The following is a 64,362-nucleotide window of genomic DNA, read 5'->3' on the forward strand; positions in this document are numbered from 1 at the left end:
CCATCTTGACTGTCCCAACAGGTGCTGAGTGAAGTGACGGAGGATAATTTAATAGATCTGGGCCCTGGTTCCCCAGCTGTTGTAAGCCCAGTGGTGGGGAGCACAGCACCTCCAACTTCACTTTCCTCGCAACTCGCAGGGCTTGGTAAGTACATAGTTTTTAAAGGGCAGATCAGCATGGAACAGAAGCTACATACGACTAGTCCCTAGCCACTCTGTGGTGGGCCTACATTTGGGTCACTGGGCTAACAAGTGCCTGGATTTTGTTTGGGGTGGTAGTTACTGATAGCAGCCTAGTGACATTCAGAAGAGCTGTGGGTAAAAAGCATTGTCCAGTGGTTAGAAAAGGAGACGGATATGGGCTTTAGTCTGTCACCGATTCACTCTGTAACCTTGGACTATTCACTTAACCTCTGTGCTTCCATTTTCCTATCTGTAAAGCCAGGATATTACTCATTTACTTGCTCCAAACGGGTTTGAGACTTAGAAGCTCTTTTACAAACTTTAATAGAAATCCTCAGATGAATGGTTCTCTCCAAGCACGAAATCTTGTGTTTTAAACTAAATGAGAGGACTCTTGACCTGGTCATTCCATTTGACCTCTGCATTGGAGTCCCAACCAATTTAACAATGGAGAGAAGCATAGGGCTAAGAACTACAGCTGAGAAGACTGGAATCCTTGCGCAAAATAGTTGTCCTCTTCTGAACCTTAAACAGTACTGAACCTTACTGAACTGTAAATATTTCAGTGTGAGCATTTTTCAACAAAGAGAAATGCCAACATTTGGAACTTAGTGTTCTGTATTAATGCAAGGGACATTGGGGTTTAAAACCAATTAAAATATAAAATTTGTAAAACATAGTGAAAAGATTAAAAAACAAACACACCCCAAATCGTCACTGATAAAGTTAGCAGATGACACAAATGTTGGGGGAGTGTTAAATTAAGAGGACAGGTCACAAATACAGAGCGATTTGGATCACTTGGTGCAAGCAAACAATATGCATTTTAATATGGCCAAATGTAAAGTCATACATCTAGGAACAAAGAATGGGGAGGACGGGGCACTCTCTTCTGGGAAGCAGTGACTCTTCAAAATACTTGGGGTCACAGTGGATAATCAGATGAACATGTATGATGCTGCAGCCAAAAGGGATAATGTGATCCTTGGATTTATAAACAGCGGAATATCGAGTAGGGTTAAGGAGGGTTATGTTACTACTTTGTTTGGCACTGGTGTAACTGCTCCTGGAATACTGTGTCCAGTTCTGCTGTCCACAATTCAAGAAGGATGTAGGTAAATGCACACTGAAAATAATGCACACATTTTTAACAGGCTAATTAACCACTGGAACAACTTAACAAGAGTTGTGGCAGATTTCACCATCACTGGCAATTTTTAAATCGAGATTGGATGCTTTTTCAAGAGAGAGGCTCTAGTTCAAACAGGGAATTAATTCTGGAAAGTCCTTTGCCCTGTGTTACACAGGCGGTCAGACTAGATGTCACAGGAGTCCATTCTGGCTTTATCATCTGTGAATCTATGAAAATTGTTTAAAATTAGCTATGTGGTTGTGATTGCTCCCTTATCACTGACAGAACCATGTGAAACCAATTGAATCTCAGTGCAAATTCATAATACAGAAAAATGCAAATGATTTTCTCTCATTCCATTAACTTTCTTCATCTCCTCACTTTCCTGCGTTTGTTTTTCCTCATTCTCTCCCTGCCTGGGTTCTCAGAAACATAATGAAACTGGGGGATGGGAGGAGAGAAAGCAGCTTTGTACTACTTAGGTGGTATAGTCTATATCGTAGTTCTTGAGAGATGAGAAATCTCTCTCTATGCTACTCAGAGTAAAAACTCTGCTAGCAGCTACCATGTATAAACAGGACTGTGGCTAGTACAGTTTCAACCCTCTTGTGGACTGGGCCCAGAGGATGTCTCCTACACACTTCATCAGTGCAACATAATGATTCATCTACTTTTAACTGTAACTAACTGATGATTTCCTGTGTATCCTAGGTATTCCTGATTGGTACTTGATCACAGTTCACTGTTCTATTGGTCCCTTATGCTCTGTACTCTGTTGTGGTGGTGTTGTTTTTTGTTGCTGTAGACTTGGGCACAGACAGCGTCAGTGGAACACTCAGCTCCCTTCAACACTGTAACCCTCGAGATGACTTTGACATGTTTGCACAGACAAGAGGCAGTTCCTTGGCTGACCAACGGAAGAGGTAAATTAGCATTTGGTTTTAATGCTCTTTATTCCTAGGGAACAAAAATGTGAGGCCTCTTCAGATCAAAGTGATTTTATAGCTCAAATTATGTGGATTTTCGTCCTCTGACTTTACTTAATCTAAATTTTTTTCTGCTGGATTTCATCGGATTATTTGGGTAGGTGGAGATGTTGTTTTTATAGGCTAAGGTCCACTGTAGATTGGTTCAGTAATTTCAGGTGCCATCTCATTTCACCTCTAATTTTCAAGTCACCTAGAAACTTAGGAATTAAGTCACTTAAATTATTTTTCTACACAGTGGCGGTGTGGGAATTAACCTCCCCTAAATAACCCTGAAGGTATCAGAGCATAAGAGTCAACTTTGGGAGACTAGCAGTGGCTTAGGGTAAGTCTGTACTGCAGTTAAAAACTCATTGCTGGCCCATGCCACCTGCGTTGGGCTCAGGCTGGGGTGCTATTTATTTGCAGTGTAGATATCCACAATCAGCCTGGAGCCCAGGCTCTAGGGGCTGGCAAGATTGGAGGTTCCCAGAGCTCAGGCTGCAGCCAAACTGGAACGCCTGCACTGCAATTAAATAGTCCCGCAGCCTGAGCCCCGCAAGCCCAAATCAGCTGGCACGGGCCAGCTGCAGTGTCTAATTGCAGTGTAGACATGCCTTTAGAGTCTGTCACCTATAGGTCATCGCTTGAGAACTGAATTACCATCTCACACTTAGGGCTGGTTCCTGCTGCTCCAGATGAAGGTATGTTGGCTGGGCACCATGAAGAAGCTCCCACTCTCTATCTAGTCTGTAGAAAACAAGACTTCAGCCTCCAGGGCTGCAGATCAGGCACCTTTCCAGGCACTAAATAGGCATGAATATTTTTAATGGAAAAGGAACCCACGTTCTTCTTCTGAGAGCTTTTGATCTCTCTCAAGTGAGGCTCATTAAGAGGACTGTCAAGTATTTTTGTTCCACGTAACCCTTCTCTAGGGCTCTCCCTGGTTTCAAATTCGAGGAGATACAGGTAGTATCAGAGATTGGAAGCGAGTCCAGCTATCACAGTTGGAACAGCACCAATATCCTGCAGTGACAGGCACCTTAGAAATGCAGCTAGATAGCATCCCATGCACCTTAATTACCTTTCTGAGCTAGTAACTACCCACTGCATTATATTTGTGCCTATTTTCTCAAAAAAATAATACTTGTCAGGCAGAGACCAGGCCTGGAAAATCACAGCTATGAAGTTACAACTCAAAGGTCCTTAAGAGCAGGAGGGCTTAAGCAGCCATAAATACAGATGTCCATGCTACTCCAGCTGTAGCAGAACTATATTTGATCAGCTGAGCATTTTAATTTAGAGTTGCTAAATTAGTACTAAGGGTTTCTGAATTCACACTGAGGTGCTAAGCCTGGGGTAAATACATAATAGTGGGATCTAAATCCAGATCCCTTACATGGTTTCTATTATGCCTGTTGTACTAAATGAAACATGAAACTGCTCTTCTCAGCCTGCAACTCCATCTCCGTTGTATGGGAAGTAATGGAGCAAAGAGCACACTGAAATCCATCATTTCAGAAGGGAGGATTATTGTACCTTCATTAGCTCTTATGCTGTTAAAATAGAGTGAAGCAACTCCCTAGACACTTGGCTGTAGCTTATTCTGCTGCAGAAACAAGGCAGAGAGGTACCACAAGGACTCCTCATTGTTAAGGCAGAGATTGTGGATCACAGGCCCTCAGGCTGTTAGAAGCAGGCATGCCAGGGAGAAGTGTTTCACCAAGTCAGGCACGTAGCACCACCCAGTGGCTAATTTACAGGTGGATGCTGGTATCTGCTTGAGAGAGTCGATTTACTAGCCCTTGTGCTTGAAGTGCTGGGTAGTGCTCCCTTAACTTAATAACTGTGGTTATGATCCTTTTCAATAGCAATTTTGCTTATCTTTTTAAATACCCAGTAAACAGGCAGCGGATCTGGTGAACTGAGCTAGTGGGTTTTCCTGCATCTTTGTTTCCTTATACCACTTGTTGATTACTAAGGCCACCTCCATCATGACCTCCCCATAACTGGTAGGACCTTCTTCCCTACCCATTGTCTGATGAGGTCATATCTCCCCTTCCCTCCACTGGCTCCCCCTTCACATCACATTCAAACTTCTTGTCACTATCTTTTAAGGCTTCATAGAAACTTAAGTACTTTCTATCCAGTCCCAGCATTTTGTGCCTCCCTGCTCTACCATTGATGACAGCTTCCAAGCCCCATGTGCCTGCTTCTTCCCAATCACCTTCAGGCATTCTTCTGTGCTGTCCTGTGCATTTGGAATGCCCTTTCTGAGCTGACCTCCAAAGCCACCTGAAGGCTCACTTCTACCATGATAACTGTAAGAAACTTGCTGATTTAAATCTCATTCTGTCTCAACCGCCGCCCCCAGCCCCAAAATAAACCTGTTTGCTCCATTGTGCTATACCCTAGCCTTCAGTGAGTAACTTGGTAGTCATATTTGATGTCTGTCCTGCCTCCCCTCTCGCTCCCTACTCTCTCTCTCTTACACATCACATGTTGCGTCATATCTGAAATCCATTTGTAATCTCCTCAGGTCAGAGAATGTATTTCTGTCTGTACTGAGAGGCACCTACTGCACTCATAAACATGATATGCTCCATGCTAGTCTCAAATAAAACAGAAAGCAGACTAGTAGATCAGTGCCCAATGCATTTGTCCTGGCATTCAGTGACAGCTGGATTTGCATTGGTTCTGTTTGTTCCTTTGTTTCAGTGTGACATATGAGGATCCACAGGCTGTCAAAGGACTGGCATCTGCTCTGGATGTTCGAAAACAGAACACAGGAGGGGTACGTCATTGCTCTTAAATTAGTGCCCGCTGAAACAAGCACTCCAGCACAAAGCTGGGAGCGTGACATGTAATGCTGATCTGTCTCTGGGTTAAACTTTTCATTTGGTATCCCACCAATAATTCGGAAGATAGCATTGTCCAGTGCGTTTAGTGTGGATGCCAGTGAGGGCCATTTTGAAAGAAATATCAAAAGAGCACGTACTTGCTTTGTAACCATTCCTGAGGAGAAACTTAGTGTAATCAGCATAGTGGATGAATGCTTCTGTAATCTTGCAGTCTGCCTGGAAGTCTAGCTTTCAGGAAGGAGCTGCTGCAGAATTGAGTGTGGGTAACCTTCTATGAACGCTGATTAACTGTGAAAGTTAAGATAGTAGTTGTTCAGAAGGAACACAATCTGTCTGAAGTCATAACAAACTAGATAGTGGTGACTTAGAGCGAGAGATCATGCTGAGGATGCCTTTAACTCCTTTGGCCAGCCCTATCTAGAGATGTGAGCTGAGTAAGGAGCAAGTGAAATGCTCAGATATTCCCTTAACCCCTTTTTACCTTTGTACTCTCATAGTTGTCAGTATAAGTCTCGTGATGGCTGAAAGAGTTCAGAGCCTCCTCCTAACCTGGCTCTGTATTGACCACTAGGGAGCACGGCAGAGCCAACGCAGCACACATCCTTCTCCATCAGCTGAGTTGGATCTCCCCATCCCATGTTGATCCCTTCTCGATTCTCTCTCTTGCTGGCAGGTTGCAATACTTTCTGAGGCATCTGGCCAGCCCAGCGAACTTTCACTCTGAGCCAGTGAGAAATGGGAATGAATGTTGGTGGGTGAGTCAGGCCAGGTGTGTCCAGCTGCCACTTAAACTATTGAGAACAGAATCTTTAATCCCTTCTTTGCTGCTGGCTAACTTTGGAATTACCAATGGTGAGTGCTGATGTGAGACCCAAGCCCTTGGCAATGGGGGCTCTATTCCACTGGTGGCTAAGGGGTTAGTTAGTATCCTTATTCATTAGCTATCTTGTTCTTATTTTATACCTGCTTCAGGCACTTCTGCCACCTGTCACTCACACCAGCGTAGTTGTTACTCTGCCTGAAACGTTGTCAATTCAAAGGATCATGTCTGAACTAATCTGACTGGTCAAAATATTTGAAAGCAGTCACTCTCCTGGACTATTGAACTTGGGGCTGTGGGATGTCATAACAGCTCAGATCTTCACCCTCTTTTCAAAGGTTCCAATGACTGTACCATGTAGTCAAAATAGCCCATTTTATGATTGGTTAACATGGGCACTGCTTGTCTGGGAGGAAACGTAAACTCTGAATAGCTGGGAAACAAAATACATTTTACAAAATGATGTAAGGCTGTTGGGCACTGCTACGTAGAGGTGATAAAAATGCTAATAACATCTAAAAGTTATCAACCCCTGTTGGTGTAATAAGAGTAAAGTGTTGGTAGCTTCTTGTTCTCTATAAACTAATTTGTGGTTTAATTAGGACAGAAGGCTTAACTGAAGGATATTTCACGTATAGGGCATCCAGGGAGGGGCCAAAGCCTATTAGAGCACATTCTTCTCATTAATGACGTTTTCTTACGTTAAAATTCTTCTCATCAAACTGAAGTAGTTCAGTCGTTCTCAAATGGTGGTCCATGGAGAGATGGTTGATCATAGCCAGTTGACTATCCTCGTTTCCAGCTGCTAAATCATATGATGACAGCTAAAAATATACTACTTTTACCTTTCCATGTTGGGAATTGCTGTAGTTGCCAGTGAGATGTTGCAGGATGGCAACTGGGAAGGGCAGTGCCCATGAGATAATCTTTGTTATCCACGCTGTGGAGAAGTTGAGAAGATGGAGTGTTCCCACCCCGTGATAGTTCTCCAGCCCAGCTCCTGAAATGAGATGTTATGGTTTTGGTCCCCTTAAACTGTGAAGACCTTAAAGATGTGCCTTTTGAAAGACTGCCAAAACATTTCATCCAGCTTGGATTATTTGCTCTCCCCTGGCCACTATCATCATGTCCTTCATAAGGTTGGCATTGCCAGACTAAGCCTGGACAGTCTGTCTGGAGACCAAGAAAAATTGGAGGAGAAATGATGTTTGCTGTGAATTATAACCTCCAAAAAGGGAAGTTCCAGAATGTCTTAAACTTAGGGATTTTTGTGAGGTCCAACAGATTTCTGTGTCGTCTCGTCTACAACCTGACGACTTTTAAGAAAAATAGAAACATCGGCCTCACTTAGAAATGGTTAGTTCTCTCACCTACTCAAAGGAAGGCAAGAGGCCAGGACTGCTGTTCCTGATGTACAGATCGCACAGAAGGGTGACAGAAGCGGGTGGTGTCTTCAAGTGGGTATTACCAGAAAGAACCCTGTGTGTAGTATATGCGTCTATTTTACTGCTGCTGTATTATTACCTTATCACGGGTGTTGCTGTGGTTTCTTTCTTTATGGACGTTTCTGCTCTCAACACAGAGGAGAGGTAAAGGTGGGAGCTCAGACATGGAGCCCATAGACAAGTGGCTAATTACACAAGGAATGGTGAGGATTTCACCAATTAAAATGAACCCTGTTCCCCACTCCCGTTCCTTCTGTAGAATAACCATCCTGTGTTTACCTCTCCCACAACCTGCTGAACTACCCCAAATCAGACAGTACAAGGATTTTATTCCCCACCTGTATAATTGTCTAGGGGATGGGGAAAGATTAATATTCAGGGGGTAGGTCTCCCAAAATTCATTTTTATATTGCCCAGAGACCTGCAGCCCCATAAGTCTCTTGTTGGCCCCAGGTGTAACAGTTTCTACTGTCCATATTCACCTTCAAAACAGGGCTGGGGATCCTGTTAGTTCCTTTTACTGTCTCGATTTATATATGCAGTATCCACTTTTCAAGCATAAACACAAGCTCTGTATATTTAATTCAGCGATGGATCGTCATCTAGGCTCCTTTTTGAACTCCTTTAATAGCAGCCCACTCCTGTGGCACTTAACTTCATGTGCTGAGCTCACCATGGAGTTTAAGGAATCAAACCTAATTGGACTGAGTAGCATAGGAGAAGGGTACTTCTCTGTGTTCTTCTCTTTTTCTGCTTATTCTAAAACAAGGGAACCTGAGTGTGCTAGCTGGATTAATATGTTCCATTGGTACTGGCAAATGTCTCATTAAGGAATATTTCCTGCATTAAGGCTTTCAGGATTGGACTTTATTGGGAGGACCTGGTGCAGTGTTTCCAACTCTGGCAGTTTTATTGTGAGTCTGGTGATACTGGTGTTTTACTTTAAGCATCATGTCTTGGAGACAGCTGAGCAGTTGAGAATCTCAGCATTCATTTAAATAATAGTTCTGTGCTCTGATGCTTATGATGAAAAGTTTGAAAGTGTGACCTGAGTGCACCTTAAAGGCTCAGAAACCAGAGGGAAATAGAGAGAACCCAACAACTGTTTTAAAATAACTCATTTTTAAGTCAGTCTTGATTCCGGGTGGGAGGAGAGGGACTGAGTCATTTTTTAATGTTTGAGGTTGCAATACTGTTGTGACCTTCTTTCAGATATAAACACACACATCTTTAGGAGGAGTGGTCAAAGTCCTGACATGAGACTTATTGCAGGTTTGCAGGTATGTGTTTGGCTTAGATTTTTTTTTTCAGAGGGGCGAGTGGAAAGAAGGGGGATTTGTTTTGGAAGCGAGCTGAGGCTTTTTACTATTAAACTTTAGGGCTGGGACTATCAAAAGAGCTTACAGGGGCTGGGTATCCAATTCCTACTGAAATTCAGTGGGGCACCAAACTCCTGGAGGGGCATTTGAAGATCCAAGCCTAAAGGGGACATATTGGGAGAAAAATTTAAGGTCTGGAAAGTAAAGGGTGTAGGGCATCAAAACACATCAATTAAATGAAATTGATGGATGCTAAATGGAAGAATATAACACAAGCCCAGGATTTTAAGTGAGGTGTGTGAAACTGCATGTTGCCTAAAACATGCATGCCAGTGCCCAGTGGAAACACAGCAATCGGATATTTGGGTATTTACATAGCCAGTAAGTTGCCTGACTTGGTCCCATTCATTTGCAAGTGCCTGAGTGCATGCTGGGTTCTGTGTGTGTGTCAGGGGCACACTATGTGCCCAGCTGTGTGCACCTAACTTTGAAATGGAACTCTGGTTCCCAGTGTTTGTCAGACCCACAATTACTAATATAAGCTTGAAAGAGCCATAAAAGGAATGGAACCTGCTTCTCCACTGATGCCTTTGGAAGCAGTTCCCTGAGACGCTGGCTGGTCTGTGGAGCTGTAGCAGCCACTGATGATCTATTCCATTTTGTTTGAGGCTCATCCATTATGAATAATCCTGTGATTGAGTTAGTTCCCCATGTTTGCTCTTCCACTGTTTACAAGTGCAGGGAAGCATGAAATTGGTGCCCCTGCTGTTCAGTCCACTCAGGCCGCTGCCTTATTAAAAACTCAAACACAATATCTGCTTATTGGCTTGTGGTTATTCAGCCTGGAAAAAAGGATACTGCAGCATTCATGGAGGGACACAAGTTTGGGGGGGATCTGGCTGCCCTAGTATGAACAAGGTGCCAGTTACTGCCCTCACAAGGTGCTCACCCTTGTTCGTATTATATCCGTACAATAAAACAGGACTAACAATTAACTCTGTTTCTCTCAACCAGCTGTCGTTCTTAACCATATTTATTAATCCCACTTCGTAGTATTTACAGTGTAAATGGAATAACTAGCATCCTAGTCCTGAACTGCTCTGTGTTCAAATTCTTTGGAAACTTTTTGTACTGTTGAGATATGGAAAAGAGGGATGATATTGACACACCTCTCAATTGTGTCTGTGTAATGTTAGGGATGTTAAAGGGGAGGTTTTTAAAAAGCTGCCAGAGCATCATTTAAACTTTTCATGAACCGCCACTTGGGGTTGCCTTTTTTCCAAACTGTGACAGCCTTAATTTAGGTTTTGTTCCTTCTCCCCCTCTGTCCCCCACCCTCTTTGTGCCATCCCCCAGCACCATACCCACATGCATAAGTTCACTCTAGGACTCTGTGCACACTGTTCTAGTGAACTTTCCACTATTTTCTCCTGCTTATGGTGCTAGCCCATTGGGGGCACCAGGCAGGAATATTTTGGGGAGCCACCCACGCAACACATACTTGAGCTGCTTGGGGTCCTAAGCATTTGCTTAGTCTGCTTACACCTAGCGCTGGCTCTGACTAAAGGTAGGGCAACAATACTTTAGTGCACGTAGTTCCAGTGTGTGTGTCCTATATTTGAACAGCTGCCAAAGTGTAATGAAGATGTTGGTTTGTCTGAGTTATCTACACGTTACCTAGCAGCATGCCAGCCAGGTGCCTGTTACGTAAGTCAAAAGCTTACATCGCATAAGCCACCCGCTCTACTTTACAACTCAAAACCACCACTGTTGCCAGCAGGTCAGTAGCCAAATTGTTTGGGTTAAAAAACCAAACCAGAATTCACCTAAAGCTAAAACAAACTGCTCTCCGCAGCGCGTGCTAAAAGACACGTAGCTGGCAGGGGAAGGGACGAGGTAGGAAAATAAAACTTTTGGTGAAAATAGCTTCAAACGTGCCCAGATGAACTCCCTCAGCCAGAGTTTTTGGAGATCTTTATTTCCCTTAGTGGAAGGATCCCTTTCCCCGTCCTCAGTGCACGCAGGGCCAGTTGAGTCACTTCCTTCTGAAGACAATGTCAAGCTCATTGTCTGTCATTTCACTGTCACCTTTCCAGGGATTCTGTAAAGCGCTTCCTACAATGTTCTGAAAGGGCTAATTCCCTGTACTCATGATGGCTTCAACTGCCTGGGCTTGCCCGACCCGTAAGAGGTTGCATCTTATTTACAACGGCTCATGCATAACAGGCTGTGTTAGTGAACATACATGAGTTAAAACCTCCACTGCAGTATATGCAGTAAACACACACAGTTACAAGTTGCAGACAATCAAGTAGCCAATTAAATTGTTTAACATTAGGATACACTTTAGCTGCGTGAAGGTCACTGCAGCCTTAAAAAGACAAGATTGAAGGATTCCTCTGAAATAGGTGTCATCACACGTGCCTTAGAGCTCTGCTGCTACCATAATATATCATACGAAGAATTTTTGATCACCAAGCGAGGGAAGAAATGAATAGCAGCTAAGCAAGTATTGATGTCAGTTGTATTAAATATCCAGAAAGGAATAGAATTAGCTAAGCTTGTACAAGGCTGTAGTCTAGCGACAAGTAGTATGAACCTTGTTGGACAGACATTCTAAGAGCATTAATGAGTTCACCTAGAGACTCGAGGTGTCATTTCATACCTGCTTCTTTTCCAGTGGGATCCTATTGAGTAGAAACATAATTTATATTGTTAACAACACTGCAGGGCCTTTTTAAGGGTAGAATATTGGATGTTATCAGCACTAAGGAAATGGTTTGGCAGTATTTCTTTGGTGGGGTCTTTATTGCTGATGAAACCACAAACAAAAACTGCCATTAAATAATGGTGTCTAACTTTAATTCCAAGTTTCCTTGGATTTTATGGGTTGAAGGTTCATCCTCTGTTCTCTTACCCTTCCTTTTTCATCTTTCCTGATTGTCCAAGTGATCTCACTAATTTTGGAAAAACCCTACAAAATCGCAAAGAAATCTTAACAATCCGTCCTTAGTTTTTGAACTGAAGTCTATTCTTAATGTTGCTTGATTGTTTTATAGGTTAATTCCCATTTTCTGTTTATATGTAGACTTTAAAACAAAACATCATAGGGGCCACATAAATACATGAGAAAGCGAGACAGTAGTTTAAAACTCCAAGGATGGTTTTTAAATTGCCGCTGGCTGAATAATTGCACGGCTGGGGCTCGTGTCTGAAGTCAGTAATCTCCACAGCTATTAAACCAACTAGTCAGCTCTGCAAGACACAACTTGTTCGTGGAGGCTAGCAAGTCAAAAACTGTCTACAGAATCTCTCTCCCCATTAATGGCAGTTTTAGCTAGTTCTCAGCAACTTGGAACCACTGCCTTCAGCATCTACATGCACGATCCAATTTATCCTTGCAAATTGTAAAGTGAGACTTCTCTTGCACAGAAATCTGGCCTATTCCAATCAAAACGGCAAGTGCTTCTGTGGTGTTCAGGATCTTCATATCATTATTATGTCAGTTACTGAGCAAACTGCATCTCTGCTCCCTCTTGGTTCGGTCAAGTGCACCCTGGCCTCAACCCTCTAGCCATCTCCTGTCTCTGGGTGAAATCACATGATTCTCCCACTCTCAGACTGGGCCTAGTTTACCAGCCGTTTTACCATCATCCACACAGGGATCCTGGTAGAACTAACTTCCCTGAGCCTCTTCCTTGGAGCTTTGCTCTGTCACGTTGTCTCCCCAGCTTAGTGACCTCTTCCTGGACAGCCCTTGGCAACTCACCCCCTTCATTTCCTCCAAAGGCTCTATTTAGTGTTTAGTCTCCCTGCCTGACAGAACAGCTGTGCCACTTCAGCTTAGAGCCTGCAACATGCCAGTGTTTTACAAGTGCATGCTGGGGTGTTCTTATTTAGGTCTATTGCGTTACTTTCCTGTTTGCTTTTTCCACAGCCCCTCTGTTAAGTTAGATCCATACAGTCCAACAGGAACGTCTAAGAGCCCAGTGTACAAGAACTTTCCCTCACTGACCAGTTATACGCAGCATCAATACAACAGTTACATCCAAGTATCCATAACATTGTTACGGCTCAGATCCACGTCCGTAACCATTACAAAGCAGGAGATGGTGGTTTTTATCATAAAGTGGGATAGCTCAGTGGTTTGAGCATTGGCCTGCTAAACCCAGGGGTGTGAGTTCAATCCTTGAGGGGGCAATTTGGGGATTTAGTTGGGGTTGGTCCTGCTTTGAATAGGGGGTTGGACTAGATGAGCTCCTGAGATCCCTTCCAACTCTGATATTCTATGACTCCGTGGCTGTCTTCCTACCTATTCATAAACAATGAAGAGAGTCCTCTTTAGGCAAACTACCTTAGTAAGATTCGTGGAGACTCTCCTGTGGAAGAAACATTTTGGTATAATTTACTTTTGACTCTGAAGATTTATCCTCAATTTGGTCATTCTGGTTCATGTTCTCTCTGGAAGGACTGATCAAACTGGCTTCATTTGCCTGTGGGAAGACTGCAGTATTTGAGCCCCTTTGTTATGCTTGTTACTAACCGTAGACAATGGTTAATGTCCATTTAAAAAAAAAAACGTGGGGGGTGGGAGGACATGGTTCTGAAGTTCAGTATTTCAAAATGTAATCCATATCCAATATTCTATCCTCGAAAATGTTACGTGATCCAGATTAGAGCCATCAGTCTGGATTGATGGCTTTAATATGTAATCAAAAAGTTCTCATATCTGGTCACATTCTCCATAATCTTTTGTTTTGGTTTTGTTAGCCTCACTGTTCATAATTGACCTTTAAGTGTTGCTTTATTTGCGTGCTATTTGTATTTTGTTGCTTTTTCAGTGCATCTCACAGCTTATTTTGTGGTTTTTTTTGTTTTGATTTTTTCCATCTTATTTCTGGCATTTTCCATCATTCTGTGGCCATGATTGTGGATGTATTTTGGTTTTGCCTGCCTGTCTCTTGCTGCACTCCATAGATCCCCGTTGCACAGTCCTCTGTCATGGATGACATTGAGGAGTGGCTCAGTACCGACTTGGTGAGACTTGACTTTTTATATTTTGTTTTTTATGTAGGAAGTAGCACTTGTGCATATGCATAACTTTTAATGCAAAGTATTGGTGCTCCTCTGTGGGAGGGAATGACACCGTATAAAGCATATCTTTGGGTCCTTTCCCCAGGGCAGGAAATCAGTAAGTACATGGACTTATAGTTGCTATTTATAGTCACCTCATCCAAAACATGTTTCTGAGCTGCTGTTGTATTTTCACGTCTCCATTCTCAGTGTCACAGAGGTGGTATGATTGTCAGGAATTTGGATTTAAGGAGCCCAATTAAGGAGAGCATTTAAGCACATGCTGAAGTCCACCTTTATTTAACACCGTATTTAAGCACATGCTTAAGGCCTATTGAAGTCATTGGGATTTAAGCACATGCTTAATTTTAAATCTATGCTCAAAAGCTATGCTGAATACCTGGACTGCTGAATCGGGGCCTAGGTTCTTTACAGTTAAACAGTAAATCTTACCTGTCTCCATTTAAATTGGTTTGACAGCAGTGGCACACTTTCAAGGACTTTTAAATGTCTGTTCTCTGCCCCTGCACTCCTCTTCTTTTGGCTAGTGTCATTTTACAATCTTGAAACTTCACTGAGGGAGGAAGGGGAGAGTTTCTCTGCTGATTTTTGCTTTTCCCTTATTTCGACAAATGTTTAGTTCAGCCTCCTGTTCCCCAGTTCAAGGGAGCACAAAGTACATGACTAGGCCTTTTCACGGAATACTTCAGGGAAGTAACATCAGTACAGCTAGGTTGATGGACACGGTAGAGCAAACAATAGCGTTATACACCAAGCCTTGGCTACGTGCTCATTAAAAAAAACTTCTGTACAATAGAATGATGCTTACACCTTACATGCTGCTTGATCTTCAAAGCATTAGTCTTCCCAAAACCCTGGTAAGGCAGGTGGTATTCCCGTTTTACAGATGGGGAAAGTGAGGTAGAGCAGTTACTCCTCACTTCCAAAGGAGACTAGATTTGTGGGGGGGGTTAAAATACTTGATAGTATCATTTTATTTTTTCATGTGGTAATTATTTGAAAATTATGCCACCTAGTTAGGATTTATTACAGTTTCCTTATTTAATAATGGTGAATTCTCAGATCCTGGTGAAACACGTGCTAGATGGTCTAAAGGTAAAAATGTACGAAACTTGTGGCATGTTAACCATTGCTACTTCTCCTGGCAACAGACTAGCTCCCTATCATTTTATTTCAGCCTGCCCATCTTATTTTTGTCTTCGTGGCGTCACATGCTTTACAATCAGCCTTTTTCCCTCCCTCAATCATGAATTCTAAATCCAAAATGAACCATCCATTTTATTCAGGAAAAATATTGTCCCTAAACACTTCATGGGGGGGCAGGGGTGTCTACCTCATTTGATTAAGCTTTTAAATACGATGCAATATTAACGAAAGCCTCAGCCATGATGTCCTAAAGGAATTGTAAAGAGGTGAGGTGGCATCTCCTGTAGTTATTCAGTTTTGTATCAGGTTATGGCTTCTCTTGGTAAGAAAAGGCCTGCTCTCTTGGAAGTGGAGATGGCGGTGATTAACTGACTGTCACTCAGATCTAATGGGGAGTTCACTGATAATGGATGTCACCAATAATCAATAGCGCCATCATTTGGACTATTTCTCTTGCTCTGCAACACAGAGAAGTACTGGGTCGTTCATCTGCCTCCTGACATGAGCACCATGTGACTCATCTAGGTCATCGTGTTCCAGTAGTAACTGTGGTTAAATAAAGGGACAGAGGCAATGAATGGTTTGGGTTACTTGTAAACATGCTTAGGGTGAAACTGAAAGCAAAGTGAAGTACGTACGTTCATACTTGTTTCTTTGTCCCAACTGCAGAAAGGAGAAGAACTGGAAGAAGGCGTGACAAGTGAAGGTAAGCAGGGAAGCCTCTGGCTTTCAGAGCTGTCTCAGTCCAGTGCTTTTGAGTAGAATATCCATCTTGCTCTCTTCTGATACAATCACCCAGCAGAGATCCTCTTCCAATCCATCAAACTCATGGTAGCTGATGTTCCATAGTGCATCCTTCTGGAGCATCTTCCCTGAAATGGGAAGTGGTGGAGAATTTCAAGAGGGAACTACAAAAAAAACCCACCTGTTTGTGCTGGTTACCATAGTAGTTTTCTGTGCTTCACATCGTCTTCACTGTAGCTATGTAGTGCCTCCTGTAGCAACATATGAGACACTGAACTCCCTAAGCACTTTGAAATGATTGTCCCCTGTTTATATCAGCATGGGATGTCTCCAGGACTCTTTTTCTCTCGCCCACCCTGCCTCCTGGTGGAAGGAACTGAATTTTCTCTTCCTTTTCATCTCACCACCTTCCCCTTTTATTTCAAATCTCCCCTCTGCTGATCTGACTGCCATGTGGCAGCTCCCTGGCAGATGAGCCTAACATTGTATATTTATCCTTCTTGCCCCTAGTGATCAGACACCTTGAGCAGCTTTTATTAGTTACTTTTAGAGAAGTGGATTAATCAAGAGCTGTGTAAACATCCCACATGATCATCTTAAAACGAGCTTCTAAAAGTGTTAAATCAAGAGCCCAGAAAGCTCCTATTTTTAGCCTCAGTAACAGAAAAAATACTTCTGCAAAAGCAGCCGCACTGGCTTTGAGGAGCAGGAGAAGGCAGGCAGACAGCAGGGTAAATCCAAACAAGAGAGCAATCTTTAAAAATAAATAAATAAAAATGCAGTAGTCATATCTGAGCAGCAAGACATGTTGGGGCATATTCTGTTGGCTCTGTGGGGGTAGATGCCATGCGTCCAGGGTATTAACTAGTTAATCCTGATGTAAACAGTCCATCTGATTTCGGAACTTCAGTGAGACACCATAGTTAATGTATAGGTCGAGGGTTAATGAAGCATGCCCTGGCATGTCATAAAGCTGTAACGAGCAACGCACTATATAGTGCTCAACAAAAAACAAGCCCAAGAAAATGTCCTTCAACTTTCAACTCTTTCCCCCTCACTGCAATTTTTCCACTTTCCCTGGACATGCCCCACTTGTACTGTGTGTTCCCAGACGTTGTTCCTGCCCAACATGCCCGTACGCGATGCTCTGAAACCAATCATGGCACATGATTTGCCCATGTGCTTTGCTTAGCAATTGTGTGTGTGAGACAGAGAGCAAAGCTCACTTAAGGGATTCTAAACTCTGTAAGAAGGGTGTAAAAATATTGACAGGCAGGACTCAGATACCATCCACTGGCGTGTGGGAAATGATCATTCATAGATTCATAGACTCATAGACTTAAGGTCAGAAGGGACCGTTATGGTCATCTAGTCTGACCTCCTGCACAACACAGGCCACAGAATCTCACCCACCCACTCCTGTATCAACCCCCTAACCTATATCTGAGCTACTGAAGTCCTCAAATCATGGTTTAAAGACTTCAAGGTGCAGAGAATCCTCCAGCAAGTGACCCGTGCCCCATTCCTCCCCCTTTCCCCACCCACAAGAATAGCACTTGATGGTATTTCTCCCTATGTTTGGGATCACACCCTTGACTGGCATTTGAGTTTTGATCCACTCTGCTGTCTAAACTGTATTACTGGGAGGCTTCTTTCTAAGGCTGTCTGTACCCTCGTGAGGAAGCCATGCTTGTGTCTACAAAAGGCTGGCCCAGGGGATTGACAGTGGGGCAGAGAATGGGTTATCAGCATAAGGCTCGTAACCCCATATTGACAGCGTTCCCCCTCCCATGTAGCAAGGTGGGAGGAGGTCATTCCAAAGTGGAAAAAATTGAGACCCACTGGTACAGAGCCTTTCACTTTTGTCAGTGGTTCAAATCTATCCCAGATTGTCCGTGACCATAGTTATCTGTTACCATCAGATTGTTGTACCGGGGGCCTTGTGTGAAATGAGTTTGGGTCTCTGTGCTAGTTCTGATAGTGGATTCTCTGGCATGGATACCTGTGCTCTGGGAACTGGATTAGCTGCTCACTTTGTTAGCAAGCTCAGCAAAGGGATGAGAGGTTTTGATGGCCCACGGAGATAACTCTTATCCCTTGCGGGGTCAAGGATGGAACACACTGGGGCAGGGGGCAGCATGAGGAAGCTTTCAGTGATACTGCCTATGCTCTGCCTGTCCCGTGCATACCTAGAGAACAGTCAGTGCACTGCTAGATTCATGCAGAGGACAATCCCTAGTTCAACCTTAACTCTGATTCTTCTCAATGTTTTTTGCGTTGCAGAGTTTGACAGATTTTTAGAAGAACGAGCCAAAGCTGCCGAGACGGTCCCAAATTTACCTTCTCCTCCGCTGGAGGCCCCCACCCCTCCTACGAATCCTTCAGGCAGGAAGAAGCAGGAGCGCTCAGAGGATGCCCTCTTCGCACTGTAAAGAGCACTCCTGGCGACCATCCCCGTGCTCTGCAGAAGAATGTCTCTATACGGTCACATTGTCCTCTCACGGTTCTTGGCTAACCATGACCCCCTTGCCCTCCTGGTTTCATCAATTGCTTCTCTTGCTTATCTCTAAAACATCCTCCCCCCCACAGCTGACTTTTGTATTAAAGGCCAGCTCTGCTCCTGCCAGAGCACAGTTCTCCAGCTTAACCTGCCCACCTCCCATTCCCATCCAAGCTGCATAAGAACAACTCTGAATGCCGAAAACCCCTTTAAAACGCATGAGTTTTTCTTTACCTTGTTGCTACGAAAGTGTAGAGAGAGTAGCCTTGCCTTTGACTTACATAGGGACCATCCCCTTCTGCAGTTACGTGCTTCCGAATAGGCGGGTCTGAGTGTTAATCCGCGTGCAATTGACTGAAACGGAATGGAAATGTATTTGAATTTTAGATACAAATGTCAAGCTATCAGCTTCTAATAGGTTTAGACAGCAAAGAACAACAGCTTTTCCCTTTCAGTATGTGCTTCACAAGTTAAATTTTGCCCCCTGCCCCCAAATCTCCTAGTTTCGCATGGTGGTTGCTTTTCTCCACTCTGTGGTGCTTCCAGTGTGTAGTCTCTCGGGGTTTTTTTTCTCTGCATTTATTTAAGCTTGCTCTGATTTGAAAGCAATTTGTTAGCTTTGTCCAGGAGAGCCATGACTAGGAAAATGCTGGGATAAATGGCTATTGTAACACTAGATATCATATGAAGTATTTCACTCATTGAGGGCGCTTTTCCCCTATAGTATTTTGTCTAGAATATGTGCCTTTTTGAAACCATTGCATTTCTCCCTAGCTGGAGAATACTTCTCCAGGAATTAGGTCTGATGGTAAGCGGGCTCTGCCTTCATCTCCTCAGCTGTTTGAATAACATCCATGCAACTGGATGGGACTGAAAGCCGTAATGGGTGTGACTGGCCACACTGGAGGGGCATGTTTGCTAAATGTCCCTGGTATGCCCTGTAGCACTGGAGGGGTAAAAACAGAAATGTTGTTAGAGGTAGGTCATTAGAAAAAGGGGCCAGAGTTGTGATTTCTTGTAGGAGACTTCCTAGACAAATGGATACTGGGGGAAAGATTTGAACTGGCACTTCGGCTGTGCATATTGGAGAGGCAGTTCTTTATTTTCCTGCTAGAAGGTTTGGGCTTAAACACTGGCTGGCTGCGGTCCTATTGTATGTAATGTGAAATAGATGTGGGATGCCCTTAGCCATATCTGCCTCTTTAGTGCTAAGTGGTGCCTGTCCCCCCCGTTCTGCCTGCCTGCATGCTTGGATTCTGTTCCCTTTGTTCATCAGAGGAATAAACTAACAATGCTATCCTCCTTGGAGCTGCCCCAAAGGATTCTGCAGTGTACGTTTACCTTGTGGAGACCGGCATTTCCAGTGTAGTCCTATGCTACTCTCCCCCACTCCTGCCCCCTCACATACCCTGCACAGATTCCTGAGTAGCAAGCCAGTGGAGCAAGATGGAACAATAGAGTCCATACACTTGAGAGCCGAGTTAACAGAGGCGCAGTATCAGCTAAGCACACTTGCACCTTGAATGCTGTTTCTTCCAACTCACAAGGCATTGTTCCTGAGGGCAAGAGAATTTTTAGGGAGCAAACTGTGTTTTGATTCGGCACGTCATGACTTCCCTGCGTACTGCACTGTGCGTGCACCGCTCTCACCTGCTTTAGGCCACACTTAGATCCATTCTTACAGTACAGTGTTTGGATTTAGCTAACGCTTCTCTCCCCCGTGCCGGCTCCCTGAATGTTTATATGAAATTGGTTTTATTCTGGTCAGTCTCAGTCTCTGTTAGCCTGCACGTGTAGGGTACTTCAGGCTTTGGCTAGGCCGTGATATATGCATGAAGCATTGTCAGTCCCCTAATGGCCCACTGCAGTGTATTCGTCTAGAGACGCAGCAGTGAAGCAGAATTGTCCATGTTGACTCTTACTCTGAAAAATAAATGTAGCTTGCCACTAGGGGCAGACCTCAGGACAGGACCATGCATGACTTGGAGCATCAGTTATAGAGGGGAGGGGGAAGCGCCATCTCAGCCTGCATTTGTTGGCACAGAACAGCTTGGGTGCTGTTACCAGGGCCGGCTCCAGACCACAGCGTGCCAAGCACATGCTTGGGGTGGCATGCCGCGGGGGGCGCTCTGCCGGTTGCCAGGAGGGCGGCAGTGGGCTCCAGTGGACCTGCCGCAGGCTTGCCTGCGGAGGGTCCGCTGGTCTCGTGGCTCCGGTGGAGCATCCGCAGGCACGCCTGCAGGAGGTCCACCGGAGCCGCGGGACCAGCGGACCCCCCACAGGGAAGCCTGCGGGAGGTCCACCGGAGCCGCTGGACCTGCGAGCAGCAGAGCACCCCCTGCAGCGTGCCGCCCTGCTTGGGGCAGCGAAATGGCTAGAGCCGGCCCTGGCTGTTACGATCTCTGAAACAGGCCAGCTGGGGACGGGGCTGTTCAACAGTGAGTCTTGGAAGAGGAGCGAAGTAGGAAGGTGCAAGAGAATTGTTAGGGGGAGCGGGCAAGGAGAGAGACAGAGCAGGGGTTGTCAGTGATGGAAGCTGAAGGAATGTGACTTGTAAGTCTTGCTGGATAGAAGGCCAGGCAACATGTGATTGGTGAATGGGCTGCCGAGAAGGATTATACCAACTTGCTCAAAGATTTTGGGAGAGCGTGTGGTATGATCTCCAGTCATCCAAGCAGGCGTGGTTACAGGCCCTTCCATTCTCCAGCTGCCGCCTCCCTCCTTTGCCCCAGGCAGCTCTCTTCCACTCCCCCTTTTTCTCTCTGCTCCTCTCCTTCCATTGCTTCACCCATCCTTGGTTCATTCCTCTTCATTTAGGGGCTGAGATTGTCCTTCCAAACCCCTGCACTGGTCTAATGTTCCTTCCCTGCTCTGGATGTGCCTGTTCTCAGCCAGCCCTGTGCTGTGCAGAATGTAGACCTGCCTGCGAGTGGATTCAGAACTGGTGTCGGCTTGATCTAAGCAGGGGGAATGAAACCATCCTTTGCCTTTTCTCTGCCACCTCACCCCCAACTTAACATTCCAGCTGTGAGGGCTAGATGTGCTGTGCTCGGCTAGAAATCTGGTTGAGTTACCTGAGGAGGGGAGGGCCAGTGGGATGGGATCACTGTGAGGCTTGGAGATAAAATGTAGTGGTATTGACATCATGTGATATTGTTATTGGAGATCTCCTGTGGAGTCCTCTTCCTCGAGAGAAAGACCGGTAATCTGCCTGCAGTTGTCCCTCACCTGCAGGGAAAGAAGGGGTTAAACCGCCTCCCCTCTCCACCACGCATAAACTAGAGGTCCCTGGGGCAAGATCTTGTAGAGCTGCTAATTGGCTGACTGCAGCCTCTGATAGCGGAAAAATAAAATGGAACAAAACAGATATGGCTGAGTGGAAATGTGCTGCATGTTGCTGAGAGTCAAAGGGCCTCTGAGCTGTGCTGCTAACCTTACTAACCTCAGTCTCTGTGGGTTCCCCTTTGCCATCTGGCATTATCAGGGAAACAGACGTAACATTGGTTTCAGAGGGCAGCAGGTGTTGCAAGCTAACATCAGTTAGTTAATGGAGTGGGCTAGACATTAGCTAGGGAAATATCCCACCTTGAGAGACATGGGCGCACATGTTAGAGGAGGAGATTGTGGATAGTGAGTTGCGTTAACTTGTCCTCATGCTCAGTCTTGCTTCTGGTCGGACCTTTGATAGATAAATTATTTAAGAACCACCAGTTCGCTCGTGCGCATTCACCCCTCCTTGCACCACCTAAAGAGCCCTGCTATCCAGGAAGGTCTGATCTGGATCCTAAAACCCTGGGGCCTGACTTGGCGTGCTGAGTACTCATGAGGGCGGTAGAAGTCAACAGGAGCTGCGAGTGCCCAGAATGTCTGAAAGTCAAGCCCATGGCCTCTGTTGTAAATGTCAGAGGTACTGCTGGAGCTTTCCAGTACCCTGCATCAGGATCTCCTCTCTTCTCCATTCTGTTCATTGTGATTTGCAAGAATGGGAGCAATTGAATCCCTTTGAGGAAAGGAATGGCTTGTTCCATTTGTCCTTGGAAAATGGTTACCCCAATTACTCTTCCACCCCTTTATTGTAAATGCTTCCTCTACACGCATGAGGAGAGAACTGACAGGGCTCTGGTATTCAGCGGGGAAGGGGAAAGGCCATGTCTCAAGAGCAGCTTGACTCAGCAGAAAGCCTTTCTCATAGTATTTAGAAATCATAGCTACATGCTCAGTGACACTAAATTATCGTTGGGATCCATTGTAAGTTCTAATGATACTTTATTCTAGGTTCTAGTATTTATTTTGTCAAGATATGCTTTCCAATGTGTTTTTTAACATCTTCTGTTAACTCCTTGTGTGCTGAGATGTAAAAAATGAATTGTTTCTATTTAAATATACCTCTTTTGGGGTTTGTTTTAAATGTTGCGTGTAGATTTCAGGTGCATCTTTGGGGAGTGTAATAGATACAATGTGCTGTACAGACTTTTAGGATGTTTAACGCGTATGCAAGGTTCAAGGGAGAAAAAGCTCATAAAAACTTAGCACGGTCCCTCTTAAAGGGCAGAGAATGTATGTTAAGTGGTCTGAGTTGGACCATCATGTAGCCTCCAATGTCCCTTTCTCCTGCCAACTTTAATAACCCTGTCTCCCAAATTACATTGACCAAATCAGCTTGGGTGCCAGCATGTCAGGGTTTTTTTCACTTCCGGGCGGAGGGAGTTTTTAAGCTGCTTCCACCTTAAATGGAGAACTTTACGCAGCCCAACACAGTGATGAGACTTGGTTTCCTACAGTGGTGTAGCAGTGGATCTAGACAGGGGGATTCCAAAGGCACAGAGGGCGTTAACTGCCCAAGTTCTGTTGGATTTTAGTGGGAGCTGTGCATCTCCTCGACTCCTGTGGAAGCCCCAGCCAATGTGACCTGTATCTGCTGCTTCCCATTTGCTACTCTTCTGTTTCCACCAGTGAGGATGGTACATGTGGTGCTTCCATGTACCATTTTCTTTTCTTGTTTTTTTGGCCTTGTAAATTCTAGGGCCTACTGTGTTGTAGGGATGTGCTGTGGGGCAGGGTTACGCTGGTTGGCTTCATCCCTGGGCTGAGCTGATCGAGCTTGGTCTGTATTTGTTTACCTCCTCAGTACCAATCCCAAGGCTTGCAGAGGCTGCTCTGGGGGGGAAAAACAAAACTCAGGACAGTTTTTTCATGGAAATAATAAAAGCAGCAATCGGTGGGTAAATTGCATTCTTCTTGCTGGTAACCCTTTGACTGCCATAGGCATCCTGTTGGCATCTTCCCACTGCCTTTGTCTGACTGGCCCAGTAGAAGAATGCTGGCAGAAAGCCCCTTTCGAACTGACCCCTGTAGGAGCAGTTTGCCCCTGTGCTCACCGTCCACAACTTTCCACACACAGCGGGTTGTCCAGATCACATGACCTTTGATGTGAGACTTTAAAACCTCACCACTCCCATTCCTGCCTCACACAAGCAGCAGCAGCAATTGCACTATCCATCTGGGCTAAGTACAAGGCTCCATTTGACTGCGAGCTGGCTTTACCCACCCATTGCTCCCTCCTGCTGTCTCCCCCTAGTCAATGGCAAGCATATGCCAAACGCACCCCCCACCCCGCTCTGTGTTTTTATAAGTGTGAGCTCTCCTTCATTCTGTAATGTTATGAGCTACCATTAACACTACAAATGTAACCTGTGTAATAGCATCTCTCTGTATATTAAAGCTGTAGGCTTTCCAGATAAAAGTGGATAATATTTATTTACTGAAGATATTGAGTATTTTTTTGTTTGGGGGAGGGGGTAGGGAAAGGAGACTTAACTGTTAAAAAAAATATTGACTATGTAAAAACAGAAGAAATACACACTAAATGTGTTGCTGTCTTTATGTAGAAAGCCAGTGTGTCTAGGTAAGGATGATCCAAGTGTATTAATCTACCATACTTACAGAAATCATCTCTCTAGTTTGGCTCTTGCATGTGCAATACTCCAATAAAAGCACTCCTAGTGTGAATTGTACAGTGATGGCTATGAATCTGTCTTAGATACACCTGGTGTCCTGCTTTCCTTTCCTCCTGCTCTTCCTAACCAGACCACTGATACATTTATTTTTGTCCATAGCTGCCTTGAGTTGCTCACCAGCCCACCAAGACTCAACATATTTCCAGTGTTCCTTTCACATGATGCTCATTGTACAAAGCCATCTTTCAGGTATCTTGAGTTGGTTTAAATGCACTAAGTCTCAGACTTGACCCGCTTTTAAAATTGCCCGCTGGTGGGAGATGTTCTCTGCATTTGTGTTGAGGTGGCTCTAGTTCCTGTGGGATGGTGTTGGATTGACAACCTGGAAACCAAAGATCTGTCCATAGAACTGGTATAATATGGGCGACAGCAATGCAGGCTTCTCTTCACTACTCAGACCAGACCTCTAGGGAGCATGAGTAGAATGGAGATTGAAATCCACACATCCTCAGCATCTGAAATGGACTGCAAAGTGGTGCCAGTTCTGTTGTTGACACCTGTCCAGCTGGTACCAAACAACACATTCATTTCAAAGGGACCACTGAATGGTCCTCAGATGATCACTCATTGACAATTTGATTTGGTGACCTAGTAGCAAGAGGGCATTATTAATCCCCTGTCCGTCTGGTTCCTTTTGTGTGCTGTGGATTCTAAGTAGACCCCTTCTTATAATGAGTCTTCTACCTTGCACCACAGAACTCACAATGCAAATGCTACCAGACCCCTATTTTGGGCACTTCCCCTGCTGGATGTGCAGGATCAGTAAACTGCTGAAAATGCTGTCTCCCTAGAGCTGTGTCCACTTGTATCATTCTACGGTGGCTGACAGCATACTCGGTACAGTAGTAAATGGAAGAGTAATTACTTTGCTAGTGTAGCACTAGAAATGCCATGAAAATACGTTTTCCAGATGCAAACAGGCAGGGAAAGAAATTGTGCTGTCTGGTTCCCAAGAGGAAAGTAAAAGCAATAGTGAGTAGTTTAAAAACAAAACAAAAATTAAGTGTTTTTTAAAGTATGGAGTTTGCTAATTTGAACTGTTCTGAGAATTAAGCATTTCCCCTCATAATAGCTACTGGTTGGCTTTCAAAGCAGCTGAATTAAAGTGAAACAGGTTAACTTTGAGATATCGCAAATAAAGCTGTAGTGAAGTTAAGGACTCTGATCTCCCCCCTCCCTCCCCCCCCATTCCCCACTGGTTAGATTAAGAGTAGGTGAGTGGTGCTAATAATTGATGCCTTTTGACAGTTAGCTTGTCCCTACTAAAGAACTGAAATGTCAATGGTTGTTTCAGATTCATCCATTCTACTGCTAGAAAGGTGTTTAGAACTGATGCGCCCCACACAGCCCTTTCACTGCTGCTCCCCTCGCCTTTCCAAACGTTGCAGTGGTTTGTTTACTGTTAATCAGATCAAGTGCCAGACTCTGTGTGTGTCAAAAGCTCTGGCAGGAGGTGTAGTGCCCAGTTCTATTCAGGACAAAGGTGCATAGCTACTGTTGGCCTGACAGAGCAGAAATGGCATGAAAGTTGTGCATTCCCCAAACAAATGCTGGACTTGCGGTAGCACATTTTAGAATGCAAAACAAACATCAGCAGGAAGCTTTGCCTGGGTAGAGACTACAGCCCCGTAGGAAGTACAGGCGTGTAACAGGCCTTTGTTCTGAAGACCTGGGTTCGAATCTCTATGCATATTACAGATGGCGATGAGTGGTGCCATCCCATCCTCCTCTGACTGCATGGCTAAGTCAAGCATGCTTGAGTCACTGCTCAGGAGGCCCACAGTGGGATGCATGATAGGAGGAAGTTCAGAGTACCCATGGGGCCTGAGTATGTTTGCTGTATATATTTTGATTGTGTACATTCCCCTATAAAAGAAAAGGCACCAACACTGTTCTAGCAAGGGATACTGTAGATCAGGACCGGGGTGCATTAGCAAAGCCCTCCAGGGAGTTCAGGCCTGCAGTATGGGGCACTGCATACTGAGGAGCTCTATGCGGACCATGAAGTGGAATAGCTGGGTGTGTTGCAGGACAGATTTAGTGGTGGAGCTGTTGGACCCTGGCCCTGGGGGTACTGAAGGTTGGGATGGGAGGTGCATGGGAAAGGTGGTTTGTATGGAATGCCAGGCTGGGCAAGCAGAAGTGCAGGGGATGAATGGAGGTGCAGCAACACCTGCATAGGCAAAGCAGTGTTCATACTGTGCTCAGCTAGGATGAGCAGACAGCAACTGTGAAAAGTCAGGACAGAGTGTGGGACGGAACCAGGAGCCTATAGAAGAAAAAGACCCAAAAACCGGGCCTGTCCCTATAAAATTGGGACATCTGGTCACCCTACACTCAGCACCGGAGTATCCGGGCGCCTTTTGGTTGTGTTTGCTGTCACATCCTGCTTGGCTTGGCCTGGGGTTAGCCCTTCTGGCGCCCTGCCAAAGCGAGCACCGGCCTGGCCAGCTGGGCTCTGGGCTGGGTGACTCTGAACCACGTGCACCAGCTGCTCCCTCCCCTGGGGCATCAACATGATGTAATCGCAGCCGGGCCTGAGCTGTGACGTAAAATCACTCCACTCTGGCCGGGCTCGCCCATTGGCTGCTTCCCACTGGTTCTACAGGCGGGGTTTCCCTGTTTCTCAACCAAACTTAAGCGGCTGGAGTCCCGCCCCCAATTGTAGCCCATTGGTCGCTGAAACGCGTCCCCGCCTATGGAGACTGGTCCTGTTTTAACCCCTTCTTCTCCACTCTAGTTGGCATTGTTCTACACCGGACTCTGGGGAAGCGTGTGTGGGTCTAAATAATCCTGCAACAGGCTGCAGCTGCATTAGAAGGGGCTGAGCCCTGCAAAATTCCGCTTCTGCAGAGCAGGGAGCTTTCTGAGGGCCAGGCAAAATAAATACCTGTCACTGTAATTCCACAGGGTGGAGAGCCACTGTAGATTTTGTGTGTGGACCAGTAAATGTTCATGACCATCTTTTAAAGCTGATCACTCCTGATCTTTCCCCTGTGCTGTGTAAGTCCGAGATCAGCTTGAGAAGCTCTTCCTACCCCCTGGGATACACTTCAGGAACAGTAAGAGATTCTCTGAAAGAGAACATAAGAACGGCCGCACTAGGTCAGCCCAATGGGCCAGCTGGCCCTGTATCCAACAGTGGCCAGTTCCAGAGCTTCAGGGGGAGTGTACAGAACAGAGCATTTGGAGTAATTCATCCCTGTCTTCCTCTCCTGGCAGGCAGGTTTAGAGTCACTCCAAGCATGGGGTTGCATTGCTGACCATCTTGGCTAGTAACCATTGATGGATCTTTGTCATAAACTCATCTAGTAGACATGCATCCAATGAAGCGGGTATTCACCCACGAAAGCTCATGCTCCAAAACATGTTAGTTTATAAGGTGCCACAGGATTCTTTGAGGCTCATCTAGTTTTGGCCTTCCCAACATCCCATGGCAATGAGTTCCACAGGTTGTGAAGGGCGTGAAAAAAGTACTTACTTTTGTTTGTATTAAACCTGGTGCCTATTAATTTCCTTGGGTGACACTTGGTTTTTGTATTGTGGGAAAGGATACATAACATTTTCCCCCACACACACCATTCATGATTTTACAGGCCTCCATCATATCCCCTGCCCTTCACTGTCTCTCTTCTCAGCTGAGCAGCCCTCATCTTCTTAGCCTCTCCCCATATGGAGGCTGTTCTATACCCTTGATCATTAGAGAAGGGGAAAGCTATTACGTGATGCTTGCTACTGTGCCTTTTGCCCAAGAGGCTGAAGCAGAGGAATTTGTGTGCTCTAGACTTTAGAGCAGAGTGGTGAATTGGAACTCCTGGGTTCTGGTCTCATCTCTGCCACTGACTTTTGGTAAATCCCCTAACCTCTCTGTGCATCAGTTTCAAGCCTCTGCTGAAAGGTGCTGTAGGAAGAAAGGGGATTCTGCTGTGTGTAGGCCCCCACTTTCAGTGAGATACATCCACATTCTATGGCAGGAGTACATCATGTGTTGCTTGTGTTTAAAACATGGAACTGAAGGATGCTGTCTGGATTGGAGACAGGCAGGCACCTGCAGGTTTCTTTCTCCGTGCATTAATATCATTTGTTTATGGCTAGTTTTAGACTGTGTCGGAGGGCAAGGAGCACCAGCCTGGCAGCTCATTACTAACAGGGAGCGAGGGGGCATGGAGGGATGCCAGCTAGTCACCTCTTTCAGAAGCAGGTGGCTGTTCTTTGATACTTTCCACTGAATGACTGATGGTTTGTTTCATACCTAGGAACAATGGCCCTGCCTGAAAGATACTTCTAAAGTCCTTTGCCATGGGTTTGGATGAAAGCATCTGTTATGCACACTAGGGTAGGCCGGATTACGGGAGCAGCAAAAAAGTAAGCTGCAGAATAGTAAAGGGTATCTGATTTCATTCCAGGCATTGAAATAGGCAGAGACTCATGACACAGGCATATGGAAAAACCTTTCCAGTTCTGTCACCTCTAAACCATCCTTCAGGGTATGGTGTGAGACTGCATGCATAAAGCATGAGTGCTTGGCGCTGTGCACGGATACAAAATTTGTATCCCCATCCAATCTGCGATCCGCAAACATGGTCTGCGGGTATCTGCAGATTTGCAGGGCTCTAGATATAAAATTTGGATCCAGATCAATCCGAAAACATAGTTCGTGGGTGGCAGCAGATATAAAGTGGACAGCGGTAGATTGTCAGAGCTCTACTAATGTCACTGACTTGATATGAGCTTATTAGATGATTACACGATGGTAACCACACCTCAGAAATACAGCCCTGGGTCTGTTCAGGAGAGTTCTGCTTTCCAGGTTCGCCACCACCTCTTACTTCAGAGTAAGTCTCCTTCCAAAGGGTTCTTGCTCATAGGTGTATGTGAGCATTGACTTCTGCAGAGCCTCTCAGGCAAGCTTTGCAAAGACTAATTGTGCTGTCTGCCTGGGCTGTTGCCTCCATTAATTCAGACTCCCCTTGGTGATAAGAGAAGGGATTTCTTTGAGATTTGGGGCCAGCTAGGTGGCACTGTCCCTAATCCTCCTCGTCCAGGCATTTGGAGTCCTGCAGCTCCTCTTTATCCTCCTTGTTAAATCGCCTAACTGTCTATGAGGGCGGGGGAGTCATAGCAGCAAATCATGCTGCAGAGCTGTGCACAATCCTAGGGTTAGGTTGCTACCCTGCAATCGATCTCTTAGGAGAGAGCTGCACATGACAAAAATAAATAGTCTCTAAAAGGCAGGCAGGGCTGGGGAAGGCTTTACTTTCCTCTGGGTCTCCTTCCTCACAGCAGTTCTATCCAAACCAGATATAAACCTCCTAGAGGGCGAGTCGAAAAAGGACAAGGGGTGGCTCCAGACTGCACATAGGGATCGTTTATTCTCCCCAAAAGCCAGGCCTCCTGAATGCTCCCTCCCCGCCTGGCGGTGCGTTCTCCGTGCCTGTGGCAAACAGAAGGGGTAGCAATGCCAGCGGTTGCTTTTCTAGCACAAGGCTGCTGCAGGGTAGGCGAGACAGGCTGTGGCTGCATTCTGCTAAGCCCCGGGGCTTTCTGCTGTGAATAACGGCGGGTGGGGGACAGACTAGATCGGGATAGGGACGCTACCTGCAGAAGCAGAGGAACTGCCTGGAATTTTATATTCCCAACGCAGCCCTGTACCTCTGCTCGCTATGAGGGAGGGGAGAAAAACTCCGCCTGCATTTCTCCCCCTTTCGAAGACTCTGCGCTGCAGTCACAGACATTAGACAGGAATCGGCCACGCCGCGCGGATTTTTACTTGCAACGTACAATATTGCACTGTATATGGAGGCGGGGTGGGAGAGTAATTGTACCCCCGGTCAAAGGAAGAAATGCAGCACCACCCCCACCACATGAAATCCCAGGCGTGCTGGGTCCTGCGCCCCACTCACACTGCAACTCCCCCGGACAAGCCAAGCGGGGGGACCCCGCATGTCATCCAGCGTATGCTGCTCGGTGCATCTGGAAGCGGAGGCTCGAGAAGTGCTGCAGCTCGCCCTGCTGCGGGACACACGGCGGGGCCCTACACGAAAGCCCTGCACGCCCCCCGCCAGCAACCCAGCCCGTTGCATCCAAAATCCAAACCCAATCCCGCCGCTGCAATGGGCCTCTTCCTCCTGGGGCACCTCCGCGCCTGCTCCCCTCAGCCAACTGATCCCGCCGCTGCAGGCAGCCGCTGTGCTCCGCAGCCCGGGGGAACAGCGCGCCCGCACTAAAAGGCGGTGCCTGTCAATCAGGCAGGGGAGGCGGGGCCAAAAGCTGGAGCCCCGCCCCTCCCTACCCTCTCCAGTAGCAGGTTTGAGCACAGTTCAATTGAGCAACTTTCCCCCTCCCCCCCCAGCCCTAGCCATGGAGGTGGGGGCCGCGGGCAGGCGACCGCTGCTGCCCATAAGTTGGGCTGCTCCTGTGTGCTGCTGAGTTGCGTGTTTCCATGGGCTTCTCCGGGGGAAGGATTTGTTAGCAGGAAAAAAAACGGGGGGAAGCCCCCAGAGCCCAGCAGCACCCCCCAAAGTGACCCCCCCAGCCGGGGGGGACACTACCCCGCAGAGCCGACAATGACCAGCCTCGGCTTTGATGACACTTCCCTGGACAGCCTGGACCCTTCCCTGACGCTCCAGGAATCCAGCGAGATCACCACAGCCCTGCTGAGCGACATCGATGGTGGGTAGCGGCCGGGCACGCAGGGCAGAGCTGGGGCCCAGGAGCGGGCATGGGGCAATGGACAGCTGGGTCCTGACCCCAGAGACTGGGGGTAGGGAGGAGCTGGGGGTGCGGATGTGAACCCAGGCGCCTGGCTGGGGCGGGGGGGAGGGGGCTGGGCTTTATTTCAGTGCTTTTCACCCTTCAGCGTGGTGGGGGTGGGAGAGTTTCTTTGCCCCCCCCCCCTGTGTTTCTAAGCTCCGGGAGGAAGCCGCTCACGTCGCACACGTGTGTATGCGAGAGGGGCAGCGATCCGCAGGCTGGCACCGCCTTTCGGGGGCTCTCTTCTCCCTCGGTGGGGTGGGGGGCTCGGTGCATGGATGGGGGGGTCTGTCATTTCCGATCGCGCTAGGGGCTTTGCATGTAATTACCCCCTGATCGATTTTGCTTTCAGGAGCCTGCTGCTGTCCCCAGCCCATCCCCGCTGCCCGGGCTGCAAGTGGGGTGCACGCTCGGGGGGCTCGGAAGCCAGGCCGGCGCCGGGGCTGGGACGCTCTGCTCCGCTCCGGGCTCTGGCTCCACGCCCGCTGCTGGGCTGAGTTGTTGCCCCGAGCCCCGCCCCTTTGCTCCCGGGGGCGCTGACGTCAGCGGCGGGTTACTCGCGGTCATTTCCCTCTTGCCCAGGGGAGTTCAGCCGCGAGCGCGCGGGCGGCCTGCAGGCGGCGGGGCGGCGTGGTCCGAGGGGTGGCCTGGGCCCCCAGGCCGGGCATCCATAGGCGGGGAGCAGCCCCGCTCCTGAGCCCCTCGGCGTGGTGATGCAGCTGCTGCCTGCTCTGCACATTGCCCGCGGGCTTCCCAGAGAGCCCCCCAGGGCCGCTGGAGAACAGGGGCACTGTGCACTGGGCAGCCCCCCCAAACCGGTGTCTTGCCCTGGCCGTTGGGAACCCTGGTGGGTGGTTCGACCTCCAGCACTGGCCCCTTTGCCCGAGATGCTCTGGGCAAGGATAAAGGCGCCTGGAGGAGCGTGGCGCAGTGGGTTGGAAATGCAGCATCACCGGTTCGCCCCGCAAACTGCTGCTTTGCAAGCCCTGATGGGTCCAGTGAAAGCTTTAGCCCACAAAAGCTTGTGCCCAAATTAATTTGTTAGTCTCTAAGGTGCCACAAGGACTCCTGTTCTTTTTTCGGGGCGGTAGTGAAACCTTAGGAGCCACTACTGGGGTTCAGGCTGCCCACGGGTCTCCATCAGAGCCTGCGGGTCTTGTTTATTTCAGGAGAGCCCAGGAACGGGTCCCATGAAGCTGGGCACTCGCTGAAATGTTCACCTCGTGAGCTGTGGCATGCCCTTTTATCGCATGCCCTTTTTTGTGTTCAGGGACAATGGGGATGAGGGGGCACATTTCTGGGGGGGAGAACCCCCAAAGTAATCATGGGTGGGTGTAAGGGCTGGATCCAAAGCCCAGTCTGGTCAATGGGAGGCTTTCCGGTGACTTTGGATCAGACCCTAAGTGAGCTTGCTTTAACAGAGATGACGTTTGTGTGGTTCTGCATGCTCAACCCATCCTTTCCGACGTTCGTCAGTCCAGGAGTGTCATCACATTCTGGTTTTGTAAGTGATCTGAAGCACCTGATTCAGTTCAAGTGGATGTTGCATGTCTAGCTAGTCAGAGGGTGCATTTTGTGTCTCAGAAGGGCCCTTGTGGCAAAGCCACTGGAGCTTAAGTGCTTAGGGCAGCTAGCAGTGGAGAAAGGCATGCATGCAGCTGTTAGACTTGTCAGCTGAGTTTGTAAATGGTGGAAGGCAATTTCTTGTTCTGCCTCCACAAATTAAAAGCAAACAAACTGGAAAATAACCTGCCAAGACGGCACTTTAATCAAGCAGTCGAAGGCAGGAGGAGATCAATGGCTGGAAGATGCTGGCCTAATCCAAAGTGGAGTTAAGGGCCACGTTTTTAACAATGAGGGTAACTGACCATTGGCCAAGGGAAGTGGTTGCCTCTTTGGCATTTGGCATCTGTGAGTGAAATTCTCCTTCTGTTGGAATTTTTCCATCGATTTCAATGGGGCCAGGGCTACACCTTTTATCTCCAGAGTGGATGTCTTTCCAAAAGACTCGCTCTAATTCAACCATAAGTTTAATGGGCTTGATGCAGGAATCTCTGCGTGGAATTGTCCGGCCTGCGTTATGCTGGAGGTCAGGCTGGATGATCACAACAATCCTTCTGGGCTTTAAAATGGATGGAAAAGTAACAATTAAATGCAATCTGAAGTCTGTGCGATCGGTCACTCAAGTGGAGGATTGCCCAGAGCTAAGCCTTCTCCTGCCGTATTGCCTGGCTGGTAGTTTATATTCTCTGAAGGAGTAACAAAGAGCAATACGTTAAGGGTTACATTTAACATGGGAAAGACCATGGGTGCGGGGGCTAATGTGGCAAAGTTTTAAGACTGCACTGGCAATATTAACTCCTACCATCATCATCCTTCTGGGGGGTTAATTTCACAGCTTAATGATGCAATCATGCAGGCTTTTTACATTGACTGACCTTGAGCAGAAGATTAGTAAAAGGCAGTTACGTTATATGGTCTATGTATTGCACATCCATGGGGCCCAAGCTATGGAGCTGAGAGCCAGAGCAGAGGGAGCTTTGGATCTGGCGTTCGTGGTCCAGATCCACCTCCAGTTAATTGGATTCTGTTGGACACTAAAACCTACCATCATTAACCACTCAAAGGACCTCCTGCTCCCCTATTCCCTGCCGTGTAGTCGGAAGTTTGGGGCATGTGCCTTCTGCTAAAGGTGGAGCAGGTGTACTTTCAATATGGCCCTGATCCTGCAAGCTGCTGACCTGGGCAGACCCTGACCTGTTCACTGAGTCAATGGGGGCTCTGGCTCAGGGTGCACTGCACTGATCTTTTTTGAAAGGGGGTGTTTGAGTGGATTCCCTGAGCACTGTGAATAGGTCACCCCTGGGGCCCTGCTCCTGCTCCCGTTGAAATGTACGGCAAAGCTCCCGCTCTGTCCTGTAAGGCAGGTAACCTCCAACACTGCAAACATCAGAAGATTCCCCCCATCCTCCAATCACTGTGAGAGCTGGGGAAAGGCAGGGGCTGCTCAGTGGGTCCCTAATTCCCCCCCCCCCCCCCGAGGCCCTGTGCATGCCTTATCGCTTATGAAACGGGCACTTTTGTATTAGCTCACGTGTGAGTCATGTATGCCCAGCGCAAGCCTGACCCACTGATTTTGTGCATTCAAGGGGGCCTGTTCTGGGCACTGCATGGACATGCAGTGAAAAGCAGCTCCCACCCCTGGAGCTAGCAGGCTGACTAGGGCCGAGACATGTCGCTCAGGTGGCATTCATAAATACAGTGAACCCTGCCGAGAGGCCACCCGTCCTGCCTGGGCAGCTCCCATGAGGATCTCTTCTCCCATGATCTGCTCCAGCATCTTCCTTAGGAGAGCCCCCTGCTGTGCACACCCCCTGCGTCGGTCCCTTAAAACTGTTGTTTCTGCCCTTCCCTGCCCATGGAAGCTGCTGGCAGCACATCTGACATCACCATCCTGCAGTGTTGTATGCTGCGATGCCAGTCGCCTCCCTGCGTCTCCTCACCAGCCAGCCTGCCTCGAGGGTTCTTCCCAAGCTCCAGCAGAGCCACTCAGAGGGGGGGACGGATTGTTTCTGCCAATGCTGATAGGAGCTGTGCTAACCTGCAAGCTTGGCTTGCTCTGAGGTGGCCTGGCGTGGGCCCTCCAAGCAATGAGTAATCCTGATGGGTTGGCTGCTGCGGCCGTGGGCTGGGTACGGTACCAGCAAATAGGCCCGACTGAAGTTAGGGGGAGCCCTGCTGAGGGTGTGGAGAGCCCCTGATGTGAGCTGGGTAAGCTGGAGCAGGCAAGGGCTCTTGCCAGCAACCCAACGGCAGGACTTGGGGACAGAACGGTAGAGGAGCAGGCTGACCTTTGCAAGGACTTTAGCAGCGTTGCATTGTGGGATCAGGAGCCCAGCTTGACTGCCGCTGCCTCGCTGTGTGACCGTGGGCTACTCTCTCCCACTCACCTTTGGAAACCCTCCTTGAGACCTGCACAGGAAAAGCACTCAGGGCCTGATTTTCAAAGGTGCTGAGCCCCCGGTGCTCCGCTTGATGGCCACAGGAGACACGGACACTCAGCATCCGTGGAAATCACTGCTAAGTGCCAGGCGGTAACCTCGCTCCCAGAGGAAGAATGGATGCATCAGCAGCCTCTTCCAATGCAGAGAAGAATTGGGAGCTGATGCAGAGACAGTGATCCCCAGCCTGGCACCTGTGAGCCTTGCAGGTGGCTGCATTTGCTCTTTGCCCTAGGGGTATGACTGGTGGAACAAGACTCACTCTCCTCTTGTGTCAAGCTGACATCCCGGCATTCCACAAGGTGGGCATGATGCCCAGAGAGATTGACAACAGTCTCTGAAAAGCAAACGTGCCCTCCTGCTGCCCAGGGAAGTCAGAAGGTAACTTCCGGTCAACGCAATTCAAAGGTGGACTTTATTCCAGGGCAAAGGGCTCGCCCTGTTTGGGAAATGCTGCACAGCTGTTGCTGTTATCTCCAGGAGCACAGTGTGGCTAAATTCCTGGCGGAGCTTCAGTTTTGATGCAGATGTCAGTGGCTTGCTTTTAGTCCCATGCTATGGGCCAGATCCCCAGTAGATCAGTTGCATTCTGTCTGTTAAATTCCTCCCCTCTTCTGTTTTTAGTTAGCTGCCGTGTCCCTTACTCCGTGTCCTAAATGGCTGTTCCGGTGTTGCTATGCACAGTTAGTAGGTGCCGTGTTGTGCTCCAGAGGTGGCTGCATTTTGGCGATGCTAGGGAGAATGCCATTCCTGGTAATAAATAGCTTGTGCTTTGGCAGTGGAAGACTATCCCATTTCACATGCTCCCATTCCGCGGCTGGCTGGGATGACACACGTTCCCAAGGGGATGACGAAAGACAGGGAAGAATGAGGATAAAAGGATGGGGAAGAATTAAGGTGTCTGAACTAGGCTATCTTGCCGTCCGTGCCCTTTACCCCTCATCCTCACAGCACAGCAGTGAGCTCCTGCCCTGGGGCTCCGCCTGGGATCCTGGACAGAGCAGTGTGATATTTGGTGGGCAGAATGAGGCATTGTGGGTATCTTCAGGGAAGTCTGGCTGCATTTCTCCTGGTCCTGGTTACCCATTGAAAGAGAAGCGGGCATGAGCCGACTATTCTGGGAGCGCACAGGTGGTCGGAGATGGGTGGCTCTGGATTGTGTTTTCCTTGCTCTGATCCAACAATAAAGAATTTCTCTGTTGAGGAGTTAGCCATTCCCCCGCCCCCCCCCCCACACACACACACACACACCTAGCTGGGGTGACCTAGGCTCTCCTGCCCAGTCAGACGTGCCCTGGCGGCATGTGGTGCCTGCTGACAGCAAGAAACTTTGGGTGACCATATTTCCAGAAGTGAAAATGGGACACTGCATGAGGCTGGTCCATGGCCCCTCCCACCCTGATGGGCTGGCCCCAGCCGCTAGCCCAGCCCTCCCCTCCGCCCCCCCTCCCCCGATGGACTGGCCTCAGCTGCTCCACCAAGGAGCCCCCCCTAGACTGTCACTGGTTACTCGAACCCTGCCAGACCACCCCTCCCCCCACTGGAGGCTATCACTGATCACTTGAACCCTGCACACCCCCTGCTTGAGGCTGTCACTGATCTCACTTGCCCCCCAAACCACACCCCACTTTTTTGACAGAAGTGAGCATTTGTCCTGTTTGCTGTTGCCAACCTGATCAGTCCGCAGGAGCAAATGAACAGGACAAATTCCCTCTTTTGCCAAAAAAGTCAGGACGACCGGGACAGGGCTTAAAAAAGGGACTGTCCCGGCCAAAATGGGAGGTATGGTCGCCCTAGGACAGCGCCTCCTCACATCTGGAGCAGAGGGCTGTGTGGAACCCTTGTGAAGCCACTTAAATCGAGAAGCTGCAACTTTCTTCCAAGTTGCAGACCTGGGAGTTTGCAGGGTGTGGCACTGGGGCTCCAAGGGAGAAGCTGCGTCCAGTTGCTCCTGATCAGCTCCAAGTCCCAGCCTGCAAAACAATCCTGCTCAGGCCCTGGCACGTGGCTCCCATCCAGGGATCCTCCAATTCTTTCATAGCGTGGATCGTGCCTTAATGGCGGGACTGTCTCATGGCCCCTCCGTTGTTCCCATGCACCATCTCTTAGCCACCCCTCATGCATGACCCCCATGACATCCCTATGGCTACAGCAGTGATTGCTGACTTGGACAAGCACATCAGGGAAGCGTGGGATACCATTGCACGTGCTTCTAATGCTGTTCAGCATCTGGGTATGAGGAGAAGGGGCCGGCCACATGTGACAGGCCAGCCCATTGGGCTGCAGACTCCCAGCAAGAGCTCCACAGGCCCTGGCCTGGGACCCTCCGAGCTAGTTCACCCCTTCCATCTCTGCTGAGTGGTACTCCTGCACTCCCAGGCAGTCACAGGTCTCTAGATGCCGCTAGACTTCCGAGAGGAGCTCTGCAGTCTCAAAGCACCAGGGCAGCGCCAGTTCCAGAGGAGGGGGCAGCTCGAGTTTCCTTTCGCTCCAGTGGGTTTATTCGTGTGAGGGGAGCTGGAATTGATGGGCGCTCCTGGTGTCCCTGCTGCGCGGTCCTGGTGTGAAAGGTGCTGATGGTAGAAGTGGGAGGGGTGGATGGGGACAGAGGGGTTACACGGCCGTGTTTTGGTTATTATCTGTTATTGCAGTGCCCAGGCCCCCCGACACTAGACGCTGTAGAAACTTGTGCGTGGTGCCCGTTCCTCAAGCAGGGCACTAGGGACTGGGGCTGCTCCAGAATAGACCCTTGACTTGTTCACAAGGCCAGATGGGACCATCTTGGGCACAGATAGCTGAGGGCCTTGGCTCTGGAGGGTCCAGCAAGCTGCCCTGCTGCCTTGGAGCTCAGGGCACAGAGCTGTCGCATTGCCACTGGTGCCAGCAGCCCAGAGGGCTGTGCACGCTGGCACCAGGGTGAGCAGGGCTGAGAGGCAGACCCTGGATTCTGCAGCTTGGCAGGGTGGGGATGGAGGAACTGGTTCATCTGCCCTGTTTTCGAATGGATTCGTGCTGTTCCCCCCAAAACCCACCCCGTTGTAACCAAACACAGACTCGACCCGGCCAGCGCCGGGGACCAGGCCCCAGGTTTTTAGACTCTTACTTCATGACTTGTCTCTGCTATTTTTATGCCAGTCCCCCGGCCGCACCGCTTTCCAGATTCAGTTGGGCTCCCCATTTGGCCAGTGTGGCATGGGATGGGGGCTCTGCTTGGAGCCTGGCTGGCAAACAGATGGGGCCACATGTCCCCCTTGCCTCGCATGGAGATGTGGCACCCAGCTCTACCCCCGATGGTTGGCGTTGGCTTGAAAGGCACAGGGCCAAATGCATTTGTTCCGAATGGGCAGGGCCTGCCGTCCGCTCTGCCCACTGTCTGATCCCCGAGCCGCGAGACCAGAGGCCAGGGCCTGGGATTCTCCCTTGCTAAGAGGGGTGAGGGTGCAGCTGTGTCAGGTGGAAGGAGAGAAACAAGGCACTGCAGGGCAGCGTCCTTCAAAAGCACCTGGCTCCCAAGGGGTTAACTGTGAATGACCGAGAGTAACCCTGGGTGGCAGCACCGGGGTTAAGGCAAACGGCCTGGAGTAACCCAGCGCCATTCACCTTGGAGGCTGCGCAGGGAGGCCCAGGCTGTCTGGGGGCGGTTGGCAGGGCCGGATAGCGAGGCCGGGCAGGCGGCGCCGATTGGCGGAGAGGGATCACCTCATGCAAGAGCCGTGATGCACAATTCCACCCGCACTCCTTCCCCGACGGCTGGGGAGGCGGGACAGGGCAGGCAGGAGGCACCCGGGTTTGCAATAACCACACACGGCCCTGCTGCTCTGACTCTGCCACCCTTCTCCCTCCGGCCAGCCAGGCTGATCTGGGCTTGCGGGCCCTGCAGGCACCTGGCCTGTCCCTGGGCCATGGCTGGGATGGAGTGCACTTTCGAAGGTATCTCCCCCCCTGCGCACGCACTGCTTATTCCATGCATATAGGCTTCCAGATGTGCAGTCTGCTTCCCCTCCACCCCCCGCCAGATGTGCACCGGTCTTGTGGGGAGACTGAGGTGGGGCATCTGGGTGAGTGTGTCTTCCCCCCACCCCCCCGCAGTAGGGGAGGGTCACCTCTGTTTGCAGTGCCAGGGGAAGCTGAAATCTCTCCTGCTTGGTTCCATTGAATGCTGCCCAACCAGAAAGCTAGGCACCCCCTTCTGTGGGGTGCAACCCATTGTTGGCCTGCAGCACTTGCTGAGCCCAGCCGTCCCAACGGAACTCCAGTGCCGCTGGAGTGGGGTCACAGCAGTGCCTGGCCCCATCCCTTTGGAAACTGCATTGAGGGGAGGGAGGGAGGATTGCATGAATCTGCAGGCGGCTGAGTCTGGGGAGTGTGGGGTGAGTGAGTGGTGGGAGAGGTGGGGAACTACTCACCTGTAACAGGTGACAGCCTGTCTCCTGTGGGATCCACTCGTTCAGGGACTTTCCTGGGCTGCAGGCTTTTGTATTTTGCCTGAGTCTGTCACTTTCCTTCTAGCAGCCGCCAATCCATGTCCCCACTGCCCTCACACTTGCTTCCTGAGCTCTCCCTTCTTGCTCAGTTTGGAAAAGGATATTTACAGCATCCCTATAAAGCGGAATAAAGGTGTTTGTGGAAGAGTGAAGTGGGGGGCTGTTACCTGTCAGCTCTTTGGTGACCACCTGGAAATGCACCATTCAAGACCTCTGAATTGTGCCACGATACCATGGTGAAGGCCACATAGGAAATAGACGGACCGCATGCTCCATAGTGTGTTGTGTGAGAGAGAGAGATTGCGTTATAAGTATCTAATCACACTACGTGATCTCAGATAGTCCATAACCCCTACAATGTGCTTCCTAGTGGTGCATGCTGTATATTGTGTTATAATTGTATAATGCTACTCTGTGCAGATATACAGACCCAGAGTGCAGCCGTTTGTTACCTGCACTGAGGCTCTGCCCAGCACTGTACAGGTGTGATCACAGCAGGGACAGGAGTTACCCAAGCTGTGCTAGGCTCTTCCAGAGTGTTACAAATCTGCCCTGGTTGCACCTGTGGCCTTTCTGTGTGGCAGGAAGATGTGAGAAGTGTTCTCAGGTGACGGGATGGGTCAGAGCAGGGGCCTAGGACCCAGGACTTCTGGCGTTTGCTGACATGGTGCATGAACTTAGGCAAACATTTTCAGCCTGGTTCTGGGTGTCTCCAGTTTTGGGAGCCCAGCTTAGGACCCCTGGGGCCTGGTTTTCCCAGGGGCTGAACAACCGCAGCACCCATTAACTTCAAGTAGGGTTAGTGGTGCTCAGCAGCTCTGAAAATCAGGCCCCAAGCGGCTCAGGCCAAGCTCCCAAACTCAGTGCTGAAAATGTAGGCTGAGATTTTCGAAGCTGACTAGGAGAGTTAGAATCAGGACTCCCCATCCAATGAGCGGGGCTGTGAATCTAACTCTCCTAGTAAGTTTTGGAGACTTTGCCTCAGAGACCAACCACTCTGTGCCTCAGTTTCCCCAGGCACATGGTGAGGACAGTGATATTGACCAACCTGGTAGCTGAGCTGGAAGGATCAGTTTGGTAAGAGCCGGCAGAGGAGGCACCAGGGCAGTGCACAGTGTTATTAGTGGCTGGCGCTAATTGCAGCAAAGCCGTGGCCATCGGAAGGCTGGGTTCCACTCGAGAGAGACCACTGGCTCAGTGTGTGACCGGGGGCCATCTCCCCTTGCCGCACTTGTAAAACGCAGTGAAAAAAACCCAGCAGCTACTGCTGCGTGAGAATGGTGTCGTCCAAGGTGAACAGATACCACAAGAGACCCTGCGTGGCCTGGCTGGCTGCAGCTTTTTACTTTCCCTGCTGGTGTCAGTGATGCCTGCGCATCTGGTTTCAAGCAGCAGCTTAGACTCTGCCTCCTGCAGCCCCAGGCTCGTTTGGCAGCCTTGTCTAGGTGAGGAGGGAAGGGCAGCTCCCAGGATCAGGTGGAAGACTGTAGCTCTTGAACGCAGGTTCACCCTGGATGTTCAGAGCACGTGTTTCTTGCACACCTGCCAGAGGCTAGGGTAGCATCCCCGTGGATTCTGGCCCTTTCTCACCTGATCGCTGGGCGTGGTGATGAAGTAGCCATCCCCTCCCCACCCCAAACTGAGATGTTGGCCCATGGGAAACACTGCCACGGCAAGTGACCGAGGGCTGCGTTTACCCAGCTGGGGGCCCTGTCCCCTCCTTAGTTTGAGCAGCCTCAGGGCGGTATAGACAGGAGGGTTCCAGGTCCGCTCACACTGCAGGTCACAAGCTCATGCCGTGGGCCCTGATCTTGGTCCCTGCCCTGCACTCTCTCTGCAGAAACCCGGACACCAGGCTCCATGGTGCAGGGAGAACTGGGACAGCCTGCAGGAGACAGCAATACCTAATGGGATGGGCCCAGGTGACTGGAGGCATTTCCTCTGTGCCGTGCCTGGGCTGTCTGTTTCCTTTCTGGGGGTACAGGATTGACATGGCTCAGACCCAGAATTCTCCCCTCTCCCTGCTCCAATCGCCTGCAGCTCTCCAGCTCTGTCTGCAGGTTGGGCCTGGCCCCCAGGTGCTTTGCTCCAGTGTTGGTGTCATTGGGACATTGGATCACAGCTGAATTTACACCAGAAAAGTCCACAAAAGGGGCACTGAGCAGCCATGTGGAGGGGGAAAGGAGTGGGGCAGGGGTTGGGATTTTTAGTACAGTTGGTCAAAAAAAGCCTCTGGAAGCCTGAAGCAAAGCCCAGACAGGGCTATAAGTAGCAGGAAGCATCGATCCACAGGGAGAGGGAGGGTGATGGCTGCTGGGCTGGGACGCGAGAGACCCAGGTTCCATTCCCTGCTTTGCCATAGACTCCTTGGGCTAGTCACTGACTTGCTCTGCACCTTGGTTTCCCCTCCATACAATGGGGCCAGGACCATAATCCTTCTTTTCCCCTTCCCGTTGTTGTGGGGCTGGGCAGCAGGGCTCTGGCTCTCGTCACGAGTACGTATAGACCCTAAGCCAATGGGTCGTTATTGATCCTCTGTGCTACCGCAATACGGAAAACAATAATAACCCTTCCCCATCTACAGCCGGCACAGGATGGGGCCCTGCAGCCTCTGCTCCAGCCCACGCAGGGGGCTTGTCAGCAGCCCAGGACAGCTCCCTCCTCCTGTTCATTGTTCTCTTGCCATTCAGCCTAAGGGTCCCGTGCCAGTTCCCTCACAGGCTGGATGGGATAGAATCCGGGCCCAGCCCCCTGGCTCCTATGAGTAGCCCCCTGTGAAGCCAGGGCAGCAGCCCACGTGAGGAAGGGCTGCAGGATCGGACCCTCTGGGGTCCGGCTGGGCATGGAGCAGCCGTAAGAGGAGGGGGTGTCTCCTCCCTGCCTCTCCCACTTCTTGCCTGGGTCCCCAAGTCTCCCCTTGGCGGCTGGTCTTCAGGCTCCCCCTGCTGGCAGATGCGGTTATCACACCCACAGCTGACATGCCAAGGACGGTACCCGACTCCCCTAGGCTGGCGCGCTGTGCGTGGGTGGTTTGTACAGAGTTCGAGTGGGCTGGGCTGAGCCCAGTGGGGCTGAAGGCTTCAGTCTAGCCTGCCAGGCTGCCGTTCTACCCCCTCAGAAACTCCTCCTCCCCCGCGGTCCTGTGTGTGGCGCTGATGCGGCAGCTGGGGGAAGTTGATGATGGAGACTTTGGCAGCTGGCCCTGCAGCCACCCAGTAGGAGGTGCTTGAGGAGCCCCGCCTTCTCCCCCACATGCTGTCACTGAGCGCTGGCGGCTGGGACCCCGTGAGACAGGCCGGGATGGAGGGAGCTTTAAGGCAAAGGTGCCGGAAGCCAAAGGCAGCCTGCAGCCACTGAATATGGAGAGGTGACCCGGGGGGGCTGCGTGTCCCAGCGCGCCCTGCTCTGCCCATTACGGAGCAACCTGCTTGCCCTGCTGGCAGCACGACATGGTCTAGGTGCGAGTGTGGGCAACCCCTGGGTGGGAGGATGGGCATGCCCCTGCTGGTAGATGCAATAGCCAGAGGAAGGTGCAAATGGGAACACTGAGCGTGCACAGTAAGACTCAGCCTTTGGCCCCAGTTGTTGGTTCAGTCCAGCCTCCCCTCTCCCTCGCCCCCCCAGCTGAGATGAGTTTGGGGGGTTCAGCCCCGTTTCTAAAGGTGTCCACTAGTCAAAACCCACAGCTGGCGCAAACACCAGATTCAGTGGCGAGGCCCAGGGTGCAGGTAGGTCGGCTGTGCCAGCCCTGCGGCTCAGCTGGTGGGGCAGCATGGAGGAGCTGGCCTGGTTGGGGATACAAGGCCTCTGGGTTCCCAGAGCTGTTTTATCCAGCACCAGCCTCTACCCTGCTGGCAGTGTAATAACCGAGCTAGGTCTGGTTGCAACGTGGGCAACCCTCACCCGCAGGGTGTGTATATCCCCCTCCCTGCCAGACATCAAGCCCTGTATTCAGGGGGACGTAGATCTCTGTGGTATGTGGGATCCCTCTCACGGCTGGGCTGGCTTGGGGTGTTTTCCAGACATGCTCCAGCTGATCAACACCCAGGACAATGAATTCCCGGGCTTGTTTGACACTCCATTCGGTGCACCTGCCGCCCCGATGCCAGAGGCCAGCACGTCTGTGGGGCTGCCATCCACACCCAGCTCTCTCGACGGGTACCTGGGGCCCAGCCAGGTGCCCTCCTCCACTCCTGTGAGCATGTACCAGGTGCCTCCGCCACTGCAGAGCTTCTCACCGCAGCCCCAGCTGAGGGCCGGGCCAGGCCTGACAGTGTCGCCAGCATCGGACATCAAGGAGGAGCCCATGGCAGTGTCTGCCAGCCAGCCCCGGCCTCTGCCCCAGCCACAGCAGGGGGTGATGACAGCCCAGAGCTTCGTCCCAGCTTCCCAAGGCCAGTTTACCCCACAGCCCTTGGTGGGCTACCAGGGTCAGCACGGCTTCACTGGTGAGGCTCGGGATGGGGGCAGGGCTCTTGAGATGGGGCTGGGTCCCGCTGAGCTCCCCTGTCTCCTGTGGGACTCCGAACTGGCCCTGAAAGGGCTGTAGTCTATGGGGCAGCACTGGAGTGGGATCAGCTCCTGTAGATGATGCGATGTCCCCCATAGTTAATACTGTAAGGGGTTCATTTAAAGGCACGCTGTCAAATAATTTAGACCTAATCTTTTGGCCTGTTTTTTTCTACCCTGGGTGGGAATATTCTTTTGGATCTTTAAAAACATGAATTTAAAAACCAAATCTCACTGAACAGTGGGGTTTTTCTGTTTTGGAAAAAAAAAGTGGGAGACAGTGTTTATATAGGACCTATAATATTGTCACCTCTGCTGCTGCCGGGGCAGCCAGTGGGAAGAGTGCAAGCTAAGCACCAGTAATGAGGCCCTGAGGGGGATATCCCCATGGGGGGGGGGTCTGTTTAATGGGGAAAGGGCAAAATGGGTGGGAGACGGCTGATTTCAAGGGTGTGATCAACTCTGGCTGGTCCCCTGGCAGAGTGTGGGGCATGATGGATGATTGACAATCTCTGGAGCATTCTGAATGAGGACAGTAGATGAGTTGGGCCCTTGGTCTGCCTGGCTGACGCAGGCTCGTGGATGGCCAGGGCCCCTGGAGTGTGAGGAACAGGCTCCACACTGCATCTAACTCGCTCTCCTTTCCGCCCTCAGCAGTGCAGCCCGGAGGGGCTGCCCAGTCCCCGGCCAGCCTCCCTCACTCCTCTCCACAGATCCAGCCCGTCACCCTTCAGGCTCACGTTCAGAACATCTCGCCCCAGCAGCTGCTGGCCACCACCGGCACCTCACAAGCTATCTCCTCCCAGATCCAGCAGGTCCCGGTAAGCTGGGGCCAGGAGCATGGACAGGCAGCGGGAGATCCAGGCACTCCTGTCCTCCGAGCTGGGGGTGTGGAGCTCCAGTGCTAACCCTCTGCCCACCCTACAGGTCCTGCTGCAGCCCCACTTCATCAAGGCTGAGTCCTTGTTCCTGACAGCTGTGAAGACAGATGTCTCCGGGGCAAAGACCTCCAGCCACACGTCACTGGCCACCACGGCGGCCGTCCAGTCTGCGCCACTGCAGGTCCCGGTAGGTGAAACCCTCGGGGGTCTCTGTGTGTGAGTCTCCCCAAGCCCACGTCTCCACCCTCAGGCTGGATCTGCTGGTTGGCCTCAGGCCTGTGATCAGAGCCAGTCGGTGGGGAGCTGGGAACAGATCCAGGGCTCCTGGAGGGGGCCACTTAGGGGTCTGGGGCAAAATCAGTACTTGGTCCTGCTAGTGAAGGCAGGGGGCTGGATTCGATGACCTTTCAGGGTCCCTTCCAGCTCTGTGAGATAGGTATATCTCCCTATATATATTTTTTACCCTCCCTTCCTCCATATCCTCCCTTCGTGTGTCAGCCAGGGCCTGGGACTGCCTCAGAGGCTCTGTCGTGGGGCATGGCTCATGGCACGTCCCCCCTGTCATCTGCAGACCCCCGCCAGAAGTGGGGACCTTCCCTGGAGATCAGCAGGGGCTCAGCCTGTTAAAGCCATAGATAATATCTGAGACAGGGGTCAAGGCATCGGCCAATTGCAGCTAGAGAGCAGAGCTCGGGTCCTGGCTCAAAGGGGACGAGTTTGATGAGTGTCAGCAAGCTCCACATCTCAAAACTAAAATGGAGCTTGGGATGGTCGAATGTCAGCCCCAGAGCAGTTCACGGGTGGGAATGTCAGGAGGGGGCTGTGGGTTGGGATTGGGGGCAGGAGCGGGGGGGTGGGGGGTGGGATGGAGCCCAGGGCTGGAACAACAGGGCAGGGGGCTGCTGTGTCAGGAGCGAGGCGTCCTGGCAGAGCTGTGCCGGGGAGCTGCCTGGGGTAGGCAAAGGGGCTCTTTCCTCCCCGCACCATGGGAGGGTGGGCATACTCCTGGCTCTGGCTGGCCGCAACGCCCTGCTCTCTCGCAGACCCTGGTGAGCGGAGGCACCATCCTGGCCACGGTGCCGCTGATGATGGATGCTGACAAGCTGCCCATTAACCGGCTGGCAGCCAGCGGGAAGCCAGCCTTGGTGCAGAACAAAGGCGAGAAGCGCACAGCGCATAACGCCATTGAGAAGCGCTACCGCTCCTCCATCAACGACAGGATCATGGAGCTCAAGGACCTGGTGGTGGGCTCAGAGGCCAAGGTACTCGAGCAGTGGTGGGGCCTGTCGCGGCAGGGTGGGGGTGTCTGTCCCAAGACGCAAGTGCTGTGGTTCCCCCCTCCCTCCAGCTGCTGGGTGCTGGGAGGTGCTGCAGGCTGGGAATGAGGGGCATCAGCAGAGCTGGCTGGGGGTACAGTGGGGTGGGGGCTGAAGGGGATCCTGCCCGTCCCTGTGCTGCCTGGGTCTGGCGGCCATGTCGCATCCTGGTGCCACCATGACATGGGCATGGCCAGTGGGTTGAGCTCTGCCGCCCGGTTGCTCCTCTGCAGGGACAGCACCCGACAGCGATCAACACGGGGGTGGGGTGAGGGCAGCATTGCTGGGGGCCACTCTAGACCTTCTCCCCGGGGTTGGCTGCATCCGGCGGTGGGGGGCAGCTGTGCCTGAGCACCCGTGTCCCTCTCTCGGGCAGATGAACAAGTCGGCCATTCTGAGGAAGGCGATCGACTACATCCGCTTCTTGCGGCAGAGCAACCAGAAGCTGAAGCAGGAGAACGTGGCCCTCAAGATGGCTGCCCAGCAGAACAGTGAGTGTGGGGTGACTCTCCCAGCTGGAAGGCAGGGGTAGGGGTTGGGAGTTGAACCCAGGTTGTGCCACCAGTGAAGTGAGTTTGGTGGGTCTCAGCCTGGCCGCAGCAGAGGCCCAGGACCACAGTAGCAGGTGTGAGGTGTCATGGGGGCTGTGGGTTGGGATTGGGGGGCAGCAGCAGACTGGAGAGGGGAGGGGGGACTGCATGAGGGCTAGGCAGGGGGGAGATGATGTGTGGTGGCACATAGGGAGAGGGGCAGTGGGGGTGGTGTGGGCGGGCCAGGCAGAGGGCAATGGGGGGGATCTGTGGGGCACTGGCCCAGCCCAGAACGATGAATGCCCCAGCCATTGCAGGGTGGCACAGGCTCTCCAAAGACATGGGGCTGGCTCAGCTACCTGGGGGGAGCTGTAGCGCAGCCTCTCCTCATGCCCCCTGCTGCTTCAGAGTCCCTGAAGGACTGGTGGCCACATGCGGCGGAAGACGGAGTGTGCCGGATGGAGGAGATCAAGCCAGCGAATGATGGACATGCTGCGCCCCGCCCCGGATGTGGGCTCCCCCTCCCACAGCAGCTCCCTCTCGCTGAACAGCGAGCAGCAGCGATTCGGAGCCGACAGCCCGCTGTTCGAGGAGACCAGGTCCGTGACCGGGGGTTCTGGGCTGGGCAGGAGACGCTCTGACGGGACCCCGTCTGGAGCCAGGGGCTCGGTGCCCATGCAAGCATTAGGACAGTCGAGTCAAACACCTGACCCAGGGCGAGCCTAGCCCCTGCTTAGAGACGGTCCCTGGGCCTGGCCCGTTACCAGTCGGCAGAGTCGAGCTCCTCTGGGCTGCCAGGGCATTGGGGCAGGCCCAGCTTGGTTTGCCCTGGGTGAAGGGGTGACGGATCTGTGCAGCGCAGACTGCTCCAGCCCCCCAGTCATAGCTGATGCCTTTCACCTTAGAGTCGGTTGGAAGGGACCTCAGGGGTATCTAGTCCAACCCCTGCTCAAGCAGGACCAATCCCAACTAAATCATCCCAGCCAGGGCTTTGTCAAGCTGACCTTAAAAAACCTTAAGGATGGAGATTCCACCACCTCCCAGGGACCCATTCCATGCTTCACCACCCTCCTTTGTGAAATAGTGTTTTCCTAATATCAACCCTACCTCCCCATTTGCAAACTTGAGACCATTGCTCCCTTGTTTTCATCTAACCACCACCTGAGAACGCCCTGCGTGCTCCTGGTCCGTCCCTCCAGCTCAGCCAGACAGACCCACCGCCTTGTAGCAAGGACTCACGCCCACCTTCTGTGCTTGTCTTTCAGGGGAAGAAGAGCAGCAGCTGTCCACCGGCAGCCTGGGCATGCTGGATCGCTCGCGCATGGCTCTCTGCGCCTTCGTCTTCCTCTGTCTCTCCTTTAACCCCTGGCCTCCCTGCTGCGGGGCACCAGCCCGAGGGCACCCCAGGAGTGGGCCTCTCCTGCCCTGCAGGAGCATAATGGCCGCCGGGATTCCATAGTAAGTGGAGCAGCACAGAGCCAGTGGTTGTCTGGGGTTTTTTAGTGCTAGAGAGTGGCAACCAGGGCCAGAACCAAGCCAGGTGGCTGTGGTGATGGGGGCCAGGCCTGTGGGTATAGAGGCTGGGTGGCTGGGGCGATGGGGCCAGGCCAGGCTAGCAGGAGTTTGGTGGTGGGCGATTGGATCCAGGCCTTATGGTAGAGGGGCTGGTGGCTGGGGGCAATTGGGGCCAGGCTGGAGGGAGCAGGATCTGGCTGGCTGGGCAATCAGGTCTAGGCCTGGAGGTAGAGGGGCTGGGTGGCTGGGCGATCGGGCCAGCCTGGAGGAGAGGGCTGGGTGGCTGGGGCGATCGGGGCCAGGGCTGGAGGTAGAGGGCTGGGTGGCTGGGGCGTCGGGGCCAGCCTGGGGTAGAGGGGCTGGGTGGCTGGGGCGATCGGGGCCAGCGGAGGAGCAGGGTCTGGCTGGCTGGGCAATGGTCCAGGCCTGGGGGTAGAGGGGGTGGTGCTGGGCAATCGGGCCAGGCTGGAGGGGACCAGGGTCTGGCTGGCTGGGCAATCAGGTCAGGCCTGGAGGTAGAGGGCTGGGTGGCTGGGGGATCGGGGGCCAGGCCTGAGGTAGAGGGGTGGGTGGCTGGGCGATCGGGGCAGGCTGGAGTAGAGGGGGTGGGTGGCTTGGGCGATCGGGGCCAGGCCTGGAGGTAGAGGGGCGGATGGCTGGGGCAATTCGGCCAGCCTGAGGTAGAGGGGGCTGGGTGGCTGGGGCGATTCGGGCCCAGGCCTGGAGGTAGAGGGGGCTGGGTGGCTGGGGCGATCGGGGCCAGGCCTGGAGGTAGAGGGGGCTGGGTGGCTGGGGCGATCGGGGCCAGGCCGGAGGGGAGCAGGGTCTGGCTGGCTGGGGCAATCAGGTCCAGGCCTGGGGATAGAAGAGACTGGGTGCAGTCAGGTGTCCAGGGTGCTGGGAGGAGCAGCCAGTGCTGGCACGGGGCCCTGAGTTTGGGGTGTGGCCCCACGTGGCCCAGTGGGCTGTGACACCCCTGCTGGGTGATGCGGTCCGTATTGTGGGGGGGCACTCCGGGCCATTGGTGGGGCCGGAGCTAGCTGTGATGTGCTGCTAACACTGGCCCCCCATCCCTCTCTGCGCCCTGTGCCCAGACGAGGCCTCAGGCTGGCCCACCCTGATCTTCTGGCTGCTCAACGTGCTGGTCGTGCTGGGAGCCTTCGTCCGGCTCTTCATCTATGGTGAGCCTGTCACCCGCCCCCACTCGGAGCCATCCGTCCTCTTCTGGAGGCACCGCAAGCAGGCAGACCTGGACCTGGCCCGGGTAAGAAACAGTGCTGGCTGGCTGTGCCCTGGGAAGGGGGCTCCAGGCTCCCATTGCCCCAGGGCAGGTCCCAGCCCGAAGCCTTGTGCATCCACCCCACATTAGCCCTGGTTTGATTTCTCCTTCCTACTCACTGGGTGCTCAGCTGCTCCTAACAGCCAAAACCCTACCCCTTCCTGCCCGCCTGGCACAGCCCCACCCCCAATTCCTGCCAGGAAAAGCCCTGCCCCTCTCTGCCCACCTGGCACGGCCCTTCTCTGGCCCTGCCCACTTGCCATGCCCTGCTCCCAGCTTCCCAGAAAAACCCCTGCCCTGGCAGAGGCCTGATACTCAGTAGAGGGATTCCCCACCTCACAGGCAGCGCGTTAACACCCTGCATCCTCTCCGCGTTGGCAGGGGGACTTTGCTCAGGCCTCCCAGCACCTGTGGACGGCCCTGAAGGCCCTGGGCCGCCCGCTCCCCACCTCCAACTTCGACTTGACCTGCAGCCTCATGTGGAACCTCATCCGCCACCTGCTGCAGCGCCTCTGGGTGGGGCGCTGGCTGGCCGGGCGGGCGGGTGGCTTCCGGCGAGATAGTGAGCTGAAGGCTGACGTGCGCAAGAGTGCCCGCGATGCCGCCTTGGTCTACCACAAGTTGCACCAGTTGCACATGACAGGTAAGGGGCACCTGAGGGCCTTGATGGGGCTGTGATTACGGGGGGTTGGGCCAGAGGGATTGGGTCCCCCATGGGGGGATTGGGGCTGGATATGTGGTTGCCCCATCCCTGAGCAGGTTCCATGCCAGCATCTCACTCAGCTGTGCCTGTCCCCGTCAGCCCTGACCCACAACTCCCCCCTACCCCCCACCCCCGCTATTCCAGCCCGTGCCATGCAGGGGGGAGAGGCACCAGGTGTCCAGCTGCTACCCCTCTTCCTCCCACTCGCGCCGCGGGTAACCTGAGCCCTATGGGGAGCCAGGAGCCCTTGGGGGCCATGCCCCCCGACAGGACTGAGTGTGGGGGGCCTGGTAAGGCAGGAGTGCCCCCCCAGCCAGGCTGATGTCCCACATCCCCTCACCCACAGGGAAGCACGTCGGGGGCCATCTCTCCGGCATCAACATGGCGCTGAGCGCCGTCAACCTGGCCGAGTGCGCCGGCGACACCATCTCTGTGGCGACACTTGCTGAGATCTACGTGGCCGCGGCGCTTCGTGTGAAGACCAGCCTTCACCGGCGCGTCCACTTCCTGGCAGTGAGTATGGCTCGGGGGTGGGGCTTGGCTCAAGGGAAGCGGGGTTCCTCCATGCCCCACCCTCCCAGATTGCAGACAGCAACCCCGGGCCCACCTGCTGGGCTCCTCCTAGAGGGGACACTATAGGAAGCCATCTAGCCTGGCACTGGTACCCACTGCCAGGAACCTATCCAGCCCGGTATCTGCACTGGGCCCATGTAGCTTGATATCGCCTCTCCCTACCTCCCTGCTGCTTCAGACCTGCCCCTGGAGCTGGCTGCCAGCTCTGGCCATGGCTCTCTGCCCAGACAGCACCATCCTGCCTGGCTGTCCCTAGGGCCATGCAGCTGGAGGGGCTGACCCGTGTCTCTGCCCTGGCAGCGCCCCTTCCTGTGCAGCGCCCGGCAGGTGTCCCTGTCGCACAGCGGCACTGTGCCCCCAGGCATGCAGTGGCTCTGCCACCCTGTGGGCCACCGCTTCTTCATCGATGGCGACTGGTCTCTGAAGGGCACCCCGAGGGACAGTATCTACAGCTCCACCGGCAACCCAGGTACCCCCTCCCCCCGCATCTCACTACTCAGCTCCGTCTCTGCGGGGCACCAGACTGGGGGTGGGCACTGCCCCGGTGGGAGGCACACAGGGACTGTGCCCAAACTCCCCATACTCAGCTCTGCCGATGCCCCTCAATCCTGACCCACAGCTGCTATGGGTTCACCTACAGTTCTGCTGATGCCCCTCACTCCTGAGGTTTAGACACTGTGGCCTTTGTCTCCAGAAGAATGGGCCTCTGTCACACAACTTTGCCTGTCCTGCCCTTGGCAATAGGGATGCTGGGCTCCCTGCCAGGCTCCAGCCTGCCCTTGCCTTTATTAACATTGTGGTGCCTGGACCCCCTGTGCTTGGCAAGGGGTCCGGGGTCTGGAGATACAGTGTTTGGGCTCCAGTGCCCCTCAGCTGGTTCCTCCCCCAGCCAGGATGCTCCAGGCACGGAAAGGTGATAGGGCCTAATCCCGCCCCGCCACCCAACTAACAGGCCTCTCTTGGCGTTTCCCATGGGGCCCAGTGGACCCCCTGGCTCAGGTGACCCAGCTGTTCCGTGAACACCTGCTGGAGAAGGCCCTGTGCTGTGTAGCCATGCCGGAGCCCAGCCTGCCAGTGGCCCACGGAGAAGAGTAAGTACCAACCGTGGGGTCCAGGGCAGGGATGCACCCAGCCTGCCCGCTTCTGGCTTCCTCCCAGCCTGCAGCACCCTGCCGGCAACCACTCAGTCCCCGTGCTGCAGGGATGTGGCCCAAGCATCCACCTGAGGGTCTTGCCTGGTGATCCCTCCCACCAATGGCTCTGTGCCACCAGTAGGGCCCTGAGCACCTCAGCCCTGCTGGGATGAGCCAGTGCCACCCCATATCACCAGGAGCCCAGCTGCTCCCTGCAGCACCTCTAATTCCTGGGAAGCGGGTGGGGACCCAGGACGATTCGTTCTTCTGGCACTCGTCCCTAATGGCTCCTCTGCCCCTCGACCCCAGGGAGTTCTCCGATGCCCTGGAGTACTTACAGCTGCTCAACGGATGCTCGGACGCCGCTGGCACCCCCAGCTGCACCCTCTCCATCAGCGCCGGCATGGTGGCTGGCACAGGTGAGGTCATCGCTGACTGGTGCAGACAGGGGGCAGGGGAGGGGGGCCTGGAGCCTGGCATGTGGCCTGGCGCTGAGAGGCAGGGCTAAAACTGTAGTTGGGGCTCTGCATGGGAAACTTCCTGGAGCACAGGGCACCTGGGGTGTGCAGGCTGAGGTGGGCACAGTGACCCCAGGAAGCGTGAAAGTTACCGGCTGGAGATCCAAGGTGGGGCAAGTGGGTATGGGATTGGTGTGGGGGATGCTGTGTGGGGCAAGGCATCTGCGGGGGTAGGAGGGAGTCGGCCAGGGCAGGCGAGTGTCTGTTGCTCACCATGATAGGCTGGCTGATGCCATTGGTCCTGTGTCCCCCACTCGCAGGCAGCGACCCTGTTGCCAAGTGGTGGGCGTCCATCGTCACCGTGGCGATTCACTGGCTGCAGGGGGATGACGAGGCAGCTGAACGGCTATATCCGCTGGTGGAGACCATGCCGAGGGCCCTGCAGGTGTCGGAGTAAGTGTCTGCAGGGATTGGGAGGGGTTGCGGGGCGGGAGGTGCATCGCTGGGATGGGAACAGCATCCCCTTGGAACAGCTGAGCTCTGCAAGAGAAATGCACCAGGGATCTCAGGGTGGGGGAGTGACACAGTGTCATGTGATCAGCTGTGCGGTCACATGATCTCCAAAGCGGGGTGCCCATTGCATCTCAGGGAGTCAGCTTTGGGGGTGAGGCCAAGAGATGGGGCAGCATTGAACAGGGGTCGGTTATCCCAGCCCACCCCTCAGTGCTGGGAGACCCCAGCCGGGGGCCCCATGATGACCCTCTCCCCCTCTGCTCGTGTAGGAAGCCCCTGCCCAGGGCCGCGCTGCACTCCTTCAAGGCCGTGCGGGCCCTGCTGGGGAAGCAGGACAGCGGCCAGGCCAGCCTGGGCCAGTGCGAGAAAGCCAGCGGCTACCTGCGGGACAGCCTGGGGCTCAGCTTGCCCGCCACTGGCACCCTTGACAAGGTGAGTCCCTGTGGCCTCGGCATGGGGGTGGGCGTGCTGCTGCATGTAACCGGACTCTCCCCTAGCATGCACCACATCCACTGAAAGGCAGCCACCTCTGGGGCGAAGCACACAGGGCTCCAGGAAGCAGGGTATGGCGCCGTATGCAGTGAAACCATCTGGCTCTCTCGGGCCACGCATCAAGCTGTCCCCGGGGCCTGACGCACCAGATGCTCACCTCTGCACGAAAGGACCATCCAGGAGGGCACAGCACAGTGGCCGCAGCTGTGGTGCATTGTAGTTGCATTGCATGTGTGAGAACAGGTGTGCAATGCCCCTGCAGTGCAGCCCAGACGGGGCTTCTTCCAGCACCGAGCACCAGCCTGCAGCAAGGCGCCAAGGCAGCAGTGCCCCCGCTGGGTACTGCAGAGGGCTACTGTTCAGCACCAAGCACCGGCCCTGGCAGACCCCGGGGAGACGCCCCCAAGCCATAATTCCCTCGCACCGGCCATCACCTGTCAATGGAGCATCACCGTAGCCACCAAGGAACTTGGAAAGATAGGACCCAAATGGGCCAACCAGTTCTGTGGCACTGCGGTGGGAGGGCAGGGGAGGGTCAGGCCCAATCTCCCTGGGCCGTGCTTGCTCTCTGCAGTGTCTCTGTGGGCGCAGCCCTGGGTGGCGTCTGTGTCACACAGTCTGTCTTCCCCCCCACCCCCCAGTGTTTGGCTGCCCCTCCCCCTCACTGGTGCCCCTTTCTCCCCTCAGGCGGTTCAGCTCCTCCTGTGCGATCTGCTCCTCGTGACCCGCACCAACCTGTGGCAGCAGCAGATGAATGTCAGCCAGCAGCTGAGCTGTGTCTACCAGGCCTCAGCCCTGGAGCTGCGGGGCTTCCAGCAGGACCTGAGCAGCCTGCGGCGCCTGGCCCAGACCTTCCGGCCAGCCATGCGCCGAGTGAGCCTCGCAGGGGAGGGGCTTGGGGGGTTCAGCTCTTTGATTGCTTTGTCTGCTGAGCACAGGCTTCCCATCATGAGCGGAGGCTCCATGGCTGGCACTGGCCAGGGGATGGGGATGGGGTCAAAGTCCCTGTGTGCAGACCCTCCCTGGGAGCTGGGCTGGCACCGGGCTGCCCGGAGGCTGACTGTCTATGTGGGCTGCTCCCCAGGTGTTCCTGCACGAAGCCACTGCCAGGCTGATGGCCAGAGCCAGCCCCACCAGGACCCACCAGCTGCTGGACCGCAGCCTGCGCAGGAGAGGGACTCAGAGCAGCAAAGAAGGTGAAGAGGGAGCCTGTGGCCCAGGTGGTATGGGAGCAGCAGGGGGAAGGGAGCCCAGATTGCCTTCTACCCCCTAATATGCGGGGGCTTCACTGGGCTAGCAGAGACTGGGGCATGTGCCCAGCCCTCCCCTTGGGCTGGGAGGACGATGCAGCCTCCATGGCCCTGTCTGTCCTGGGACTGCCAGCCGGTGCCATCTGTGGGGCTGTATGGCTGCCCCTTATGAGAGGGGCTGAGACCCAGCAGCTCATGACATGTAGAAGTCCCACTGGGTTAGGGCATGGGTGGGCTGGACTGAGGACTGCATGCCCGAGTGGCATGACACCAACCCACCCTGCCTGTGGCAGCAGATGGGCTCAGTTCAGCCTATCACTGCAGTCTACTTGGTACAGGAGTGCGGGGCGCCAGCCCCAGCCCAGTCCAGGGTGTAGGGATCAGCAAGATCCCCAGTGTGTGGCTGGCAGGGCTAGCGCTGGAGCAGTTGTTGGCACCCTGGGGGCAAGGGGCAGGACCAATACCCCCGTCCATCTTTGCACATCTCCCTCTGTGCAACGGGCGCGTGATCATGGCCTGGGCCTTCCCCTGCATGGCCTTGTCCCTCCCCTGGGGCCCCTCTGTCCATGCTGGCAGCTAGTGCTGAACCAGCAGGGCCCTGTGTTTGCTCTTGCAGCCAGCGAGCCGGAGAGCCACCCCACGCCACGGGAGCATGCCGAGGCCCTGCTGCTGGCTTGCTGCTACCTCCCGCCCAGCTTCCTGTCTGCTCCAGGCCAGCGTGTGGGCATGCTGGTCGAGGCCGCCCGCACCCTGGAGAAGCTGGGTGACAAACGGATGCTCCATGACTGCCAGCAGATGATCATCAAACTGGGCAGCGGCACCACGGTCACCACCGGATAGCGCCGTGGCCGGAAAACCATGGACCATGAGGGTGGGGAGGCCACTGCTCTAATGGGACTGATCCAGTAATAACTGCTCCCTCCGGGCTGCTGTGCTGTGTTGTGGTCAATGTGTCTCCTTGCTTAATTGCCAGGAATGTTAGTCATTACTGCTGGGAGGGGCTGGGAGCCAGGACTCCTGGGTTCTATTCCTGACTCTCTTCTCTGACTCTGGGCAAATCACCCACGTGTGCCTCAGTTTCCCCATGGGTGTAATACATTTCCCTACCTCGGGGGGCTGGCGGCCAAGTGGTGACAGTGTTGGCGGGGGGCTGCCCTGGGAGCAGAGATGCTGTCATGACGGGAGGGAAGGGCGGGTGCTCTGAGGGGGCTAAGTGTAGAGGCTGGGGCTGGTGGATGGGGGGTTGCTGGCTGGGGGTGATTGCTGAGAGCCAGCCCCCTGCACCCATAGATGGAAGGGGTCCGGCCTGGCCCTGGCTAGAAGAACACCTCCAGCACGTGTGGGATGCCAGGGGCCCCGTGGCCCAGGCTCTGTGCGGGCGACTGTGCGCTGGCCCTTGGAGATACAGCCAGGCCCGGTCTGTGGGCACCCAACGAGCCTCCCACCCCTCCCCTGTGCCAGGGCCTGGACTCCCAGCTGCTCTCCTGCCCTCACCCTCCAGCATAGCCCCCCACCCTGCTCCCTGCCCCACCCCAGCTCTTCCTCCCTGCTACGCTGGAGGTGGGCACTGGGGACCTCTAGTGGCACCTTCTCAGTATTACAGTGTTGGTCCCTTGCTCCAGCCCTTCTCCCTTGCCTCCAGGCAAAGCATTCTAGGCTGCTGCCTCCGTCTCTGCCCCACCGCCCACCCTAGAGTTCCTCCATGGAAGGCCTCTGCCTCCCTTCCTCAGCTGCTGGCAGTGCCTACCCTGCTTGTGCACAGTGCTGGTGCTGGGCATCACCTGGGGGGGCTTCAGGGAAAGGGAAGAGGGCAGTGCTGAGGCGACGGGGGGGGCATCTCCCAGGGCTCACAGCATTGCCCCCCTCCCCCGCCCTGGCCCCTTCGCCTGCGCTTCCTTTTTAAAGGTTATTTTCATAGTTGGAGAGTTTTGTACAGACGATTAAAGCTGCGTATTTATAGTTGTGCCTGTGCTGGATTGTGGGGGGCTGGACCCGACACCCCACCCTGGGACAGTTACAGAGTGCAGCCTCACCAGGGCCAGGCACATTTGGGGGTGGCAGTGGTATGGCCGCATCTCCCCATTAGGATCCAGCCGGGGTGTGTTTCATCCAACCCATCACCTGAGCCCACAATAAATGAGGTTAAAGAGGCTCCCACCGCAACCAGTGCACCTCAGGGGAGCCAGGTGCTGCCCTCGGCCTTGCTTCCCCCGGCTCTGGTGATGCAGCCTGGGTGCAACGAGCGTCTGGCCTGGGCCTCTCCTGGAGGGACAGGGGCCCTAGCATGCAGGGCCGGCTTTAAGCTGATTCACCTGATTCCCCGGAATCGGGCCCTGCTCAGGGGTCTTCGGTGGCGAGGTGTCCGTTGGTGCCACGGAAAACCCAGAGTGGCCACCCCACCGCGGAGTATTCTAATGGGGCCACGCGGATCATAAAGCTGCCCCTGCTAGCATGGACCCAGCAGGAAGTCCCTGTGCCCGTGGTCTGCTCCTGCTGGCTCAGGGCCAAGCACTCAGAGCTGCCCCCCTAACGTTGGAGCTTTTGGCTATTTCATGTTGCCATGAAACTCTAGGGCCAAATCCCCCTGGGTGCCTGGCGGGATGCAACACAAATGTCAATTCCCAAGGGCTGGTTGCCAATATGGCCCCTCTTGCTACAGAAATTGGGGGACCCCGTCTCTGCCCTCACATTTCAGCTGAACAGAGGCTGACTGCTCCCTTCGAGGGAGTTCATAGCTCGCTCTGCACAGTGTCCCCCGAGCACAGCCTGTCCCAGCTGGCTCCCATCACAGCCTTGGTGGTGCCTGGAGAGGCAGCAGCTTCTGAGGGCCTAGAGCAGCCTCGGTTTGGGGGGGGGGGGGTCTCTAGAGCCCCCAGCTGGTTCTAAGAGTCACCATGGTCCTATCCTACCTTTGTCCCAGCTGGCTCCCATCACAGCCTTGGTGGTGCCTGGAGAGGCAGCAGCTTCTGAGGGCCTAGAGCAGCTCGGCTTTGGGGGGGGGGGGGTCTCTAGAGCCCCCAGCTGGTTCTAAGAGTCACCATGGTCCTATCCTACCTTTGTCCAGCTGGGAAAGGGTCTTGGGCAAGCCAAGACTCCTGGGTTCTATTCCTGACGGCCATTGCCTCGCTGCATTACCTACGGGGTATCACTCCCCCTCACTGGGCCTCAGTTTCCCTCACTAAGGGCAGGAGGGACGTGCTGTGTCACAGGGGTACCACCTGTGATGTACGTAGGGAGGGCAGAGGCACAGACTCCTCCTGGAGTTGGGCTGTGAGGGGGAGAGGGGAGACCAGGGCATCAGCACAGGGTGGCCAGGGGCTGGGCCCAGCTCAACAGGGAGAAGAGGGGGACGTGGGAGCAAGCTGGCCCCTTCGCCACTCCCCCTGCTGCTATCAGGGACAGGGTCTCTTCCTGGGGGGGGCACATCACCCCACCACTGAGTCAGCCTCATCCATGTGAGCTAAGATGGGGCCCACACGGGTGTTTTATACCTTCCCCCTCCAGACCCCTTCTCTCTTGGCTGGCTCTATGCTACCCTCCCACCTCCGCGGCCTGGAGCAGAGCACCCTAAACTGTCACCACACGCCCCACGGCCAAGTGTCACACGGGGCCGCCACCAGGGAGCCTGGACCCACCCCTTGGAGCAGAGGCTCAGCCAGCCGTGGCAGCTCCGCCAGGGCATGCCCAGGGTGGTCAGCAGGGCTGGATTACCCCTTGTAGGCCTGGCACCAAGAATATTTGTGCATGCCTATGGGGGCAATGGAGCATGGCACGAGGGGAGGTCAGTCCCTGGACCAAGGGGCTGGCCAGGGGCATAGGATGGCAGGGGTGGCCCTGCTCTGCCCAGCCCAGTGTGAGGGCACTAGTTACAACCGGCAATTGCCAAATGCACAATGGTCTGCCCAGCCCTGTGCTGCCAGCATGCCCCATGCTGTGCCACATATCCTCCCCACCCAACACTGGACCACCACCACCCGCACCCCACTGATTCCCTGTGGCCACAGCCCCCTGGGCTCACTGTGCCCAGAGCCCCCTCCCAAACCCTGCCACAAATGCAATGTCCTGCACAACACCAACCTTGCCCAGCACCCCCCACAGCCCCACTACACTGCCCAGCACCTGCCACAGACCCACACCCCCCCTCGCCCAGTGCCCCAACACAGCGATCTTCCCTGCCCCCTCACAGCCCAGCATCCCCACCCCTGGAGAGCCACTGCCCCAAGCTCTGCCTCCCGGCCACACTCAACGGCTCTGCAGTGAGGCGACTGCTGGGCTGAGCCAGCAGCACAGACAGGGCAGGTCCCAGGGCGAAGAATTGCTCTGGGCCCTTGGGAATGGCACGATCAGCCAGGGCAGCACCTGGCCCGGCTGTGGTCCCTCAGGACCCACTTGCCTGCCCTGCCCCCCCCCCGCCCCCCCCCACTCTCCCCCGCCCCCCCCGAAACTGACCAAGCCTGGCCAGGCTTCTGTATCGGTGCCAGACAGCTCAGCTCCAGGGAGTAGTGGTGCCCCACAGGTGGTGGGAAGCACAGCCTGCCTAGAGTCCTTTGTGTGAGCTATTTAGGGGAGGCTGTGAACACGACCAGGTTAGGGGACACTCCCTGCAGCAGGCAGGGGGCTGGGCTCAGCTAAAAGTGCTTAGCCAGCTCACATCCAACCCCCCCACCCCCACCCCAAAGCCAGTAGGACTCACAGGAGACCTCCCATGGGGTATGTAACTGCAGGCGCACCATGGGCACTCAGTGGCTCCTGCACAGGGCAGAGCTGGCAGCTGAGCCAATGTATTGGCATTGGCGCAGCCTCAGGTGTGCACATGCACCCCCACACACACACACACACACCCTGCCCTACCCTGCGCTTAGCCTGCAGGCCCCAGGGATGGGGCACAGGATATGGGCTCCCTGCCTCCATCCAGACAGGAATGAGGGGCTACGGGCATGGGCCTGCCTGTTGTGTGGGACAGCTTCTCCCCCCGCCCGTGATCCCCCCATGTGCCTGCGGGAGTTGGGGGCGGGGGATTACGTGCCCCTCAGGTCATTGTAGGCAAGTGCCTGCCTCACATGCCCAGCTCCCAGCAGAAGGGTGGGGGCCGGCACCAATGCAGGGATCACTAGGCACAGCCTCAGCCTTCAGCTGGGTTGATGCTCGGGAAGGGGCAGGACTCTGGCTGGCACCGGGTTGGAGTAGCCCAACAGGACCTGTGTCTGTGCAGCTTCTGGTGCAATGCCCCCCTCCCCCTTCTGTCAATGCCAGGGGGCAGCATGCTCCTCACTGGCTCTCCAGCCCTTTGCGCTCCCCGCTTGCCCCCAGTCCACTTGGCTCCTTGCAGTGGTCCACCTGCCCCATGCCCCAACTCTGCTCCGCTGGATTGGCAGGGCTGGGGTCTGTGAGAGCAGCATGCGTTGGGGTTAGTGCAACAGGAGAGCAGCCCAAGGAGCAGCCCCGCCCCCCCCCGTGCCAGGCACCCCAGCCTATCTGTGTCTCACTGCTACAGAGAGAGGTCTGACTGCTGAGCCTGCAGCACCGCACCCAGCTCAGTGGTAGCACCGTGGCGTCACTGGCCTAGATCCCTGCATCCCTTGGCATGGGGCACATTAGCCTTGTGTGGGCGGCCCTCACTGCCACTCCCTCCCCAGGCCAGTTAAGCCAACCAGGCCAGATCTGGCAGTGCTGGGATCTCAGGGGAGCCATTTCCAACACCATGTTGTGCTCTAGCTAGGCACAGCTGCCTACAAGCAGCAGGATACCCCCTGCCAACCCAGAGAGCCTAGGCCGTGCCAGTGCCTGATATGCAGGCACCACCGTCGAGCAGCAATGCAGCCGCAAGCAAAGCCGGCTCTCAGCACCTCTGGGCAGTGAGGCTCTGCAGGGGTGAACAAGGCTGGAGATGGTACTAAAGGCCAGCTCCTTCAAGCCATTAGGCTGTGCGTTCATAGCGGCAGGTGGCAGAGGGGGTCTGGAGGCGGCCTGCAGGGTGGCTTTGGGGCTCCCTTTGGCAGCTGGGGAGTGGGTGCTGCTATGGCAGAGGGCAGGGCGGTGTTTGCATGAGCTAATGATACCTGGCCAGACACAACTGGTAGTGTTGGCAGGAGGAGACCTGAGGGGACCCTGGGCTGGGGCAGATGCAGGAAGGGGCTCCGAGCCCAGAAGCTGGACCATATTGGGCTGAAACAAGGGGAGTCAGTGGAGCGGGGGAAGATGACTCAGTCAGGCCAGGAGCAAGGCTGGGCTTTGTGGATGTTGGCAAGACCCCAGGAGGAGGACGCAGCAGTCAAGCGTGGGAGGTAGACAGGGAGGTTTGGCTCACTGGGCCGGAAGAGACAAGCAGCCTTGCAGAAAGCAGAACAGCAACCAGGACACCAGTCAACCACGGGGGTGAGCAATCCCCATCCCGTGCTGTGCTGCAGCATGAAGACAGGCTACCAGCCTCGCTGGCCATTCTAGCATGGTCCCTGAAGGAGGGCCAAGGGGGAGGAAAGGGCAGAACTCCACTTGCTCATGTCATCCTGGGATGTGTGCACAGAGGGGACCCTCCTAGGAACAAACACTCCCAGATGGGAATGGGGAGTCAGCGACAACCACTGCTGGTGACAAAAGGCCCGGCAGGAAATCATTGTTGCAACCTGCATTCTCTTCCTCAGCTGTTCCCAGGGGAGGCGGGTTGGCGAGAGAAAAACAGGCTACGCCTGGACGTCCACATACTTCCAAAACAATTGTTGAATCTTTATTGACGTTCTGAATGCAATGACCTGTTTTTTACTCTTAAGGAAAATAAACATCTTTTAGAAACAGCTTGTTACACACAATCTTCAGTGTGAAGCAATATACTAATAAGTACACTAGTCTTAACATTTACAGTCTTCATATATATTATATATATGTATATGTATACATATATATACACTATATAATGAGGCAATATATAATACACACGATTTACCATTTTACAGTCATATGTACAAGATGCCACCAAAAATAGCCAGGATTTCAGGCAATGGTGCCAGGGACGCAGATAAGTTTTTTTTCCCATGGTCCATGGCAAGCTTCTGTAACAACAGATATTTCTTGGCCAGCAAACATTGAGGGCGAGGTGAGTGGTGCTGAGATGGCTAGCCAAGCGTGGCAGCATGAAACGCGCACACTACTACCAACAGACAGGTTACAATAGGTGAATTGGCTATGCTTGGGGAGAGGGCCAGATTCTTGTCTGGTGCAATGGAACAACTGCTTAGGCTGTCGGGGATAGGCCGGGGGAGGTGGGGGGTTGTTGCTCACATCCATCCATGTGTGATTCCCCGAGCGTGATGTTAAACAGCTATCAGTTCTCTCTCTCTATATATACATAAGTAGAACCTCAGCGTTACAAACGCAGCGGGAACGGAGGTTGTTCATAATTCTGAAAGGTTCGTAACTAGGAACAAAACATCATGGTGGTTCTTTCAAATGTTTACAACTGAACATTGACTGAAAAGAGCTTTGAACCTTTACTATGCTGAGGAAAAATGCTGCTTTCCATTTAGTAGTTGATGTTTAACACAGTCCTGCACTGGATTTGCTTTTGTTTTGTTTTGTTTTTGGTCTCAGCTGCTGCCTGATTGTGTAATTCCAGTTCTAAATGAGGGGTGTGATTGCCTGGGCAGTTCGTAAATCTGGCGTTCGTAATGCTGAGGTTCTATGGCAAGTTATATTCAGACGGGCTTATTCTTTCCGGTGTATGGCAGCATGGCCAATCCTCAGTAATGATGCCATCCAACATGCTCGGACAAATACCAACTCAAACTGCCTTTGACCCCTTTAAACTGTGCGTGCGGCTCTAGTTCGTGTCTCTACGTTGCTGACTATCATGGATCGGATTTTGGAAATCTCCCATAGGTCATCTCATTGGTGTCAACAGGCCAACACACTCATGGGCTGGGCGGGTCTAGTTCTGCAATAGTGGGCTGTTTCCATCCCATTTAGCCCAATCCATTTACTATCCCATCCAGCCTCTGTGATGGAGGCAGCATGTGGGAACAATGAATGGGCTGGGACATCATGGAATGAATCAGCTAAGTGGCAAAGGGGCCAGGTCACGGTTACACAAGTGTCTCTGCAACCAGCAATGCTGGGGAACCAGACACGGGGCGCCTGTATGCCGGCTTCATGGAGGGGAGTGTGTATGCATAGGGGAAGGAGCTGGTAAATTCCCACAGCTCTAAATGGTTGCTGGCTGCTCTCCGAGGGCAATTCTAACAAGGGGCGCTGGAAGGTCGCCTGGTTAGGCATCTGTGAGTTCAGGACTCATTAGTTTTAAAAAAAGGATGGGAACAAAGCTAGAATTGCTTCCAGCCCCACCCACCTCCAGCTGGATCCCAGTTAGCCAGCCCCAGGGGTCACCCAACCCAGCAACAAGAGAGGGCACTGCAGACCCCATCACCTTTCCTGTCACAGAGGCCTATTTCTAAGAGCGCGCTTTCAAGCGGGAGGTGATGCCAGTGGCTGTTTGGGTCAGCTCAGGCTACAGCTACTCAGCTACTGAACTGTCTGCTCCGCTTGGTGGCTGCCAGCTCATCACAGGGTATGGTGAGGGAGTGCCCTTCGCCCACCTGAACTCCCACCAATGCCGGGGCACAAGGGGCGGCTGTCGAGCAGCACAGAGCAGATGAGCTACAGCCCTTGCTGAGGTGAAAAAATGCTGGGGCGGTCTGAGTGGCCCAGAAGTCCAGTTTCCAGCACACCGGAGAGATGGGAGCTTGACCCAGGTGTGACCCCCAGGGCAGGGTGCTGGGTGAGTGTAGGTGGCCTCTCAGCCACGTACTGAGCCAGGCCAGCCCTGCGGAGAGGGTAAGATCTGACAAATCCCTGCCCAGCAAGGTGACTAGGACAAGTGACAAAATCTATGTCTGCTCCTTAGAACCCAGCTGCCAGCCAGGCACCTTGGTCACTTTGTGGTTCCTGGTTATGACAATGATGCACTCTTATCTAGCCCAAGCAGCGGGGAAAACGCAGCCGTAAAGCTCACCAGCGCACATGGCGGGGGAGGAGGGAGGGATTGGGATTCTTGCATGGCACACAGCAGCAGCAGGCAGCGTTGGGTACAGAGGGAAGAATGGCGTGCCGGGTTGCTGAAGCCAGCAGCCAGGGCAGGGTCCAGACTGATCTAATGGCTAAGTATTGCTTGTCACTCCCTGCCTGAGCTGCTGTGGGCGCACACAATGCTCCCCCTAGAGTAGCACACACCAGTACACAAGTCCGATTCAGAGGGAGAGGAGTAGGGGCAAGAGGGAGGCGCTGAAGGCCCAGAGACAATGCAGGGTTGAGATCAAACTCCCTCTTCCCATCCTGAAGCTCAGCCCAGCCTTCAGTGTGGCTGCAGCAGGGGAACCTCCGAGGGCCAGAACCACGTTTCCGTCTCCCCATGCACACACCAACTGCCACCCGCAGCAGCCTCCACCAGTCGCCCCCCGCCTGCCCACATGCGCCCCCCACCCCCCGGGCTCGCAGCAGGGGACCGGGGCTGAAAATGAAAAACCAAACCAAAAGAGCAAAGTGTTGTTTCAAATATCAGGCCATTTTTTTTCTCATGTCGAGCACATATATACAGACAGACACCATGAGGTTTGCTGAAGGCAACATCTCAGATCAGATCAGAGTGAGATATGGAGGACTGGAAAGCTCTCATTGTCCAGCTGTTCCAGAGTAAGACAACATCATCAGTAACCCTTTTACACTGTACTCCCTCCCCCGCCCTGCCCCCCATCCCACCC

General features: G+C 53.1%; 2 protein-coding genes and 1 long non-coding RNA gene across 6 annotated transcripts in view; 2 read left to right on the forward strand and 1 right to left on the reverse strand.

Annotated features, from left to right (window-relative positions):
- TOM1L2 (target of myb1 like 2 membrane trafficking protein) overlaps positions 1-24,218 on the forward strand; it is a 67,028-nt gene extending 42,810 nt beyond the window's left edge. The window contains exons 10-17 of one of the 3 annotated variants that reach the window (XM_032762643.2): positions 22-145; positions 2,121-2,238; positions 4,999-5,074; positions 7,544-7,609; positions 13,703-13,762; positions 15,635-15,671; positions 17,993-20,476; positions 20,554-24,218. In XM_032762643.2, coding sequence (XP_032618534.1) covers positions 22-145; positions 2,121-2,238; positions 4,999-5,074; positions 7,544-7,609; positions 13,703-13,762; positions 15,635-15,671; positions 17,993-18,141 — 630 coding nt within the window. In that variant the 3' untranslated portion in view covers positions 18,142-20,476; positions 20,554-24,218. The remainder of the gene's footprint in view (positions 1-21; positions 146-2,120; positions 2,239-4,998; positions 5,075-7,543; positions 7,610-13,702; positions 13,763-15,634; positions 15,672-17,992; positions 20,477-20,553) is intronic. The other 2 variants (XM_032762644.2, XM_032762645.2) reach the window with 2 other exon arrangements.
- Positions 13,769-18,532, reverse strand: LOC116814793 (uncharacterized). Of its 2 annotated transcripts, XR_004371349.2 has the most exons (4): positions 18,444-18,532; positions 18,050-18,170; positions 15,612-15,837; positions 13,769-15,511 (listed from the first exon to the last, which is right to left on the reverse strand). It is a non-coding gene; the product is annotated as an uncharacterized LOC116814793 (long non-coding RNA). The 2 variants fall into 2 exon arrangements; XR_012656481.1 differs by having other exon boundaries at positions 13,769-15,837.
- Positions 24,219-30,503: 6,285 nt separating the features above from the next.
- SREBF1 (sterol regulatory element binding transcription factor 1) lies at positions 30,504-56,575 on the forward strand. Its single transcript, XM_075069070.1, is given in 22 exon segments — positions 30,504-30,898; positions 43,487-43,912; positions 44,628-44,794; positions 44,901-45,041; positions 45,898-46,116; positions 46,547-46,665; positions 47,109-47,157; positions 47,159-47,176; positions 47,178-47,313; positions 47,966-48,064; positions 48,067-48,162; positions 49,310-49,479; positions 49,876-50,137; positions 50,544-50,710; positions 51,071-51,239; positions 51,753-51,861; positions 52,213-52,322; positions 52,682-52,814; positions 53,144-53,306; positions 54,054-54,239; positions 54,451-54,562; positions 55,233-56,575. Coding segments are annotated over 22 exon segments (3,381 nt in total). The 5' UTR covers positions 30,504-30,792; the 3' UTR covers positions 55,457-56,575.
- Positions 56,576-64,362: the final 7,787 nt, after the last annotated feature.

This window comes from Chelonoidis abingdonii, chromosome 9, assembly GCF_003597395.2.
Source record: "Chelonoidis abingdonii isolate Lonesome George chromosome 9, CheloAbing_2.0, whole genome shotgun sequence".
Classification (NCBI taxonomy): domain Eukaryota; kingdom Metazoa; phylum Chordata; order Testudines; family Testudinidae; genus Chelonoidis; species Chelonoidis abingdonii.